The sequence below is a fragment of the Rattus norvegicus genome, chromosome 3, assembly GCF_036323735.1.
Source record: "Rattus norvegicus strain BN/NHsdMcwi chromosome 3, GRCr8, whole genome shotgun sequence".
Classification (NCBI taxonomy): Eukaryota; Metazoa; Chordata; class Mammalia; order Rodentia; family Muridae; genus Rattus; species Rattus norvegicus.
In genome coordinates this window covers 184,254,197-184,326,285 of record NC_086021.1, presented here as the reverse complement: position 1 = coordinate 184,326,285, position 72,089 = coordinate 184,254,197, and the positions used below count along the sequence as shown (strand labels likewise).

The window sequence follows — 72,089 nt, the reverse complement described above, 5'->3', positions numbered from 1 at the left end:
GATGGATCCTCCTAATTGTCAACTTGGCACAATCTGGAATCACAGGAAGGAAAGTCTCAAACAGGGATAATTTGAATCAGGTTAGCATGTGACTGTTGTGGGATACTGTCATAATTACGTTTCTTGTGAATAGACTCACTAAGGTGAGTGCTTCCATTTCCTCAGGATGGACCCTGGTTGTGGAATAATTCAGAAAGTGAACTGGTCATTAGCCCACATGAACTAAGCAATCTCTGCTCTTGTCAGTGGAGAGCTGTGAACTCTTGTATCAAGCTCCTGACCCTGTGACATCATCCAATAATGGGATATAGCCAGGAACTGTGATCTCAAATTATGCTTTCGTTCCCAAGTTGCTATTGTAACTATATTTTTTTAACAATAGGAATGAGCCTTAGAAAAAAATTTAAACATTTCGTTTCTACTTGAAGGATTTTTTTTAAAAAATGAAATTTAAAGTGAATGTGCTTGAATGGCATTGTCCACAGAATACCAAGTTTTTGTTTTTAGAGACATGTATTCCTGTCACTGGGATTAAAAGTTTTTTTTTTTTCTAAATGGCTGGAGCTAATTTAGTTTGGTGGGATATTGCCATAAGATCATTACTTCCTTAATTGAATTGAAGATCCTTGAACCCAGGATTCAGCTCCATTTCACTGGATAACTTTAATACTCGAATCATATATTTTGTACTTTTCATCTCTCAACTTCCCTTTTTTCATTAAGGTGCTCTACATGAGACTTAACCCAAAAACAAAGTCTATGATGGGTATTTCTGAGACTTTCTTTGTCAAGACAATTAATCTGAGTTTTTTCACCTTAGCCTTGAGCAGACTCTTCAGACAAGGCATAAAGTAGTGACATTCTACAACAAAATACCACATAAGCAGTCTATACAGCACATACTGAAATCTTTCTGCTTTGAACTCTCTTGGGCCAAGCCTGCACAATTCAAATCACTCTCAGTAACAAAGATTTCCCCATTCCTAATAAGATAGCAAATTAAGTCCCATGTAAAGCATTCCACTGCTTTCCAAATCCAAATTCCCAAAGTCCACATTCTATCAAAGAAAAGGATGAACAGGCCTATCACAGCAATACCCCAGGCCCTGGTACCAGTTTCTGTCTCACTTAGGGTTTTATTTCCATGAACACACACAATGGTCAATGCAAGTTTTTGAAGGACAACATTTAATTGGGGCGGGCTTCAGGTACAGAGGTTTAATCCATTATCATCAAGAAGGGAGCATGGCAGCATCCAGGTGGGCATGGTGCAGAACGAGTTGAGTTCTACATCTTCATCCAAAGGAAACCATGATCAGACTAATCATCTGAGGAGTAGGTAGGAGGAGGGTCTCAAAGGCCATCACACAGTGACACACAAACTCAAACAAGGCCATCCCTTATAATAGTGAAAATCCCTGGGCCAAGCATATGCCAACCATCACAATATATAATGAGATGAACATGTTATTTTTTTTTCTTTGAGTTTGTTTATTCAATGGATTACATTTATGGAGTTACATATAGTTAACCATCCCTGTATTCCTCGGATGAAACCTACTTGATCGGGACAGGTGATTATTTTGATGTGTTCTGGGATTTAGATTGCTAGAAATTTATTGAGTATTTTGCAATAGGTATTCTTATGGAAAATTGATCTGGAGTTCTCTTTGACAGGTGGTTTTGTGCAACCCTGCGAGGAAATTCCACCAGTTATATCTCCCCCACCTATTTGTGGTTTTATTACCTAGTAACATCCTCTCCTCTTGGTAGTCACGTGACCGGCAGGACTGGCACAGACTTTCCACCACCCAAATCCACAGCATTGCTCCAGGCACCAAGGACAATGTGATTGTGGCTCCAAATAATCCTTGTGTGCCTCGATGTATACATCCCCATTCCTGTGGCTTTTTTGGTTCTTGTGCTTAAACGTAGCATATATCTGTAGATTGCGGTTCTTAGCCGCCTTCTCCCTCTTGAAGGCTGTGGAAGCCCGATGCCCCAGTATTAATAAATCTCTTGCTGATTTCATCAAATCTCAGCTCCGGTGGTATTTGGTTACGAGTGCATCTTTGGTGGTATTTCTGCGGGTCCAACAGTATCTGTATAGAAAATTGTCCACTTTCTACTAATGTTCAAGTTTTGTTGAGTATAGGTGTTTGGAATGAGATCTGATAATTATTTAATGTTTTCTGTTTCTGTTGTTTTGTCTCCCTTTTCATTCCTCATTTCGTTAATTTCAATCCTGTCACTGTGCCCTCTGCTGAGTCTCGCTAAGGGTTTTTCTACCTAGGCCATTTTCTCAAAGAACTAGCTTCTGGTTTTGCTCATTCTACATAGAGTTTGTTTGTTTGTTTGTTTTTTGTTGTTGTTGTTTTGTTTTGGTTTCTGTTCATTTTTTCTTTTTGTTTTTCTTTTGTGTTTGTTTGTTTGTTTCTACCTGGTTGATTTCATCACTGAGTTTCAGTATATCCTGCTGTCTAATCCTCTTGTGTGTCTCTGCTCCTTTTTGTTCTAGACCTTGCAGGTGTGCTGTCAAACTGCTGCTGGATACCCTCTCCACTTTGATTTTGGAGGACTTCAGTACTTTGAGTTCTCCTCTTAAGCAGCTTTCATTGTGTCCCATAAGTTTGTGTATGCCATGCCTTCATTTGCATTAAATTCTTAAAAGACTTTAATTTTTTTCTTTCTTCCTTAACCAAATCATGTTGTTGTAAAATTATAAAATATAAGATGGTTGTCTTTTACTGCAGTGCCCTATGATATCTGGCAAATATATTAAATCTCAGTCAGCAAAGCCTCTCACCTGCTTTGCTCCATCCCATATCACACAGCCAAAGTTCTCTTTCTGAGTCTGGCAGCAATATCACTAACTATCTAGTTCGCAAGGCAGATTTCTATGCCAGAAACATCCCAATACTATGGTGGCCCAGTGTCTCCTGCCGTTGAACCCTTTCCTACCCTTAAGTCACTACCTGAAAGAACAAACAACACAATAACCTTCTGACCCAATTGATAAGATATAATTGCACACCTAAAGACACAAAGCCCAGTACACATCCATCCCTTAAGAACATTCCTTCCATGTTGTGTCCAGGCTACTCTCTCCCCTCCTCTGTTCCAATCTCCTCCTCTTCCTTCAAACTCTTCTCCAGCGAATCCCTCCTTCTCATCCAAGGACAGATCTGCTTCTATCCTGTACCTTTCCTCACCTGTATTTTACAAATTAAATGGAAAGAAGATTCTGGTCAAGTCACCTGATTCCTGAATATATGACTGGGCAGCCATGCTTGGGGCAGTGGAATTAGCATCAAAATTCAGATAACTCCAGGGCAACCAACAACAAAATTAACATTGGTAAGACTTTTTTAAATTTCCATGTTCTCGTGGGCTTTCTGTAGTTTTTGTTGTAATTGAAGACCTTAGAACCTGGTGCCCCGATAGGATACATGGGACTATGTTAATCTTCTTGTATCTGTTTAGGACTGTTTTTTGAGCAACTCTATGGTCAATTTCGGAGAAGGTAACATTAAGTTCGAGAAGAAGATATTTTCTTTGGTTTTAGGACTAAATGTTTTATAGATATCTGTTCAATCAACTTGGTTCAAAACTTCTGCTAGTTTCATTGTATCTGTTTAGTTTCAATTTCTTTGATATGTCCATAGATGAGAGTGGGGTGTTAAAGTCCCCCACTATTATTATGTGATTTTTCAATCTGTGTTGAATGTTTAGTGAAGATATTTTTATGGATGTGGGTGCCCTTGCATTTGGAGCACAACTCTTCAGAATTGGGAGTTCATCTTGGTGGATTTTTTTCTTTGATAAGTATGAACTATCCTTCCTTACCTTTTTTTTTCTCCTATTTAATTAAATTGGGTATTTCTTATTTACATTTCAATTGTTCTTACTTTTCCTGGTTTCCAGGCAAACATCCAATTAACCCCATCCCCCACTCAAATATGGGTGTTCCCCTCCCCATCCTGCTCTCATTACCGACCTCCCTGCAACAATCCTGATCACTGGGAGTTCAGTCTTGGCAGGACCAGGGGCTTCCCCTTCCACTGGTGCCCTTACTAGGCTATTTATTGCTACTTAGGGAGTTGGAGCCCAGGGTCAGTCTATGTATAGTCTTTGGGTAGTGGCTTATTCCCTGAAAGCTCTGGTTGGTTGGCATTGTTGTTCATATGGGGTCTCAAGCCCCTTCAAGCTCTTTCAGTCCATTCTAGGATTGCTTCAACAGGGATCCCGATCTCATTTCAGTGGTTTGCAGCTGGCATTCGCCTATGTATTTGCCATATTCTGACTGTGTCTCTCAAGAGAGATCTACATCTGGTTCATGTCAGCTTGTATTTCTTTGCTTCATCCATCTTATCTAGTTTGGTGGTTGTATATGTATGGGATACATATGGGGCAGGCTGTGAATGGGCGTTCCTTCAGCCTCTGTTCTAAACTTTACCTCCCTATTCCCTCCCAACAGTATTCTTGTTCCGTTTTTAAAGAAAGAATGAAGCATGTGAATTTTGATCATACTTCTTGGCTTTCAAGTGTTCTGTGCATCTAGGTTAATTCGAGAATTTTGGGCTAATATCCACCTATCAATGAATGGATACCATTTTTCTTTTTCTGTGATTGGGTTACCTCACTCAGGATGATATTTTCCAGTGCCATCCATTTGCCTATGATTTTCATAAATTCATTGTTTTTTTAAGATTTATTCATTTATTATATATAAGTACACTGTAGCTGTCTTCAGATATACCAGAAGAGGGCATGGGATCTCTTTACAGATGGTTGTGAGCCACCAAGTGGTTGCTGGGAATTGAACTCAGGACCTCTGGAAAAGTAATCCGGTGCTCTTAACCGCTGAGCCATCTCTCCAGCCCAAATTCATTGTTTTTGATAGCAGAGTAGTAGTCCGTTGTGTAGATGTACCACAAAGTCTGTATCCATTCCTCTGTTGAAGGGCATCTAGGTTCTTTCCAGCTTCTGGCTATTGTAAATAAGGCTGCTATGATCATAGTGGAGCATGTGAGTTTGTTATATGTCAGAGCATCTTTGAGTATATGCCCATGAGAGGTATAGCTGAATCCTCAGGTAGTACAATGTCCAATTTTCTGAGGCACCTCCAGATTCATTTCTGGAATGGTTGTACCAGTCTTTAATCCCACCAACAATGGATAGGTGTTTCTCTTTCTCCACATCCTTGCCAGTATCTGCTGTCACCTGAGTTTTTGATCTTAGCCATTCTGGCTGGTGTGGGGTGGAATCTCAGGGTTGTTTTGATTTGCATTTCCCTTATGGCTAAAGATGTTGAACATTTCTTTCAGTGTTTCTCAGTCATTTGGCATTCCTTTGCTGTGAATTCTTTGTTTAGGCCAGACCCCATTTTTAATAGGGTTATTTGTCTCCCTCCAGTCTAACTTCATGAGTTCTTTGTATATCTTGGATTTATCCCTCTATCAGTTGTAGATTTGGTAAATATCTTTTCCCAATTTATTGGCTGCCATTTTGTCCTAAAAACAGTGTCCTTTGTTTTACAGAAGCTTTGTAGTTTTCTGAGATCCCATTTGTCGATTCTTGATCTTAGAGCATAAGCCATTGGTATTTTGTTCAGGAAATTTTCTCCAGTGCCCATGTGTTTGTGTCTCTTCCCCACTTTTTCTTCTATTAGTTTGAGTGTATCTGGTTTGATGTGGAGGTCCTTGATCCACTTGGTCTTAAGCTTTGTAGAGGGTTATAACAATGGATCAATTTGCATTCTTCTACATGCTGTCCTCCAGTTGAACCAGCACCATTCAATGAAAATGCTATCAGTTTTCCATTGGATGGTTTTGGAGCCTTTGTCAAAAAATCAAGGGACCATAGGTGTGTGTGTTCATTTCTGGTATCAATTCTATTCCACTGGTCTATCTGCCTGTCCCTGTACCAATACCATACAGTTTCTTTTTTTATCACTATTGCTCTGTAGTATTGCTTGAGTTCAGGGACAGTGATTCCCCCGGAAGTCCTTTTATTGTTGAGGATAGTTTTAGCTCTCCTGGGTTTTTTGTTATTCCAGATGAATTTGCAAATTGTTCTGTCTAACTCTCTGAAGAATTGGATTGGTATTTTGATGGGGATTGCATTGAATCTGTACATTGCTTTTAGTAAAATGACAATTTTAATATATTAATCCTGCCAATTCATGAGCATGGGATATCTTTCCATCTTCTGAGATCTTCTTCAATTTCTTTCTTCAGAGGCTTGAAGTTGTTATGATACAGATCTTTCACTTGCTTGGTAACAGTCACACTGAGGTATTTTATATTATTTGGGACTATTATGAATGGTGTCCTTTCCCTAATTTCTGTCTCGCCTTGATTCTCATTTTGGGTAGAGGACGGCTACTGATTTATTTGAGTTAATTTTATACCCAGCCAATTTGCTGAAGGTGTTTATCAGGCTTAGAAGTTCTCTGGTGGACCTTTTCGGATCACTTAAATATACTATCATATCATCTGCAAATAGTGATATTTTGACATCTTCTTTTCCAATCCGTATCCCTTTGATCTCCAGTTATTGTCTGATTGCTTTGTCTAGAAATTCAAGAACTATATTGAATCAGTAGGGAGAGAGTAGGCAGACTTGTCTAGCCCCTGAGTTTAGTGGGATTGCTTCAAGTACTCTCCATTTAGTTCAATGTTAGCTACTGCTTTGCTGTATATGGCTTTTACTATATTTAGGTTTGGGCCTTAAATTGCTATTCTTTCCAGAACTATTGTCATGAAGGGGTGTTGAATTTTGTCAAATGTTTCTCAGCATCTAAAGAAATGATCTCGTGGTTTTTTTTCTTTCAGTTTGTTTATGTAGTGGATTACATTACTGGTTTCCCGTATATTAAACCTTCCCTGCGTCCCTGGGATGAAGCCTAATTGATCATGATGGATGATTGTTTTGATGTGCTCTTGGATTCGATTTGCAAGAATATTTTGAGTAATTTTGGTCGATATTCATAAGGGAAATTGGTCTGATGTTCTCTGTCTTTGTTGGGTCTTCGTGTGGGTTATGTATAAGTGTAATTATGGCTGCATAGAAGGAATTCGGTAGCGCTCCATTGGTTTCAATTGTGTGGAATTGTTTGGATAATACTGGTATGAGGTCTTCCATTAATGTCTGATAGAATTCTACACTGAACCCATCTGGACCTGGGCTCTGTTTGGTTGGAAGACTTTTAATGAGTGCTTCTATTTCTTTAGGAGTTATTGGGTTGATTCAATGGTTTATTTGTTCCTCATTAACCTTGGGTATCTGGCATCTGTCTAGGAAATTGTCCATTTCCTCCAGATTTTTAAGCTTAGTTGGATATAGGCTTTTGTAGTAGGACCTGATAATTTTTGAATTTCCTCTGATTCTATAGTTATGTCTCTATTTTCATTCCTGGTTTTTTTTTAATTGTAAACACTCTCTGTGTCCTCTGGTTAGTCTGGCTAAGGGTGGATCTACGTTTTTGATTTTCTCAAGGACCAGCGTTTGATTCTGTTGATTCTTTGTATGGTCCTTTTCCTTTCTACTTGGTTGATTTCAGCTCTCAGTTTGGTTATTTCTGAATTTTACTCCTCCTGGGTATTTTTGCTTCATTTTGAACTAGAGCTTTTAGGTGTGCTGTCAAACTGCATATATATATTTTCTCCTGTTTCTTTCTGCAGGCACTCAGAGCTATGAGTTTTCCTCTTAGCACAGCTAAGGGTGCAGGGAGCTGTTTGACAGGGTCCCTTCAAATCTGAATGGTGTCTGGACCCCATTGGGACCTGCAGCTTGAGTGCCCCTATCTTCCTGTTCCTAGAGGCCCTGTACAGTTTCCTCATGGGCCAGGGATGTAGGCATGGGTGGGTATTACTGGTGTTCTCTCCTGCCTTGGAGTCTCAGGATTGCCCCCCTATCTGGGAGGTGAGCTCTCCTTCCCACAGTGTTTGGGAGTAGGGAGCTGTGGGCCAGGATCAGAGAGGTTTGGGCCCCAGCTAGAAACCAGAAGTGCCTGGTCCCAGAGGAATTTTGCCTTTGTGAGTCCTTAGTCCACCAGGCAGGTCACTTGGAGCAGAAAAGTTGGTCTTACCTCTGGTTTCTGGCCTGGAGTCACTTCTCAGACGGGTTTCAGCTCTCCGTGAGGTCAGCAACCAAAAGGGCCTGCCCTGCCTTCATGCAGTACCCTGTGCAAACCATTCCAGATGGCACTAGGCAGTAGGTGTTTTCTTCTAGAGTCAGAAATATGGGCAGAGAGTAGTTTCCTCTGGGTTCCCAGGTGTGTCTGCCCCTCTGAAGTTCTAGCTCTGCCTCCCATGGGATTTGGGTGCAGGTTGCTGTTTGACCAGGTCCCATAGGATCCGGGAAGTGTCTGGACTGCAGGGACCTTGCAACTTGAGTGCCCCTATTGTCCTCTTCCCAGAGACCCTATACAGTTTCCTTATGAGCCAGGGATGTGGGCAAGGGTGTTCATTATCTTTTTTTGATAACTTCTGTTTGAAAGTCTATTTTATTCAGTATAAGAATGGTTAGTCTCTCTGTTTTCTTGGTACCATATGCTTTGTCTCAAAATTATTCCCAGACATTCATTTTGAGGAAGTTTCTGTCATTATCACTGAGGTATGTTCCCGGTATGCAGCAAAATCCCAGGACCTATTTTGTATCCAGTCTCTTAGTCTGTGTGTTTTCATTAGGGAATTGAGACCATTGATGTTGAATTATATCAGGGCACAATGATAGATGTTCCCTAATATTTTAATATTTCTGTTGTTAGAGGTGGAATTTGGTTTGTGTGACTATCTTCTTTTGGCATAGTTGTAAGAGGATTAATTACTTGCTTTGAAAAGGGCGTAGTCTCCCTACATGTGTTGAACTTTTCCATATGTTTTCATTTGTAGGGATGGATTTGTGGAAATGTTTTGTTTGTAGGGCAAAGTACATTGTCATTAGGACAAAATAGCAAACAACAGATTGGGGAAAGATCTTTGGCAATCATACATCTGATAGAGGGCTAATATTCAATACTTAAAAGAACTCAAGAAATTAGTCCAAGGAATCAAATAACCCTATTAAAAATGAGATACAGTACTAAGAAAACCAGTTTCAACTGAGGAATATTGAATGGCCAAAAAAGAGTTAGAGAATGGAATGAAAGACAATAACTTCTTGAAATTCTTAAGCAAATGGATGGAAGTAGAAGACAGTATCCTAAGTGAGGTAACCCAGTCACAAATTAACTCACATGGCATATAATCACAGATAAGTGCATATCTGCCAACAAGAAGCTGAAAGTACCAACAGTGCAGCTCTCAGACTATATGAAATCCAAGAAGAAAGAAGATCACCCCTAAGTGTGAATGCCACATTCCTACTCAGTAGGTAGAAGAGAACATTCTCTAGGAAGTAGAGGGAGAGAGGGATCTGGGACCTGGTAAAAAACAAAATTGGACCAGTTCAGATTTGGGAGAAAATGAGGGGGAAGTTAGAATATCAGGAATTTGAAAGTAGGTATGTAAAAGTAGGAGAGGGGTAACAAGGCATTACCACCAGAAATTTCCAGTTGCCAAGGACCTAAGAGCTTCCTAGGATATAACAGCGAGGATATTATCGAAATGACCATAGAAGTGGAAAGAGGTCCTGCAGACACCATATCTAGTTGCTAGGCATGGCCTCCAGTTGAGGCATGGGGACATCATCCTACCTCAAAATAGTAATGCACACTTCCTCATGTCAAAAGGAAATGCAGGGACAAAGAGTGGAGCAGAAACAGAAGGAAAGGCCCACCTTAGGCTCCATCCCATCTGTTGACACCAAATTCAGACACTGTTGTGGATTCCAAAAGTACTTATTGACAGGAGCCTGATACAAAAGACCCCTGAGATGCTCTGCAGGAGTCAGACAAATATCAGTGTGATAGACATAGCAAAACATTGGAATGGACACATTGACGCTAATGAAGAAGTTAGAGAAAGGACTGAAGGAAGTGGTTTATTACCTCATAAGAAGAATAAAAATATCAGACAAACAGACCACGCAAACCATCTAGAAACTCACTATGGAGGGAGAAGAATGCAGAGGGCAGTTGGATGGAGGGAAGTGGGTGGGAGATGGAAGGGGTTGTGGCAGAGGAAATGGGGAACATGAACATCTTAGGGGGACTAGGAGTGAAGCACCATGAGCCAGCATAGTGAGTAGATTCAGGGGTTAGGCGGACCATGAAGTAACACTCTAGACCTGGTGTACATGATAGAATCTGCAGACTCAAAGAGGTAGATCATATATAAAATGCCCAACAGGGGAGAGAGGGAAATTGTTGAATCTACCTCCAGTAGAAAACAGGGCATCAAGTGGAGGGATGCGGTTGCCATACCCAAAGTCATAGACTGTGCCTTAGAATTCTTCCTGTCTAAACAAACTGCAGAGACAAAAATGGAGAAGAGCATGAGGGAAATGAGGTCCAGTGATATACCCAAATTGTCATACAGATAAAGGGGAGGCTCTAAGGCCTGACATTATTACAGATGGAATAGTGTGCTTAAAGACAGGGTAGTAGCATGGCTGCCCTACGAGAGGCCCAGCAAACAGCTGACTGAGACAGAAGCAAATATTATGCCCAACCAAAGTATGAAGAAGGGAGCCCCTGTGGTTGAATTAGGATAAGGCTTGAGTGCATTGAGGAGGAAGTGTGATCAGAGGAAGACCAGGAGTCTCAACAAACCTGGACCCTGAGATCTGCCTAGCTCTAAACCACCAAAGAGGCAGTGTCTACTGGCTGGACTGGGACTCCCAATGTAAGTACAGCAAAAAATTGTATGGTCTGGACTCAGTCAAAGAAGACACACCTAACCCTTGAGAACCTTGATATCCATGGGAGTGGGACCATCTGGTGGGATATTGTGTATGTGTCTATTTGGGGACATCCTCTTGGAGACTGGGTAGGAAGAATGAGATGAGGAACTGTTGGAGGGCAGAAAGGAGGGAGATAAGGACTGGACTGTAAAAAATAATTAAAGATAAGTTTACAAAGTGATTTACCTTCCTGGTTGTTAAAGACAGTGAAGGAAGATGATGTAGATTTGCAAGGATCGTTTTCACACGGTAATGCAAATTAATATAAAAACAAAATTCAGAATAAAATTGTAAACTCTTTAGGCAAGGATAGATGCCAGAATAGTGTCCCAAATCTATTGACAAAACTGAGGAACTGGATGTTGTTAGTGTGTATCATACCTTATAGATATAACTATTACAACAATGTTCAATGTATTTCTGAGATAAAAGGCCTATTTAATGGACAAAATGAGCGAAATGTGCATTGGTTCTAATGCTGCTTGTGTTAAATCAGTCCCCAAACTGTACAAGATTCCTGCATTTGAGACACTGAGAATGCCTATCCTCAGCTGGTTCGGATTGGTAAACTTGTGCAGCTGTTGCCAGGGAGAAGTGGGTATTAAGCAAATTCCATTACACCCAATATTTGTTTATCAGGAATTTTTCAATAAATAAGAAAATAACCACATTAATTACTCATGTAATTAATGAGTAAAAGGCTTTTTACAACACAGTTATCCACGAATACATGACAATTACTGGACTGGATTCCTATCAATAAGCAATTGGTAAATCATTGCATGCAGCATTATTCTCAAAAATCATCAGAAAATTCATCCTGTAGATAAATCCATAGTGTGGTAGCATTTTGCACTTTATGAATTCTTTATACAAGAATAAAATGTTCAGTGTATAATTAATCTCATTATTCTAAAAGGACACTGAAGGGAATCTATGACATTCTGTTACAGAAGATTAGTTTTCAGGAGAAAAAATGTGGTCATAATCTTTTGAAGCTGTAAGATATGATCGTCATCCTACTTTCTTAAAATTATAATAATATTTCGTTTCAATTACATAAAATTTCTCAAACAGGTATAAAACATTTTGGACGTGTATTAGCGCCTTTTCTGTTGATATGATAAAAAACAGTGTCTAAAACAACTTAAATAACAATTTAATTTACCCATGGCTTTAGAGGGGTGTAGGTTCCCATGTGATGTGACAACAGACGTATTAAAAATTCCCTTCAGATATTGTGATTTGTTATATATGCTTGCGTGGATGTCAGTCATTGGTCAAGGCAACCTTTTGCCTCTTGATTTTTATGTGTCAGCCTACAGAATACAAGTGATAACATAGATGAAACACTTCATTCTGTCCTGTTTTGTCAACACATTTTAACAATGTTTAAAGAATGTAACAATGATTAAATAACTCATATGTATCCAAACAGCATTTTCATGTATAACTTAGAAGTCAATAAATATAAAAATCAGTAACTAACTGTGTTTCTCACAGCATATCTTGATTGTTCTGTATAGGTACATATTTTTTGATGTTCTATGCTTCTTTTGATTCCCATTACACAGGACTTGGTACTTCATCTTCAAGTTTGCCATCAAAGGCGATTATCTAGAGATGCTAGATAATGTAAAAGAAGTGAGCTTTATTTTAATAAATACTTTATGGTATGTGTATTCCAGTTTGGTGTGTCTGTGTGTTTGGGTGTGCACATGTATGTGTGTGTTTTTAATGTTATATGGGTTTTCAAGGCATGGATCATATGTGGTGACTGAGTGACACAATTGTAGACCCTTCTTGGCCCTCTTTATATAGTGTTCAAAGTCAGGTTAACTACCTTGTATACTGTAGCCTGTTCTTATTGCACAGATGTGCCAATAAATTTAGCTAAAACATTGCACTAGTAAAATATTGTTTTGTTTACATTTTGTAAAATAGCAAATGATTTTTCATTAATACCATTTCCACGAGAATAAGCAGTGATTGTAGGAGAACAGACAGCACAGGCATCCAACAGTGTCAGGGACTCTCTCTGCTCCAGGTATTGGGGAACCTACCTGAATACAAAGCTGCAAGCTGCACGTATGCTAGGCATGTTTTCAGGGGGTAGCACAGGTCCAGTCCATGAATGCTTTTTGGTTTGTGGATAGTTCTCTGACAATCCTTAAGTATAGAGGTCAATTAACTCTGTTGGTCTATGTATGAAGTTCTTATTACCCCCAGATTCCTCAATTTCTCCTAAAAATATATCACACACTTCTGGAGCTCTTTTCAGTGTTTAGCCATTTTGTACAGCTGTAGCCTGGAGCCTCTAAAAGGACAGATATGCTAGGCCCCTGTCTGTCAGGATGCAGAGTATCATTAATGCTGTCAGGGATTGGTTCTTGTCCATGGGATTCATCTGAAGTTGGACCAGTCATTGGTTGGCCACTCCGTCAGACCCCACTCCTTCTTTGTCTCTGCACCTCCTGTAGGCAGGAAGGTTTGTAGATGGGTTAGTATGATCATTCCTTCATTGGGAGTCCTGTCAGGTTACAGGAGGTGGTCACTTCAGGCTCCATATCACACACTCCTTGGAGTGAGCCTCAGCTACCATCACACTCACTCATTCCATGGATCATCCCCCATTCCAGGTCTCTGGCACATCCTAGAGAAGCCCTTCCGCAGCCGCTCATTCCTTCTGGAGATGCCCCCTGCCTTCTCACTTCTGTCATCATCTAATGTGTTTGTGTCCCTTGGTAGGGTCACAGCAATCAGGACACTGGGGAGGCAGAGAAACTTTGCAACACTGCATACATTTTTGAATTCTACAGTGGTGTCTATAGGCAAGCAGAATAAAAATTTCTCACAGCTTCTAACTCACAGCAGCTTCTATTACTCAAACAGTAGTTTATCTGGGTACATGTGGACCTAAATCAACTTGCAGTCTGAGATATCTGTCTGGGGTCTCACTCTTCTAAGTGTAGATAGAGGTCAAATCATTCCTTCCTGCTTGCAGGGTTGCATGAATTAACTGCTGGGAACAAAACCACGAACAAGAGAACAAGCAAGATTGACTGGAGTACACACAGGTAAGCTATTGGAAGAAAAGCGGTGGTGCTGCTGAAATTCTGATCTGAATGTATTGCAAACCATTGGCCTAGGCTGGAACCACTATGCTGTGTCTCTTTAAAACCCTCGAACCCTAAGGATAAGGCTGATGTCACTCAAAATTCACTAGCCAATCAGCACCTCGAGAGGGAGTTAGCAGTCAGGGGAGGAGGTGGCTCTTCCAGGTACAAGGTCAGAAACTTCCTTTGGGAACTCAGCCCCTCTGAGTGCTTCCGTTTGTACATGCTGAGTCACTCTTCAGGGTGTTGTGAGAGGAGATCTGAACGCCCGACATGGTAAGTACAAGATCATGTCCACAAACAGGAGGAGAAGCTGCTTAGCAAAGGATACATGTGTAATGGTTCCTCCCAGTGGCTGGACAGAAAGCGGCAGCCATAACTAATGCACCCACTTGTGAGGTCCGATGCAGTGTTTTCTTGTACCAGAGGGTGGATACTGAATTACTTTATTATGAAACCTGCATTTCTCAGAAATCCTTGTGGCGGCCGCTTGTGTTGAGAAATATACTTGGCAGGATATCAACCCTGAAACGCCGGGTTTTAAACTATCTTCTAAAAGTTCTGACCTTTGTAGTTAACAGTTAGTTATAAGGTCCATTTGAGTTGATTTTTGGATGCTGTGAAATATCTCGTGTGTTATGTAGTACTCTAATTATAAGCTGTGTACTACATGAGTAGAATTGAGAATGTAATGATTTATCAACGCTTAGGCTATAATAAGTGACACTAAGTAGAATGTAGCTGACATAGGACTGCTTATAAACACCTCACAGGTATGGAGTATGCTAAGCAGTCCTGTTTTAAGATTAGGATAGTATTATATATATTTGTTTAGCAGGATTTTCCAGATATTTGTCTCCAAACCATAAAAAAGGGGACAAATCTTGTTTACACTCAGCGATAAGACCCAGGATTGTATCAAAGAACAGCACCCTAACAAAATGCTCAAGGTGAGATTAAAGGGTCGCAAAGAACATTGAGGCCTGGTCTGCCATGTGGATATGATTATTAGTTCCAAGTCAACTATGGACTTGGCTGGGAACGTTTTTTGGATACTTAGGGTTCCCTTTGTACAGCACTGTTTTATTAGACTTCTCCTGAGTTTGTACCATTGTATGAGAGTTACTGATTGCTTCATAGAAATTTCCACTTGGTTCTACTTATCCCCTGTAAATAGTTGTAAAGATGCTACTCTTCCAAGCTCACTTTGTATAAGACACAGCTTGTGAATGATCTACCCACCACAGCTGCTGCAGATTCTACCTTCTACCTTTTCTAGCTTTGTCATCCTTGGACCTTCAAATCAGGACCCCATCATTGGAAAAGGAACTACTATTTCAGGACTCTCATGCACTTAAGAAATGATTCTGGGGATCTTTGCTGTGTAAATCTGCTAGCTGCCTAGGTAGGACTTGCAGTCCTTATTTAAACTGTATTTCAACAACCTGAGGCCTTTTCTGGATAGAAAATTATCCATGCCAGCATATGTGGAATCCAAAACACTGTTGTTTGGCTGGCTCTTCTTTTAGCATTACACAGAACGGAGCTCATGGTATCATTAAAAAGACTCTTGTTAGTTGATATTTTAATTATATGGGAAGTGATTTCTTTCTGGGATATATTAACTCTGAGAGAGCTGTATCTTCTGCTCTTTATAGAAATGATTCTCAGACAATGTAGTCTTAGACTAGCCTAAGACTCAGGTAGCCTTGATCTTGGTAAGTTGTTCCCCAGGGCAATGACCTTGCATTGTTTTGCTGGAAATGCCTAAATTCTTGAGTTAAAGGAATGAAGCAAAATTGTGTTTTATACTTGCTAATTTGAGCCATATAGTGAACAGTCCATTTCTTCTACCTTCACATGAGAACCAGGGGAATTGTGTATTCGGTTAACTATCAGATGAAAAAGGGCTGGAAATAGCTAGATCAACAACCAAAGTTGAAGGGAGTCTGCTATAGCAGTCGCCAATCTGGAGAAGTACCTGATTCAGGCAGGGTGGAAAAATTTGTAATTTCACATCACATATTAAATAATACATGTAATAAAAAAGTAGATTGGTGGATATTTAATTTTGGAAAATCACCTTGAGACAGTGGATAATAAATTCCTATTTTAGTACCTGTAATATACAGATATGTGGAATCTTTGTTTACAAACTTAAATCATCCCCAAATTGTATAGCAGATGCCACCATCTATAGCTTGGTGTGTCATGATATAGATCTCAGCAGTTAACATTTCACATAGGGACAAGGATCAAAACTATCTTATTAATGCCATTCCTTCTATGAAGAAGGACCTGCTGTTTTTCAGAGTCACTTGTATTTATCTTTGCATAGAGTAAGTTTTATTTATTACTTTATAAATTTCATTATTTATGCACAGATGCTATATTCCAGTACTTGGTTGAATTCTGTAATGTTTCCCAGGAATTAAGAATTTCATTCTTTCTTCTAAAGAGAATTTATATCTTCCTTTTTCGAGCAACATCTCTGTAGCTCAGGCTTTCTTGATGTCATAGAGTTAAGATTGATTTGAACACCTGATCCTGCCTCTACTGACCAGTGGTCAGAACACTGTCCTCAACTCTTTTCATGCTCTCGTTTATCTTGTCATTAAAGAGAAAAAGAAGACATGAATGAGTGTTGTCTAACCTCCCTGTGTTAGGGATGCGAGAACTACAAATTACGAGGAACCTGTGTGGTTAAGAATTTACTTCTCTGCCAACTTTGGGGCTGGTATAATCACAGCCCAAAAAAAGGAGGAAGAATAAAGAAGGTGAAGCATTTCTGCTTTGGAACTTGTTCTCATTAACCATGAGTAGGCAAGTAATTTTATACAATCAGTAAATTTCCAGACTGGTCATCTTGGGCCGTTTTCCAGATCAGAGCAAAGGTGAACATAAAAGCGAAACTGAGTTTATATGTATGTACCAAATTTCTGTATTTCCACTAGTTCGAAAAAAAGAAGATCTAGACAAAGTGTGGCTGTGCCTCACCAGGAAAGTTATTATTCCTCTTTGAAAATACACAATGTTAGAGAAAAGATATAATACTTGGTGCGCTCTAGTGCACACTTCAGTCCTTGATAAATATCGGACCATCCAGTGTGTTTTGAATTTTACAAATTGTATTTGAGAATGTAATTAATTAATTTCGTTCTTCTCCTTTTCCGTAGTATTAAGTCTGAATCCCGGGGACAAATGACTTGGGAGCACTATTTATCAAGTCAGTGCAAACCTGACCTTCTGATTCTCTAATCAGATCTCACTCCCTAACTGTCACAGCATATTGCTGGCATACCTCCTCCTCTACCCCAAGGGTTAGGATGCCATTCTCCCAGCTTCAATTCCTTATGTAATCCAAGCATTTTGTAACTGATCTTTCTCTTTTATCATTATCTTTCTGACCCCTTCCTTGGTGTGGGTCTTGTTTCTTCCCTGCTTCCTGTCTCAACAAGTTTCAAGGTCATGTCTATTCTTGGCTGTCACAGATAAGCCTGAAGCATCTGCATTTTGATCATCCTTTTGAGTTTCATGTGTTTTATGCATCTATGTTAGTTTGGGAATTTGGGCTAGTAACCACTTATCAATGAGTGCATACCATGTGTGTTTTTCTGTGATTGGGGTACCTCACTCAGGGTGACATTTTCGAGTGCCATCCATTTGCCTATGAATCTCATAAAGTCATTGTTTTTGATAGCTGAGTAATATTCCATTGTGTAGATTGACCATATTTTCTGTACCCATTCCTCTCTTCAAGGGCACCTGGATTCTGTACAGCTTCTGGCTATTATAAATAAAGCTGCTATGAACATAGTGGAGCATGTTTCTTTGTTATAGTTGGAGCATTTTTTTGGGAATATGCCCAAGAGAGGTATAGCTGGGTCCTCAGGTAGTGCAGTGTGCAATTTTCTGGGGAACCTCCAGACTGATTTCCAAAGTGGTTGTACCAGTCTACAATCCCACCAACAATGGAGGAGTGTTCCTCTTTCTCCACATCCTCGCCAACATCTGCTGTCTCCGGAGTTTTTGATCTTAGCCATTCTGACAGGTGCAAGGGGGAATCTCAGGGTTGTTTTGATTTGCATTTCCCTTATGACTAAAGCTGTTGAACATTTCTTTAGGTGCTTCTCAGCCATTCTGCATTCCTCAACTGTGAATTCTTTGTTTAGCTCTGAACCCCATTTTTTTTTTTTTTTCGGAGCTGGGGACCGAACCCAGGGCCTTGCGCTTCCTAGGTAAGCGCTCTACCACTGAGCTAAATCCTCAGCCCCTGAACCCCATTTTTAATAGGGTTCTTTGTCTCCCTGCTGTTTAACTTCATGAGTTCTTTGCACATTTTGGATATAAGCCCTCTATCTGTTGTAGGATTGGTAAAGATCTTTTCCCAATCTGTTGATTGCTGTTTTGTCCTAACAGCAGTGTCCTTTGCCTTACAGAAGTTTTGCAGTTTTATGCGATCCCATTTGTCAATTCTTGATCTTAGAGCATAAGCCTTTGGTCTTTTGTTCAGGAAATTTTCTCCAGTGCCCCTGTGTTAGAGACTCTTCCCCGCTTTTTCTTCTATTAGTTTGAGTGTATCTGGTTTGCTGTGGAGGTCCTTGATCCACTTGGACTTAAGTTTTCTACAGGGTGAGAAGAATAGATCAATCTGCATTCTTCTACAGACTGACCTCCAATTGTACCAGCACCATGTGCTGAAAAGGCTATCTTTTTTCCATTGGATTGTTTTGGCTCCGTTATCAAAAATCAAGTGACCATAGGTGTGTGGGCTCCTTTCTGTGTCTTCAGTTCTATTCTACTGGTCTATCTGCCTGTCTCTTTACCAATACCATACAGTTTTTATCACTACTGATCTGTAATACTGCTTGAGTTCAGGGATAGTGATTACCCCAGAAGTCCTTTTATTGTTGAGGATAGTTTTAGGTGTCCTGGGTTTTTTCTTATTCCAGATGAATTTACAAATTGTTCTGTCTAACTCTGAAGAATTGGATTGGAATTTTGATGGGAATTGCATTGAATCTGTAGATCGCTTTTGGTAAAATGGCCATTTTTACTATATTTATCCTGCCAATCCATGAGCATAGGAGATCTTTCCATATTCTGAGATCTTCTTCAATTTCTTTAGAGGCTTGAAGTTCTTTTCATACAGATCTTTCACCTGCTTGGTTAAAGTCACATCAAGGCATCTTATATTATTTGGGCCTATTATGAAAGGTGTCTTTTTCCCTAATTTCTTTCTTGCCTTGTTTCTCTTTTGTGTAGAGGAAGGCTTCTCATTTATTTGAGTAAATTTTGTACCCAGCCATTTTGCTGAAGGTGTTTATCAGTTTTAGTAGTTCTCTGGTGGAGCTTGGGGATCACTCAAATAGTGATATTTTGATTTCTTCCTTTCCAATGTGTATCACATTGATCTCCTTTCGCTGTCTAATTGCTCTGGCTAGGACTTCGAGAACTATATTCAATAAAGTAGGAACAGAGTGGGCAGCCTTGTCTAGTCCCTGATTTTAGTGGGATTGCTTCAAGTTTCTCTCCATTTAGTTTAATGTTAGCTACCGGTTTGCTTTATATAGCTTTCACTATGTTTCTATATGGGCCTAAAATTCCTTTTCTTTCCTGGACTTTTATCATGAAGGGTGTCGAATTTTGTCAACTGTTTTCTCAGCATCTGATAAAATGATCATGTAATTTTTATCTTTCAGTTTGTTTATATAGTGGACTATGTTGATGGTTTTACGTATATTAAACAATCCGTGCATATCTGGCAAGAAGCCTACTTGATCGTGTTGGATGAGTGTTTTCATGTGCTCTTGGATTCAGTTTGCCAGAATTTCATTGAGTATTTTTGCGTTGATATTCATAACAGAAATCGTTCTGAAGTTCTCTTTCCTTTTTGTCTTTTTGTGGTTTAGGTATAAGAGTAATTTTGCTTTCATAGAAGGAATTTGGTAGCACTTCGTCTATTTCAGTTTTGTGGAGTAGTTTGGATAGTATTGGTATGAGGTCTTCTAGGAAGGTCTGATAGAATTCTGCCCTGAAACCATCTGGACCTGGGCTTTTTTTCATTGGGAGACTTTAATGACTGCTTCTAATACTTGACAGGTTATGGGGTTGTTTAAATGGTTTATTGGTTCCTGATTTAACCTCGTTTCCTGATATCTGTCTAGGAAATTGTCCAGATTTTCAAGTTTTGTTGAATATAGGCTTTTTTAGTAGGGTCTGATGAGTTTTTGAATTTCCTCTGATTCTGTTTCTTTCTGCAGGCACTCAGAGCTGTGCGTTTTTCTCTTAGCACAGCTTTCATTGTGTCCTGTATACAAGTTTGGGTATGTTGTACCTTCATTTTTATTAAATTCTAAGAAATCTTTAATTTCTTTCTTTATTTCTTCCTTGACCAGGTTATCATTGAGTAGAGCCTTGTTCAACATCCATGCATATGTGGGCATTCTTTCCTGGCTGTTATTGAAGACCAGCTTTAGCCGTGGTGTTCTGATAGGACACGTGGGATTATTTCTACCTTTCTGTATTTGTTGAGGCCTGTTTTGTGCCCGATTATACAGTCAGTTTTGGAGAAATTAGCATGAGGTGGTGAGAAGGAGGTATGTCTTTTTTTTATAGGATAGAATGTTGTATAAATATATGTTTAAGTCCATTTGGTTCATGACTTCTTTTAGTCTACAATGTCTCTGTTTAATTTCTTTTTCCATGATCTGTCCACTGGTGAGACTGGGGTGTTGAAATCTCCTAGTATTCTTGTGTGAGGTGCAAGGTGTGCTTGTACTTGGAGCATAGATATTTAGGATTGAGAGTTCATCATGGTGGATTTTTCCTTTGGTGAATATGAAGTGTCCTTCCTTATCTTTTTTGAAACTTTTGCTTGAAAATTGATTATATTCGATATTAGAATGGCTACTCCAGCCTGCTTCTTCAGACCATTTCCTTGGAAAGTTGTTTTCCAGACTTTTACACTGAGGTAGTGTCTGTCTTTGTTTCTGAGGTGTGTTTCCTGTAGGCATCAAAGTGCTGGATCCTCATTACATATCCAGTTTCTTAGTCTGTGTCTTTTTATTGGGGAATTGAGTCCATTGATGTTGAAAGGTATTAAGGAATAGTTATTGTTGCTACCTGATATATTCATATTTGGATGTGAGATCATGTTCGTGTACTTGTCTTCTCTTTTTTTTTGTTGCAAGACGATTAGTTTCTTGCTTTTTCTAGGGTGTAGGTTGCCTCCTTGTATTGGGCTTTACCATTTTTTATCCTTTGTATGGCTCGATTTGTAAAAAGATATGGTGTGAATTTGATTTTCTCATAGAATATCTTGGTTTCTCCATCCATGTTAATTGAGAGTTTTGCTGGGTACAGTAACCTGGACTGGCACTTGTGTTCTATTAGGGTCTGTATGAGATCTGTCCCGGATCTTCTGGGTTTCATAGTCTCTGGTGAGAAGTCTGGTGTAATTCTGATAGGTCTGCCTTTATACGTTACTTAACCTGTTTGCCTTACTGCTTTTAATATTCTTTCTTTGTTTTGTGCTTTTGGTGGTTTGACTATTATGTAACGGGAGGAGTTTCTTTTCTGGTCCAAACTGTTTGGAGTTCTGTAGGCTTCTTTTATGTTTATGGGCATCTCTTTTTTTAGGTTAGTGAAGTTTTCTTCTATGATTTTGTTCAAGGTATTTACTGGTCCTTTGAGCTGGGAGTCTTCACTCCCTTCTATACCTTTTATGCTTAGGTTTGATCTTCTCTTTGTGTCCTGGATTTCCAGTATATTTTGGGCCAGTAGCTCTTTCCATTTTACATTATCTTTGACAGTTGTGTGAATGATTTCTATGGAATCTTCTGCTCCTGAAATGCTGTCTTCTTTTTCTTGTTTTCTGTTTTATGCTTGTATCTACAGCTCCTTGTCTCTTCCTTTGTTTTTGTTTTTTGTTTTCTTTTTTTTTTTTTTTATGTCCAGGATTGTCTCCCTTTGTGCTTTCTTCATTTTTTTCTATTTCCATTTTCAGTTACTTCACCTATTTGATTGTGTTTTCCTGTCATTCTTTCATGGATTTTTGTTTTTCCTCTCTAAGGGCTTCTACTTGTTTATTTGTGTTTTCCTGCATTTCTCTAAGGCAGTTCTTTATGTCTTTCTTGAAGTCCTCCATCATCGTAATAAAATGTGATTTTAAGTCTACATCTTGCTTTTCTGGTATGTTTGGATATTCAGTGTTTTCTTTGGTGGGAGGATTGGGCTCCCATGATGCCATGTATTCTTGATTTCTGTTACTTGGGTCCCTGCAGTTGCCTGTCAACATACGCATGTCTCTGGTGTTAAGTTATTCTGCTATTTTAGAGAGTGACTTGACCCATCATATAGGCCTGTGTGTCAAGAGCGCTGTTTTCCTGTTTTCTTTCAGCCAGTGATGGTAACAGAGTGTTCTGCTTTGAGGAGTGTAGTCTTTCCTGTCCACTGGCTTTCAGCTGTTCCTGTGGGCGTGTGTCATGAGTCCACCAGGCAGGTTACTTGGAGTAGAAAAGTTGTTCTTACCTCTAGTCTTGGGTCTTACCTCCAGTTGAACCAGCACCATTTGCTGAAAATGCTATCTGTTTTCCATTGGATGCTTTTGGCTCCTAGGTCAAAAAAACAGTGACCATAGGTGTGTGGGTTTATGTCTTGGTCTTCAATTATATTCCACTGGGCCATATTCCTGTCCCTGTACCAATACCATACAGTTTTTCTCTCTATTGCTCTGTAATACTGCTTGAGCTCAGGGATAGTGATTCCCCGGAAGTCCTTTTATTGTTGAGGATAGTTTTAGTTATCCTGGGTTTATTCTTATTCCAGATGAATTTGCAATTTATTCTGTCTAACTCTATGAAGTATTGGGTTGGAATTTTGATGGCAATTGCATCGAATCTGCAGATTGCCTTTGCTAAAATGTCCATTTTTACTATATTAATCCTGCCAATCCATGAGCATGGGAGATCTTCCCATCTTCAGAGATCTTCAATTTTTCTTCATTTTCTTTCTTCAGAGGATTGAAGTTCTTATCATACAGATCTTTAACTTGCTTGGTTAAATTCACATCAAAGCATTTTATATCATTTGGGGGTATTATGAAGGGTGTCATTTCTCTAATTTCTTTCTCGGCTTGTTTTTCTTTTGTGTAGAGGAAGGCAATGATTTATTTGAGTTAATTTTATACCCAGACACTTTGCTGAAGGTGTTTATCAGGTTTACTCGTTCCCTGGTGGAACTTTTCGCATCGCTTAAATATACTATCATATCATCTAGAAATAGTGATATTTTGACTTCTTCTTTTCCAAACTGTATCCCCTTGATCTCCTTTTGTTGTCTGGCTGCTCTGGCTAGAACTTGGAGAACTATATTGAATAAGTAGGGAGAGGGTGGGCAGCCTTTTCTAGTCCCTGATTTTAATGGGATTTCTTCAAGTTTCTCTCCATTTAGTTTAATGTTAGCTACTGGTTTGTTGTATATGGCTTTTACTATGTTTAGGTATGGGCCTTGAATTCCTGTTCTTTCCAGGACTTTTATCATGAAGGGGTGTTGAATTTTGTCAAATGCTTTCTCAGTGTCTAATGAAATGATCATGTGGTTTTTATCTTTCAGTTTGTTTACATAGTAGAGTACGTTGATGGTTTTATGTATATTAAGCCATCCCTGCATCCCTAGGATGAAGCCTACTTGATCATGATGGATGATTGTTTTTATGTGGTCTTGGATTCGGTTTGCAAGAATGTTTTGATTATTTTCGTGTTGATATTCATAAGGGAAATTGGTCTGAATTTCTATTTCTTTGTTTCTTTGTGTGGTTTAGGTATAAGAGTAATTGTTGCTTCATAGAAGGAATTCGGTAGCTCTCCATTTGTTTCAATTGTGTGGAATATTTTTGCTAATATTGGTATGAGGTCTTCTATTAATGTCTGATAGAATTCTGCACTGAACCCATCTGGACCTGGGATCTGTTTGGTTGGGAGACTTTTAATGACAGGTTCAGTGTCTAGGAGACATTGGCTTGTTTCAGTGGTTTATCTGTTCCTGGTTTATCTTGTGTACCTGATATCTGTCTAGGAAATTGTCCATTTCCTCCAGATTTTCAAGCTTTGTTGAATATAGGCTTTTGTTGTTGTTGTTTTCTTTTTTTTTTTTTTTTCTTTCAGAGCTAGGTACCGAACCCAGGGCCTTGCGCTTGCTAGGCAAGTGCTCTACCACTGAGCTAAATCCCCAACCCTGAATATAGGCTTTTGTAGTAGGATCTGATGACTCTTTGAATTTCCTCTGATTCTGTAGTTACGACTCCCTTTTCATTTCTGATTTTGTTAAATTGGAAACACTCTCTGTATCCTCTGGTTAGTCTAGCTAAGGGTGTATCTATCTTTTTGACTTTCTCAAAAAACCAGCTTTTGGTTCTGTTGATTCTTTGTATAGTCCTTTTTGTTTCTACTTGGTTGATTTCAGCTCTGAGTTTAATTCCTCTTGGGTGCATTTGCTTCTTTTTGTTCTAGAGCTTTTAGGTGTGCTGTCAAGCTGCTGATATATACTCTCTCCTGTTTCCTTCAGCAGGCACTTAGAACTATAAGTTTTCCTCTTAGCACAGATTTCAATGTGTCCCATATGGTAATGTTGTACCTTCGTTTTCATTAAATTTTAAGAAGTCTTTAATTTCTTTCTTTATTTCTTCTTTGATCAGGTTATCATTGAGTAGAGCATTGCTCAACTTCCATGTATATGTGGGCATTCTTTCCTTATGGTAATTGAATAGCAGCTTTGTCCCATGCTCGTCTGATAGCACGCATGGGATTATTTCTATCTTTCTGTATCTGTTGAGGCCTGTTTGATAGGGTCAGTTTTGGAGAATGTACAATGTGGTGCTGAGAAGAAGTTATATCCTTTTGTTTTAGGATACAATGTTCTATAAATATCTGTTAAGTCCATTTGGTTCATGACTTCTCTTAGTCTGTCTTTGTCTCTGTTTAATTTCTGTTTCCATGATCTTTCCATTGATGAGAATAGAATGTTGAAATCTCCTACTATTATTGTGTGAGGTGCAATGTCTGATTTGAGCTTCAGTAAGGTTTCATTTATGTATGTAAGTGCCCTTGTATTTGGACCGTAGATATTTAGGATTGAGAGTTCATTTTGGTGAATTTTCCCTTTAATGAATATAAAGTATCCTTCCTTATGCTTTTTGATGACTTTTGGTTGAAAATCGATTTTATTCAATATTAGAATGGCTACTCCAGCTTGCTTCTTCAGACCATTTGATCGGAAAGTTGTTTTCCAGCCTTTCATTCTGAGGTAGTGTCTGTCTTTGTCTATGAGATGTGTTTCCTGTAGGCAGCAGAATGCTGGGTCCTCATTGCCTATCCAGTTTGTTAATCTTTGTCTTTTTATTGGGGAATTGAGTCCATTGATGTTGAGAGATATTAAGTAATAGTGATTGTTGCTTCCTGTTATCTTCGTATTTGGATGTGACATTATGTTTGTGTGCTTGTCTTCTCTTTGTTTTGTTGCAAGACTATTAATTTCTTCATTTTTCTAGGGTGTTGCTTGCGTTGTAGGTTGTCCTTGTGTTGAGTTTACCATTCATTGTTCTTTGTAGGGCTGGATTTGTAGAAAGATATTGTGTAAATTTGGTTTTGTCATGGAATATCTTGGTTTCTCCATCTATGTTAATTGGGAGTTTTGCTGGATACAGTAATCTGGGCTGGCATTTGTGTTCTCTTAGGGTCCATATTACATCTGTCCAGGATCTTCTGGATTTCATAGTCTCTAGTGAGAAGTCTGGTGTGATTCTGATAGGTGTGCCTTTATATATTACTTGACCTTTTTCCATTACTGCTTTCAATATTCTTTCTTTGTTTGTGCATTTGGGGTTTTGACTGTTATGTGACGGGAGAAGTTTCATTTCTGCTCCAATCTATTTGGAGTTCTGTAGGCTTATTGTATGTTTATGGGCATCCCTTTCTTTAGGTTAGGGAAGTTTTCTTCTATGATTTTGTTGAAGATCTTTACTGATCCGTTGAGCTGAGAATCTTCACTCTCTTCTATACCTAGTATCCTTAGGTTTGATCTTCTCATTATGTCCTGGATTTCCTGTATGTTTTGGGCCAGTATTTTTTTCTGCTTTACATCATCTTTGACAGTTGTGTTGATGATTTCTATGGAATCTTCTGCTCCTGAGATTCTCTATTCTATCTATTGCATTCTGTTGGTAATGCTTGTATGTACGGCTCCTTGTCACTTCCTCTGTTTTCTATATCCAGGGTTCTCTCCCTCTGTGCTTTCATTATTGCTTCTATTTCCATTTTTAATTCCTTCACCAATGTGATTGTGTTTTCCTGTAATTCTTTCAGGATTTTTTGCATTTCCTCTCTATAGGCTTCTGCTTGTTTATTTGTGTTTTCCTGCATTTCTCTAAGGGATTTCTTTATGTCTTTCTTGAAGTCCTCCACCATCATGAACAAATGTGATTTTTTCGAGATCTTGCTTTTCTGGTGTGTTTGGATATTCAGTGTTTTCTTAGGTGGCAGAATTGGGCTCCGATGATGTGATGTAGTCTTGGTTTCTGTTGCTTGGTTTCTTGCACTTGCCTCTTGTCATCACATTGCATCTGATGTTACCTTATTCTGCTATTTCTGACAGTGGTTAGACCGTCCTATAGGCCTGTGTGTCAGGTGTGCTGAAGACCTGTTTTCCTGTTCTTTTTCTGCGAATTATGGGAACAGAGTGCTCTGCTTTCAGGCGTGTAGTTGTTCCTGTCTACTGGTCGTCAGTTGTTCCTGTGGGCGTGTGTCCTGAGTCCACTAGGCAGGTCACTTGGAGCAGAAACATTGTTCTTACCTCTGGTCTCAGGCCTCAAATCGCTCCTTGTGGGCTGCGTTTTAGCTCTCTGTGAGGGCATCAACCAGAAGGGCCTACCCCGCCATTTCTCGGGTCCCTGTGCACAGGGGTGCCAGATGGCGATAAGCGTTTTCTTCTAGAGTCAGAAATGCGGGCATCATGTAGTCTCTTCTGGCTTCCCAGGCATGTCTGCCCCTCTGAAGGTTTAGCTCTTCCTCCCACTGGATTTGTGTGCAGGGAGCCGTTTGACCGGGTCCCTTCAGATCCGCAAGGTGTCTGGCCCCTATTGGGACCTGCACATTGAGTGCCCCTATCTCCCTGTTCCCAGAGGCCCTCTACACTTTCCTCTTGGTTCAGGGATGTGGGCAAGGGTGTTCATCATCTTTTTTGATAACTTCTGTTTGAAAGTTTGTTTTATTCAATATTAGAATGGTTATTCTGTCTTATTTCTTGGTACCATATGCTTGGTCCCAAAAATATTCCCAGACTTTTATTCTCAGAAGTTTCTGTCATTATCACAGAAGTATGCTCCCTGTATGCAGCAAAATCCTAGGTCCTATTTATGTATCCAGTCTCTCTTTTTTTTTTTTTTTTTTTGGTTCTTTTTTTCGGAGCTGGGGACCGAACCCAGGGCCTTGCGCTTCCTAGGTAAGCGCTCTACCACTGAGCTAAATCCCCAGCCCCATGTATCCAGTCTCTTATTTGATGTGGTTTCATTAGGGAATTGAGTTCATTGATGTTGAGTTACATTAGGGAACAATGTTAGTTGTTTCCTAATATTTTAATATTTCTGTTTGTAGAGGTGGAATTTGGTTTGTGTGACTATCTTCTTTTCGGATAGTTGAAAGAGGATTAATTACTTGCTTTGTCAAGGGCGTAATCTCCCTATATGTGTTGAAGTTTTCCATATATTTTCATTTGTAGGGATGGATTTGTGGAAATGTTTTGTGTAAGTTTTGTTTGTAGGGCAAAATATATTGTCATTAGGACAAAATAGCAAACAACAGATTGGGGAAAGATCTTTGGCAATCATACACCTGATAGAGGGCTAATATTCAATATATAAAAATATTCAAGAAATTATTCCAAGGAGTCAAATAACCCTATTAAAAATGGGTTACAGTGCTAAGGAAACCATTTTCAACTGAGGAATATTGAATGGCCAAAAAAGAGTTAGAGAATGGAATGAAAGACAATAACTTCTTGAAATTCTTAAGCAAATGGATGGAAGTAGAAGACAGTATCCTGAGTGAGGTAACTCAGTCACAAATTAACTCACATGGCATATAATCACAGATAAGTGCATATCTGCCAACAAGAAGCTGAAAGTACCAACAGTGCAGCTCTCAGACTATATGAAATCCAAGAAGGAAGAAGATCACCCCTAAGTGTGAATGCCACATTCCTACTCAGTAGGTAGAAGAGAACATTCTCTAGGAAGTAGAGGGAGAGAGGGATCTGGGACCTGGTAAAAAACAAAATTGGGCCAGTTCAGATTGGGAGAAAATGAGGGAAAAGTTAGAGTGTCAGGAATTTGAAAGTAGGTATGTAAAAGTAGGGGAGGGGTAACAAGGCATTACCACCAGAAATTTCCAGTTGCCAAGGACCTAAGAGCTTCCTAGGATATAACAGCGAGGATATTATCGAAATGACCATAGAAGTGGAAAGAGGTCCTGCAGACACCATATCTAGTTGCTAGGCATGGCCTCCAGTTGAGGGATGGGGACATCATCCCACCTCAAAATAGTAATTGAGACTTCCTCATGTCAAAAGGAAATGCAGGGACAAAGAGTGGAGCAGAAACAGAAGGAAAGGCCCACCTTAGAATCCATCCCATCTGCTGACACCAAATTCAGACACTGTTGTGGATGCCAAAAGTGCTTATTGACAGGAGCCTGGTACAGATGCCCCCTGAGATGCTCTGCAGGAGTCAGACAAATATCAATGTGATAGACATAGCAAAACATTGGAATGGACACATGGACGCTAATGAAGAAGTTAGGGAAAGGAATTAAGGAAGTGGTTTACAACCTCATAGGAAGAATAAAAATATCAAACAAACAGACCACCCAAACCATCCAGAAACTCACTATGGAGGGAGAAGAATGCAGAGGGCAGTGGGATGGAGGAAAGTGGGTGGGAGAGGGACGGGGTTGTGGCAGAGGAAATGGGGAAAATGAACATCTTAGGGGGACCAGAAGTGAAGCCCCATGAGCCAGCATATGAATAGATTCAGGGGTTAGGTGGACCGTGAAGTAACACTCTAGACCTGCTGTACATGATAGAATCTGAAGACTCAAAGAGATAGATCATATATAAAATGCCCAACAGTGGAGAGAGGGAACTTGTTGAATCTACCTCCAGCAGAAAGACAGGGCATCAAGTGGAGGGATGTGGTTGCCATACCCAAAGTCATAGACTCTGTCTTGGAATTCTTCCTGTCTAAACAAACTGCAGAGACAAAAATGGAGAAGAGCATGAGGGACAAGAGGTCCAGTGATATACCCAAATTGTCATCCAGATAAAGGGGAGGCTCTAAGGCCTGACATTATTACAGATGGTATAGTGTGCTTAAAGACAGGGTATTAGCATGGCTGCCCTACGAGAGGCCCAGCAAACAGCTGACTGAGACAGAAGCAAATATTATGCCCAACCAAAGTATAAAGAAGGGAGCCCCTGTGGTTGAATTAGGTTAAGGCTTGAGTGCATTGAGGAGGAAGTGTAATCATAGGAAGACCAGGAATCTCAACAAACCTGGACCCCTGAGATCTCCTTAGCTCTAAACCACCAAAGAGGCAGCGTCTGCTGGCTGGCCTGGGACTCCCAACGTAAGTACAGCAAAGGACTGAATGGTCTGGACTCAGTCAAAGAAGACAGACCTAACCCTTGAGAACCTTGATATCCATGGGAGTGGGACAAGCTCGTGGGATATTGTGTATGTGTCTGTTTGGGGACATCCTCTTGGAGACGGGGTAGGAGGAATGAGATTAGGAACTCTTGGACGCCAAAAAGTAGGGGAATAAGGACTGGACTGTAAAAAATGATTAAAGATAAGTTTACAAAGTGACTTACCTTCCTGGTTGTTTGAAAAATCTCTTTTAAATTCCCAGAGAAAGACCCCCTTCGCCTGGCTACAATCTAAGTTTGCAACCATCCTACCGACTGAATAAAGTTAGACCTTAATTACAGAAAGATAGATGAATAGATAGAAAGATGTAGAGATATAATATATGTAATACATAATTTATACATATATAGATAGATAGGGAGAGAGAGAGAGAGAGAGAGAGAATATACCTTGTATTATTTATTCAAAAGATTGCAGTTACTGTCCGAACACAGTAATTAACAAAGAATATTTTCAGGTTCCCTTGTAGGACACAGCATTTTAAGCCCAGGACTCAGGAGTTTTGAAATGGTAATTTCAGGACATTCCCACCAAGCTCTCTAAACATATGCTCTTAACAGAGACAGATCTCTGTTAACTACTTTTGCAAGGTTAACAGAAAATGTGTCCTTGTTGTCTACTAAAAAATTAAAGGCCTGTGGTCACGGGATGCTCATTCTTAAGATAATCACAAGGAAAGTTTGAGTAAATGCCTGGATTGATATGTAAAATAAAAGGTTGGGTTTGTGATCTGCATGGCATGAACTACATAGAGAATTTTTTTTGAACCGCTCAATAAATAAATAAATTGGTGCTCAATAAAGAGTTGAACTCTCCTGCAGGTGGGAAAATTAGACTCAGAAAAACCTGACTTCCCTCTGTGGCCATTCAGTGCAATCAGTGCAGTTTGGTCAGTCCTGAAACCATATGCACACATCAACTGAAATGGACTCATCATGCTTTATTCATGTATGTGAACATACTTTTTCATACATAGTTAAAAGTAATCAGAAATTGATGGGAAAAGTTTTGGGACATGATGGTCCTAGGAATAAATGGAACAACTGATGTAGCACACATCCATTAAGAAGGATAAAATAATTTTGAATTAAAAAATGGCTGGTGGGCTAAGTTAGAGCTAACAATAATTTATATTGTTGCCAAAAATTAATGTTCCATCCATACAAATGGTTTTGCTGTAATTCCAGTCCCATGCTTCTCCTGTGATTAAGCAATCAAAGGACCTATGCTGACCTCCTATGCTGACCTGGCTAACTCCAAACCCTATCCTGTGGTACTTATTTAAAATTATTGGCTTGACTCTTCTGACCATGTTTTCATATATCAATTTCATTTGTCCACACAGCACATCTGCTCCCCACCTCTCCTTCCTCTTCCTACTGGAATTCCCATCCTGGTCTCTGTTTCTGCCCAATCACTTATTCAGGATTCCTTGATCAGCATTACAAGACAGAGAATATGTGATGAGAATTGTGTACACAACTTACAAACTTGAAAGAGGAGATTCTTGGTATAATCATTACAATGTATCTTCCCAATTTAAATAGGATTTAGGATATCAGCTCAGGCTTTCCTAATATCATAATCGAGATTGATTTGAACACCTAATCCTGTCTCTGCTGACCAGTGGTCAGAGGACTGTCATGCAATTCCTTTCAAGCTGCGCTCTGTCTGGACAATAAGGAGAAAAAGACCATGTGAATGAGTGTAGTTCTACGTCCCTATATTAGGATTGATGGGAGTATGAATTAAGAGGAACCTGTGTAAGAACTGAATTCACTGACCAACTTTCAAGCAGGTATAATCACAGCCCAGAAAAAGGGGAGGAAGAAGGAAGGTGAAACCATTATGCTCTGGTAGTTGTTGGCATTAACCATGAGTAGGCAAGAAATCCATTTTAGAAAATCAGTAAATTTCCATACTGGCCACCTTGGGGCATTGTACAGAGCAGACCAATGATGATCCTGAATGAGGAACTGAACTGATATATAGAAACCAAATTTCTGTGTTTTCCCTAGTTCAAAAATAGATCTAGACAAACTGGTGTGGCTGAGTCTAACAGAATAATTATATCTTCTCTTTGAAAATACAGAATATAAGAGAAAAATTACAATAGTTGGTGTGTTCTAGTACATACTTAGTCCCTGAAAAATATTGGACCATACAGTGTGTTTTAAGTTTTAAAAAAAATTTTGAGAGTAAAATTAAATCATTTCTTTCTTTTACTTTCTTTCTGGGGTTAAGTCTGAAAGCCTGGGAATAGTTGCTGCAGTAGAAGGGAATTATTGATCAAAACAAAGCAAACCTGGCTTTCTGATTTTCTCATCAGAACTCAGTCCCTACCTGTCACAACATATTGCTGGCATACCTCATCCTCTAGCTCAAGAGTAGGGATGTCATTCTCTCACTTACATTTCCAACCATTTGATAACTGGGCTTTCTCATTTATGATTATTATTCTAACCTCTTTGTCTGGTACTTGCCTCTCCCCTCCTTCCACTCTCCACAAGTTTCAAGGTCATGTCTATTCTTGGTTGTCCCAGAAACTAAAAGATCTATCTGTGTTCTCTCTTCTGTGTATAATAAACTCTCTAATCCAACATGCCTAGGAGCAGTGATGTCTTTTATTTTATACAGTGCACGTATAATTGAATGTGCAAAGAATGCACACTGTGCCATGGAAAAGGGTAACAAGTGCTCTGGGAGACTGGAACATTCTATTAAATGCCAACGTCATGGACTGGGGCTCTGTCTGTACTCATGATGGAACTGCAGAGCTTGGAGGACTCAGATGTTTGAGTCATTCGCTCTGTGATTCCCCCAGTAGAGGAGCTACTACTGTCCTGGGACCCAAATGAGTTGTACAAGCTTATTAGTAACTCTGGCTATGCCTTTCAACCATGAACAATAGTGACAGGTAGTTTGAAGGTTCTTTATTGTGTTCTCCTTAAATGCATCTGTAGCGGTTGGCTATCAACCCCCTGAGAGTACAGGAACCGAGTATGTCCTGACCCTGATTCTCTTAATTCCCTGGGTGCAGTGGCACAGATGGCACTAGGTATTTTCCTCTGATTTCCTCGGAAATATCCTCGGAAATTTTGGCACAGAGTAGTCTCCTCTGATTTCTTAGGAGTGTCCACAATTCTGAGGGTCCAGCTCCGTCGCCACCCCTCACGAGTTTTGTGTGTGTGGAGCTCTTTGACCACTTCAGTTCAGTTCCAGATGGAGACCAGGACTGTGGGTTCACACACCTGACTGCTCCTATATTCTGCTGTCCAGAGGCATTATGCAGTTTCCTTGTGGGCCAGAAATATTGTAGAGGTGGGCAGAAGTGGCAATCTGTCCTGCAGTCTCAAGATTATCTGCACTTCTGGGTGTTCAGTTCTATCTCCCAAAGGATTGGGAGCAGGGAGCAGTTGAATGGGATCAGAGCATTTCCAGACATAGCCAGAAACCAGAAGTGTCCTGTTCCAGAGCACTTCTGCCTTTCTGTGTACTTAGTCAACCAGGCAGGTCACTTGTAGAAAAGGTGGTCTTACCTCTACATTGAGGCATGTAGGCAGTCCTGGCGTCTGGCTTTCAGGTCTCAGCAAGGGCAATAACCTGAAGGGTCCTACCCCTGATTGCTCCGAGGTCACTGTGTGAAGGGGGCACTGGTGGCACTAGGCATTTTCCTCTTGGTTTGGCAATGTGGGCAGAGAGTAGTCTCCACTGATTTCTCAGGAGTGTCCTCAGTTCTGTGGGTCTGGCAATCCCCCCAACAGGATAGATAAACCCTTAGCCAGAATAACCAGAGGGTACAGAGAGCATGTGCAAATTATGAAAATCAGAAATGAAAAGGGAGTCATAAGTACAGAATCTGTGAAAATTCAAAAAAGTCATCTGATCCTTCTACAAAAGCCTACATTCAAAAAAACTTGAAAATCTGGTGGAAATGGACAATACTGTCCAAACTATTTCACAAACTGGAAACAGACGAGCACAACCAAATTACTTCCATGAAGCCACAATTACTCTTGTACTTAAACCACACAAAGACCCAACAAAGAAAGAGAATTTCAGACCAATTTCCCCTATGAATATTGATGCAAAAGTACTCAATACAATTCTTGCAAACCGAATCCAAGAACACATCAAAACCATCATCCTCCATGATCAAGTAGGCGTCATCCCAGGTATGCAGCAATGGTTCAAAATATGGAAATCCATGAACATAATCCACTATAGAAACAAACTCAAAGATAAAAAACACATGATCACACTAAACCCAAGGACTATACAAAGCTCTCTAATCTCTCCCTACTTATTCAATATTGTTCTCAAAGTCATAGCCAGTGCAATCAGAAAACAAAAAGACTTCAAATGAATACAAATTGGAAAGGAAAATGTTTAAATATCACTATTTGCAGATAATATTATAATATACTTAAGTGACCCCAAAAGTTCCACAAGAGAACTACTAAGCCTGATAAAAAAAACTTCAACAAAATAGCTGGGTATAAAATTAGCTCAAACACTTCTCCATTGTTGGTAGGCTTGCAAACTGGTACAACCTCTCAGGAAATCAGTCTGTAGGTTCCTCAGAAAATTGGACATTGCACTACCTGAGGACAAAGCTATACCTCTCCTGGGCATATACCCAAAAGTGTTCGAACATAAAACAAAAACACATGCTACACTATGTTCACAGCAGCCTTAATTATAAGAGCCAGAAGCTGGAAAGAACCCAGATGCACTTGAACAGAGGAATGGAAACAGAAAATAAGGTGCATCTACACAGTGGAGTACTCCTCAGCTGTTAAAAACAATGATTTCATGAAATTCATAGGCAAATGGAATGAACTAGAAAATAGCATCCTGAGTGAGGTAGCCCAATCACAGAAAAAGAAACATATCGTATGCACTCAATGATAAGTGGATATTCGTCCCTAAGCTCAAATACCTCAAGATGCAATCCATGAACCACATGAAACTCTAGAAGAAGGATAACCTAAGTCGGGATGCTACACTACTTCTTAAAAAGGGGAACAAAAATATCCATAGGAGTGGATAAGGTGGAACAGTGTAGAGCAGACACTGAAGTAAGATGATGTAGATTTGCAAGGATGGATTTTCACAAGGTAATGCAAATTAATATAAAAACAAAATTCAGGCATAAAATTGTAAACTCTTTAAGCGAGGATAGATGCCAGAATAGTGTCCCAACTCTATTGACAAAACTGATGAACTGGATGTGGTTAGTGTACATCAGACCTTAGAGATATAAGTATTACAACAATCTTCAATGTATGTCTGAGATAAAAGGCCTATTTAATGGACAAAATGAGAGAAATGTGGATTGGTTCCAATGCTGCTTGTGTTAAATAAGTCCCAAAATGGCACAAGATTTCTGCATTTGAGACACTGAGAATGCCTATCCTCAGCTGGTTCTGATTGGAAAACTTGTACAGCTGTTGCCAGGGAGAAGCGGGTATTAACCAAATTCCATTACACCCAATATTTGCTTATCAGGAATTTTTCAATAAATAAGAAAATAACTGGGGTTGGGGATTTAGCTCAAGGCCCTGGGTTCAGTCCCCAGCTCCGAAAAAAAGAAAAGGAAAAAAAAAAAAGAAAATAACCACATTGGAGAGCAACCCTACCAATGTAATTAATGAGTAAAAGGCACAGTTATCCACAAATACATGACACTTACTGGACTGGATTCCTATCAAGAAGCAATTGGTAAATCATTGCATACAGCATTATTCTCAAAAATCATCAGAAAAGTCATCCTCTAGATATATCCATAGTTATAGTCAGTGGGGTAGTGTTTTGCAGCTTAAGAATTCTTTATACAAGAATAAAATATTCAGTGTATTATTAATCTCATTAGTCTAAAAGGACACTGAAGGGAATCTATGACATTCTGTTACAGAAGATTAGTTTTCAGGGGAAACATTATATTCATAATCTTTTGAAGCTGTAAGATATGATCGTCCTCCTACTTTCTTAAAATTGTAATAATATTTCCCTTCAATTACATAAAATTTCTCAACCAGGTATAAAACATTTTGGATGTGTATTACTGCCTTTTCTGTTGATATGATAAAAAACAGTGTCTAACACAACTTAAATAACAATTTATTTTACCCATGGCTTTAGAGGGGTGTACGTTCTCATGTGATGTGACAACAGAAGTATTAAAAATTTCCTTCAGATATTGTGATTTATTGTATATACTTGGTTGGATGTCAGTCATTAGTCAAGGCAAACTTTCGCCTCTTCATTTTTATGTGTCAGCCTACAGAATACAAGTTATAACATAGAAGAAACACTTCTATGTGTCCTGTTTTGTCAACACATTTTAACAATGTTAAAGTTAAAATGTTTAAAAAGAATGTAACACTGATTAAATAATTCATATGTACCCAAACAGCATTTTCATATATACCATAGAAGTCTATAAATATGGTAATCAGGAACTAACTGTGTATCTTACAGTTTATCATGATTGTTATGGATGGGTGCATATTTTTTGATGTTCTATGGTTCTACAGATTCCCAGTACACAGGACTTGGTACTTCATCTTCAAGAAAAAGGAGATTATCTAGAGATGCTAGATAATATAAAAGAAGTGAGCTTTATTTTAATAAATACTTTATTGTATGTGTGCTCCAGTTTGGTGTGCCTTGATCTTGGTCAGTTGCTCCCCAGGGCAATGACCTTGCATTCTTTTGCTGGAAATGCCTAAATTCTTGAGTTAAAGGGATGAAGCAAAATGGTGTTTTATACTTGCTCATTTGAGTCATATAATGAACTGTCCATTTCTTCTACCTCCACATGAGAACCAGGGGAATTGTGTACTCTGTTAACTGTCAGATGAAAAAGGGCGGGAAATAGCTAGATCAACTACCAAAGTTGAAGGGAGTCTACTATAGCAGTCGCCTTTCTGGAGAAGTACCTGATTCAGGCAGGGTGAAAAATTTGTAATTTCACATCACATACTAAATAATACATGAAATTAAAAAAGTAGATTGGTGGATATTTAATTTTGGAAGATGAGCTTGAGACAGTGGATGATAAATTCCTATTTTAGGATCTGTAATGTAGAGATATGTGCAATCTTTGTTTACAAACTTAAATCATCCCCAAATTGTATAGCACATGCCATCATCTGTAGCTTGGTGTGTCATGATATAGATCTCAGCAGTTAACATTTCACATAGGGACAAGGATAAAAACTATCTTATTAATGCCATTCCTTCTATGAAGAAGGACCTGCTGTTTTTCAAAGTCACTTGTATTTATCTTTGCATAAAGTCAATTTTGGTTATTGCTTTATAAATTTCATTATTTATACACAGATGCTATATTCCTGTACTTGTTTCTATTCTCCAGTGTTTCCCAGGAATTAAGAATTTCCTTCTTTAGCCTAGTAAGAGCACCAGTGGAAGGGGAAGGCCTTGGTCCTGCCAAGACTGAACCCCCAGATGAACATGATTGTTGTGGGGAGGGCCGTAATGGGGGGAGAATGGGGAGGGGAACATCAATATATAAGGGGACGGGAGGGGTTAGGGGGATGTTGGCCCGGAACCCAGAAAAGGGAATAACAATTGAAATGTAAATAAGAACTACTCATGTTAATAAAGATAAAAAAAAGAATTTCATTCTTTCTTCTAAAGAGAATTTATATCTTCCTTTTTTGAACAACATGTCTGTAGCTCAGGCTTTCTTTTTTTTTAACTTTTTTTTTATTAACTTGAGTATTTCTTATTTACATTTCGAGTGTTATTCCCTTTCCCAGTTTCCGGGCAAACATCCCCCTAATCCCTCCCCCTCCCCTTCTTGTTCCCCTCCCCATCCTCCCCCCATTGCCGCCCTCCCCCCAACAATCTAGTTCACTGGGGGTTCAGTCTTAGCAGGACCAAGGGCTTCCCCTTCCACTGGTGCTCTTACTAGGATATTCATTGCTACCTATGAGGTCAGAGTCCAGGGTCAGTCCATGTATAGTCTTTAGGTAGTGGCTTAGTCCCTGGAAGCTCTGGTTGCTTGGCATTGTTGTTCATAAGGGGTCTCGAGCTCCTTCAAGCTCTTCCAGTTCTTTCTCTGATTCCTTCAATGGGGGTCCCGTTCTCAGTTCAGTGGTTTGCTGCTGCATTTGCCTCTGTATTTGCTGTATTCTGGCTGTGTCTCTCAGGAGAAATCTACATCCGGCTCCTGTTGGCCTGCACTTCTTCGCTTCATCCATCTTGTCTAATTGGGTGGCTGTATATGTATGGGCCACATGTGGGGCAGGCTCTGAATGGGTGTTCCTTCTGTCTCTGTTTTAATCTTTGCCTCTCTATTCCCTGCCAAGGGTATTCTTGTTCCCCCTTTTAAAGAAGGAGTGAAGCATTCACGTTTTGATCATCCGTCTTGAGTTTCATGTGTTCTAGGCATCTAGGGTAATTCAAGCATTTGGGCTAATAACCACTTATCAATGAGTGCATACCATGTGTGTTTTTCTGTGATTGGGTTACTCACTCAGGATGATATTTTCCAGTTCCAACCATTTGCCTACGAATTTCATAAAGTCATTGTTTTTGATAGCTGAGTAATATTCCATTGTGTAGATGTACCACATTTTCTGTATCCATTCCTCTGTTGAAGGGCATCTGGGTTCTTTCCAGCTTCTGGCTATTATAAATAAGGCTGCTATGAACATAGTGGAGCACGTGTCTTTTTTATATGTTTGGGCATTTTTTGGGTATATGCCCAAGAGAGGTATAGCTGGGTCCTCAGGTAGTGTAATGTCCAATTTTCTGAGGAATCTCCAGACTGATTTCCAGAGTGGTTGTACCAGTCTGCAAACCCACCAACAATGGAGGAGTGTTCCTCTTTCCTCACATCCTCACCAGCATCTGCTGCCGCCTGAGTTTTTGATCTTAGCCATTCTGACAGGTGTGAGGTGGAAACTTAGGGTTGTTTTGATTTGCATTTCCCTTATGACTAAAGATGTTGAACATTTCTTTAGGTGCTTGTCACCCATTCGGCATTCCTCAACTGTGAATTCTTTGTTTAGCTCAGAACCCCATTTTTTAATAGGGTTATTTGTCTCCCTGCAGTCTAACTTCAGTTGTTCTTTGTATATTTTGGATGTAAGCCCTCTATCAGTTGTAGGATTAGTAAAGATCTTTTCCCACTCTGTTGGTTGTCAATTTGTCCTAACAACAGTGTCCTTTGCCTTACAGAAGTTTTGCAGTTTTATGCGATCCCATTTGTCGATTCTTGATCTTAGAGCATAAGCCAGTGGTGGTTTGTTCAGGAAATTTTATACTGTGCCCATGTGTTCGAGATTGTTCCCCACTTTTTCTTCTATCAGTTTGAGTGTATCTGGTTTGATGTGGTGGTCCTTGATAGACTTCGACTTAAGCTTTGTACAGGGTGATAAGTATGGGTCGATCTGTATTCTTCTACAAGCTGACCTCGAGTTGAACCAGCACTGTATGCTGAAAAGGCTATCTTTTTGTTTCCAATGCATGGTTTTGGCTCCTTTGTCAAAAATCAAGTGACCATAGGTGTGTGGATTCATTTCTGGGTCTTCAATTCTATTCCACATGTCTATCTGCCTGTCTCTTTACCAATACCATACACTTTTTTATCACTTCTGCGCTGTAATACTGTTTGAGTTCAGGGATAGTGATTCCCCCGGAAATCCTTTTATTGTTGAGGAAAGTTTTAGCTATTCTGGGTTTTTTCATATTCCAGATGAATTTGCAAATTATTCTGTCTAACTCTATGAAGAAATGGATTGGAATTTTGATAGGGATTGCATTGAATCTGTAGATTGCTTTTGGTAAAATGGCCATTTTTTTCTATATTAATCGTGTAAATCCATGAGCATGGGAGATCTTTCCATCTTCTGAGATTTTCTTCAATTTCTTTCTTCAGAGGCTTGAAGTTCTTATCATACTTTCTTTCACCTGCTTGGTTAAAGTCACACCAAGGTATTTTATATTATTTGGGACTATTATGAAAGGTGTCATTTCCCTAATTTCTTTCTCGGCTTGTTTCTCTTTTGTGTAGAGGAAGGCTATGGATTTGAGTTGATTTTGTGCCAGCCACTTTGCTGAAGATGTTTATCAGTTTTAGTACTTCTGGTTGAACTTTTGGGATGACTTAAATATATTATCATATCATCTGCAAATAGTGATATTTTGACTTCTTCCTTTCCAATCTCTATCCCTTTCATCTCCTTTTGTTGTCTGATTCCTCTGGCTAGGACCTCGAGAACTATATTGAATAAGTAGGGAGAGAGTGGGAAGCCTTGTCTAGTCCCTGATTTTAGTGGGATTGCTTCAAGTTTCTCTCCATTTAGTGTAATGTTAGCTACTGATTTGCTGTATATGGCTTTTACTATGTTTCGTTATGTGCCTTAAATTCCTGTTCTTTCCAGGACTTTGATAATGAAGGGGTGTTGAATTTTGTCAAATGCTTTCTCAACATCTGATGAAACTATTATGTGGTTTTTATCTTATAGTTTGTTTATATGGTGCATTATGTTGATGGTATTCCGTATGTTAAACCATCCCTACGTATCTGGGATGAAGCCTGCTTGATCATGATGGATTATTGTTCTGATATGCTCTTGGATTTGCTTTGCAAGAATTTCATTGAGAATTTTTACACCGATATTCATAACAGAAATCAGTCTGAAGTTCTCTTACCTTGTTGGGTCTTTGTGTCATTTAGGTATAAGAGTAATTGTGGCTTCATAGAAGGAATTTGGTATCTCTCTGTCTTTTTCTATTTTGTGTAATAGTTTGGATAGTTTTGGTATGAGGTCTTCTATGAAGGTCTGATAGAATTCTTCACTGAACCCATCTGAAACTGAGCTCTTTTTGGTTGGGAGACTTTATTGACTGGTTCTATTTCTTAAGGAGGTATGGGGTTGTTTAAATAGTTTATCAGTTCCTGATTTAACTTTGTTGCCTGATATCTGTCTAGGAAATTGTCCATTTCCTCCACATTTTCAAGTTTTGTCGAATATAGGCTTTTGTAGTCGGATCTGATGTTTTTTTGAATTTTCTCTGATTCTGTAGTTATGTCCCCCATTTTCTTATCTGATTTTGTTTATTTGCACACACTCTCTGTGTCTTCTTGTTAGTCTGGATATGGGTTTATCTATCTTGTTTATTTTCTCAAAGAATCATCTTTTGGTTCTGTTGATTCTTTGTATAGCCTTTTTCTTTCTACTAGGTTGATATCAGCTCTGATTTGATTATTTCCTGTCTTTTACTCCTGGGTGTATTTGCTTCTTTTTCTTCTAGAGCTTTTAGGTGTGCTGTCAACCTGCTGACATATGCTCTCTCCTGTTTCTTTCTCCAGGCACTCAGAGCTGTGAGTTTTCCTCTTAGCACAGCTTTCATTGTGTCCCATAAGTTTGGTTATGTTGGACCTTCTTTTTCATTAAATTCTAAGAAGTCTTTCATTTCTTTCTTTATTTCTTCCTTGACCAGGTTATCATTGAGTAGATCATTGTTCAACTTCCATGTATATGTGAACGTTCTTTCCTGGCTGTTATTGAAGACCAGCTTTAAGAGTAGTGGTTTGATAGGATGCATGGGATTATTCCTCTCTTTCTGTATCTGTTGAGGCCTGTTTTGTGCCCGATTATATTGTCAATTTTGGAGAAAGTAGCATGAGGTGGTGAGAAGGAGGTATACCTTTTGTTATAGGATAGAATGTTGTATTAATATGTGTTTAAGTCCATTTGGTTTATGACTTCTTTTAGTCTGACTATGTCTCTGTTAAATTTCTATTTTCGTGATCTCTCTATTGGTAAGAGTGGGGTGTTCAAATCTCCTAGTATTATTATGTGAGGAACAAGGTGTGATTTGAGCTTTAGTAAGCTTTCTTTTATGTATGTAGGTGCCCTTGTATTTGGAGCATAGATATTGATGAATGAGAGTTCATCTTGGTGGATTTTTCCTTTGGTGAATATGAAGTGTCCTTCCTTATCTTTTTTGATGACTTTTGCTTGAAAATTGATTTTATTTGATATGAGAATGGCTACTCCAGATTAGTTCTTCAGACCATTTGCTTGGAAAGTTGTTTTCCAGCCTTTTACTCAGAGGTAGTGCTGTCTTTGTTTCTGAGGCATGTTTCCAGTAGGCAGCAAAATGCTGGATACTCATTACGTATCCAGTTTGTTAGTCTGTGTCTTTTTATTGGGGAATTGAATCCATTGGTGTTGAGAGATATTAAGGAATAGTGATTGTTGCTTCCTGTTATATTCGTATTTGGATGTGAGATTATGTTTGTGTGCTTTTCTTCACTTTGTATTGTTGCAAGACGATTAGTTTCTTGCTTTTTCTAGGGTGTAGCTTGCATCCTTGTATTGGGCTTTACCATTCATTATCTTTTGTATGGTTGGATTTGTAGAAAGATATTGCGTGAGTTTGGTTTTGACATGGAATATCTTGGTTTCTCCATCTATATTGAGAGTTTTGCTGGATACAGTAACATGGGCTGGCACTTTTGTTCTTTTAGGGTCTGTATGATATCTGTCTGGGATATCTGGCTTTCATAGTATCTGGTGAGAAGGCTGGTGTAATTCTGATAGGTCTGCCTCTGTACGTTACTTGACCTTTTTCCCTTAGTACTTTTAATATTCTTTTTTTGTTTTCTGCATTTGGTGTTTTGACTATTATGTGACGGGAGGAGTTTCTTTTCTGGTCCAATCTATTTGGAGTTCTGTACGCTTCTTGTATGTTCATGGACATCTCTTTCTTTAGGCTAGGGAAGTTTTCTTCTATGATTTTGTTGAAGATATTTACTGGTCCTTTGAGTTGGGAGTCTTCACTCTCTTCTATTCCTTTTATCCTTAGGTTTGGTCTTCTTATTCTATCCTGGGATTCTTGTATGTTTTGTACCTTTTTCCCTTTTACATTATTTTTGACAGTTTTGTCAATGATTTCTATGGAATCTTCTGCTCCTGAAATGCTCTCTTCTTTCTCTTGAGTTCTGTTTCATGCTTCTATTCACAACTCCTTGTGTCTTCCTTTGGTTTTCTATATCCAGGCTTGTCTCCCTTTGTGCTTTCTTCACTTTTTCTATTTCCATTTTCAATTCCTTCACCTGTTTGATTGTGTTTTCCTGTAATTCTTTTATGGATTTTTATCTTTCCACTCTAAAGGCTTCTACTTGTTTATTTGTGTTTTCCTGCATTCCTTGAAGGGATTTGTTTATGTCTTTCTTAAAGTCCTCCATCATCACGGTCAAATGTGATTTTATATCTAGATCTAGCTTTTCTGCTGTTTGGATATTCAGTGTTTGCTTTGATGGGAGAATTGGGCTCCACTGATGCCATGTATTCTTGATTTCTGTTGCTTGGCTTCTTTCGCTTGCCTCTCGCCATCAGGTTGTCTCTGGTGTTACATTGTTCTGATATTTCTGAGAGTGACTTCACCGGACCGATAGGCCTGTGTGTCAGGAGTGCTGTAGACCTGTTTTCCTGTTTTCTTTCAGCCAGTTATGGGAACAGAGTGTTCTGCTTTCATGAGTGTAGTCATTCCAATCCACTGGCTTTCAGCTGTTCCAGTGGGCGTGTGTCCTGAGTCCACCAGGCAGGTCATTTGGAGCAGAAAAGTTGGTCCTATCTCTGGTCTCAGGTCTGAAGGCGCTCCTCGGGGCTGGGTTTCAGTTCTCAAATAGGTCAGCAGCCAGCAGGCCCTCCACCTCCTCCAGGATCCCTGTGCACAGGGCTCCCAGATGGGACTATGCAAATTCCTCCAGAGTCAGAAATGTGGGCAGAGAGTAGTCTCCTCTGGTTTCCCAGGCATGTCTACCCCTCTGAAGGTCTAGCTGTCCCTCCCATGGGATTTAGGTACAGGGAGCTGTTTGACCAGGTCTCTTTAGATCAGGGCACAGTCTGGACTGCAGTTTACTGCAGCTGGACTGTGCCTATCTTCCTGTCCCCAGAGGCCCTATACAGTTTCCTCTTGGGCCTGGGATGTGGGCAATGGTAGGAAGAGTTTGCGGTCTCTCCTGCCCTGCAATCTCAGGAGTGCCCACATGTCTGGGCAAAGAATTCTCTCTATCTTGGGGTTTGGTGAGTTCTTGAATTTCTGAATGTTCTACATTCAGTTTTGTGTGACTGATTTTCTCAATTCTTTAGAAATTAGTAGAAAAGTGTTAATAGGCTTCTTTTAGAAATATTTCATTACAATCCTTTTACCTTTCTATTAACTCCAGCCGATGGAATGATTCACAGACATTCAATTCTTAGTTACAAAAGGAGCTTCTGAGATGCAAAAGTTTCTCATGTGCTCATACTGCTGAGTCTGTCAATAGTACAAATCCCACATCTTGTAACATAATCCATATAGCAGGAAGCAGACATTAATTTATGTGTGTGATGGGAGGAAATTTTATTATGGTCCAGTCTATTTTGAGTCTCTGGGCTTTTTTTATGTTCATGGGCATCTCTTTCGTTAAGTTAGGGAAGATTACCTCAGAAAAATTTTGAAGATATTTACTGTCCCTTTAAGTTTGGCGTCTTTATTACCCTCTATAACTACTAACCTTAAGTTTGCTCTTCTCACAACATTGTTGTGTTCTGGATTTCCTGGATGTTTTGGCTTAGAAGATTTGTACTTTTTTTTTTCATTTTCTTTGACTATTGTATCAGTGTTTTCTATGGAATCTTCTGCCCCTGAGATTCTCACTTCAACACCTTATATTTTGTTGGTGATGCTTACGTCTATTACTCCTGATCTCTTTCCTATGTTTACTATCTTCAGGTTTGTCTCTCTTTGTGGTCTCCTTATTGCTCCTATTTACATTTTTAGATCCTAGATGGTTTTGTTCAATTTCTTCTCCACTTTCTTAGTGCTATTCTTTAAATCTTAGGGGATTTTTTTGTTTCCTCTTTAAGGCAACTATTTATTTACACGTGTTCTGTATTGCTTTAAAGGAGTTATTTATGTCCTGCTTAAAATCCTCTATCTTGACATGAGATGTGATTTTTAGTCCAAATCTTGATTTGCTGGTATGTTGTTATGCCCATTATTTGTTGTAGTGAGAGAACTGTGTTGTAATGATGACAATTAGTGTTTGTTTCTGATGCTTCGAGAGACCCCCTCGCAGTCCAGACCCCCCCGCAGTCCAGACCCCCCTGCAGTCCAGACACAGCCCGGACCTGAAGGGAATTGGTCAACAGTTCTCTGTACCCAAATCCCGTGGGAGGGAGAGCTAAACCTTCAGAGGCGCAGACACGCCTGGGAAGCCAGAAGAGACTACACTCTTCCCACATTTCTGACTCCAGAGGAAAACACCTAATGCCATCTGGGAACCCGGTGCACTGGGGCTCCAGGAAAAGGCGGCACAGAGCCTCCTGGTTGCCTCCCTCACTGAGACCTCAAAAGCAGTCTCCCATGAGCAACTTGAGCCCCGGGAGCACAGGTAAGACCAACTTTTCTTCTCTAAGTGACCTGCCTGGTAGACTCAGGACACAGGTACACAGAAATAGCTGAAGACCAGTAGACAGGAAAGACTACACGCCCGAAACCAGAACACTCTGTTCCCATAACTGGCTGAAAGAAAACAGGAAAACAGATCTACAGCACTCCTGACACACAGGGCTATAAGACGGTCTAGTCACTGTCAGAAATAGCAGGACAAGGTAACACCAGAGAAAACCTGATGGCGAGAGGCAAGCGCAGGAGCCCAAGCAACAGAAACCAAGACTACATAGCATCCTCGGAGCCCAATTCTCCCACCAAAGCAAACACTGAATATCCAAACACACAAGAAAACCATGATCTAGATATAAAATCACATTTGATCATGATGCTGGGAGACTTCAAGAAAGACAGGAAGAACTCCCTTAGAGAAACGCAGGAAAACATAAATAAGCATGTAGAAGCCTATAGAGAGGAGTCACAAAAATCCCTGAAAGAATTCCAGGAAAACATAATCAAACAGTTGAAGGAGTTAAAAATGAAAATAGAAGCAATAAAGATAGGACACAAATACAGCGCTAGAAAGGATAATAAATGGTAAAGCCCAACATAAAAGAGGCAAGCTATACCCTAGAAAAAGCAAGAAACTAATTGTCTTGGCAGCAAAACAAAGAGAAGAAAAGCACACAAACATAATCTCACAGCCAAATATGAATAAAACAGGAAGCAATAATCACTATTCCTTAATATCTCTCAACATCAATGGTCTCAACTCCCCAATAAAAAGACATAGATTAACAAACTGGATATGCGATGAGGACCCTGCATTCTTCTGCCTACAGGTAACACACCTCAGAGACAAAGACAGACACTACCTCAGAATGAAAGGCTGGAAAACAACTTTCCAAGCAAATGGTCTGAAGAAGAAAGCTGGAGTAGCCATTCTAATATCGAATAAAATTGATTTTCAACTAATAGTCATCAAAAACATAAGGACGGACACTTCATATTCATTCATCAAAGGAAAAATCCACCAAGATGAACTCTCAATCCTAAATATCTATGCTCCAAGTACAAGGGCAACTACATACATAAAAAAAAACCTTACTAAAGCTCAAAGCACACATTGCTCCTCACACAATAATAGGAGGAGATTTCAACACCGCACTCTCATCAATGGACAGATCGTTGAAACAGAAATTAAACAGAGACATAGACAGACTAAGAGAAATCATGGTCCAAATGGACTTAACAGATATTTATAGAACATTCTATCCTAAAACTAAAGGATATACCTTCTTCTCACCACCCCATGGTACTCTGTCGTGATGATGACAATTAGTGTTGGTTTCTGATGCTTCGATTCTTGGGCTTGCCTATTGTCATCCAGTTATTGCTAATGTTAATTGGTCTTGTTTTTTCTGACTTTATCTTGTTCCTCCTGGAATCTCATATACCTCTGATCTTAGGAATGGAATGCTCCTGGGAGACCAGTACTCTCTGGCCTTATTTTGGGTCTGGAGGGCTATGACACACCCTTAGCTCTGGGCTCTGATAAAGATCAGGTCTGTCCTCTCCCATGCCTCCCCACCACTCCAGTGCCAGAAATGTTCCCAGTTTGTCTCTCCTTTAACAACTGTGGAGCAAATGTGTGTTCCCACCTGTGTGTGTCGCAATGAGAACACTCCTAAGATACCATCTCTCTGTGGGATGGTTTTTGGTCTAGAGAGCAATAGGACAGCCCCAGCTCTGGGAGCAGATGGAGACCAGAAGGGTCCCATCTCAGGTTGCTCAGAAATTCCTATGCCTGGTGAGCTTCTGGTGTATATCCCTTTGGACAGTCAGTGGAGAGAAAGTGGGGTTTCACCTGTGGGCTTAGGAGTGAGAGTGCTCCTGATAGACCATCTCTGAAGACCGGTTTTGAGTATGGAGGACTTTGGGACAGCCCCACCTTTGGGCGCAAATCGAGGCTGGAAGGCAGTATCATGCTGTATTGTGTACACATGTATTGTATCTTTTAGGATGTCCTGACCTATGATGATGTGCATGTGAACTTCACTGAGGAAGAGTGGGCATTGCTGAATCCTTCTCAGAAGAGTCTCTACCAATGTGTAATGCTGGAGACCTGTAGGAATCTCAGTGCTATAGGTAATTCAATGAACTTATCATTCACTTTGTAAAATTTAGGCACAATTGGTTTTGTTTAAGATTTGTTTTTGTTTTTAATTTCACTTAAAAATAAGGAAGAATGTAGTGAATAAATCAGTCATGGTTCTAATGTTCACTAAAGAGAGTAACTTAGATGTTGCCTAATTCCAATAATTTAACATACTTTCTCTGATACCATTTTTAGGCTACATTTGGGAAGACCATACTACTGAAGAATATTGTAAAAGTTCTGGAAGACATGGAAGGTAATTTTCACGTGAAAGATGATAAGATAATACCTCCCAAGAAAGTTTCATGTGTGCAGCAAGTTTTAAAGAATGCAACAGGGTAAAATACACACTGCAGCACATATTGATTAGGTTATCATTTTATGTCTAGACCCTTTTAATAAGCAAGTAGTACATAGTAAATTGTGGTGAACCTTATTCTGTAACATCATGGCTAAATTTAATGATATGGACATTTTATGAGATTCAAGAATGCTTTTGTGGAGAAACCTTAAACCCTGTACCACATTTCTGTGAGGAAAACAAAGTAAAATTGTGTAAATGTAATGTAGAAGTTTTCTTTTGTAATGTGTTGAATATAATGTGTTAGTCTTCTTTTTATATGGATGTCATGTGTCCCTATGAATGGAAGCCAGGAGAGCATAGTGATACTGAAAGAAGCAACATACCTCTCTCTTTTCCAGAAAAATTAGAAGATGTAAAGTATATACCACTTTGAGGAGAGTTTCTTAATGTGGGAAAGGTTGATAAATATTTAGTTTTTGACCATGATTTTCAATATGTAAACATTCAAAGTGCTGAATCACTTTATGAGATTAGGGTTATAGAAATGTTACTCTTTGCATTGGCACATGTTGCAATTGTAGTATTCCTCAAAGATAGCAAAATTTATCTTCGCAGTCAGGCTACAAACGCTCTGAGTTCATTGAGTTTTCTTCAAATATGTTAATACTCTTAATAGAAAAATTATGGAATAAATATGAGTCATGTAATCAGTTCTCTTCCTACTCCATGTGTCTTCAAAAATTCAACACAACCCATAATAAAAGGCAACACCTTTGAATGTAAACGAACTCATATTATGTTAAGATCATTTTGCTTTTTACTCTTAAACCAAATTTGAAACGAATTCATAGATATAAAAAGATTCATGAATATAATCAATGTGAGAAAAAATTTACATGTGCCAATTGTATTTGCAGGTATGAAAGAAGTTTTACTGGAAAGCAAACCTTTGATTTTATTCAGTATGGTAATGGCTTTGCAGTTCAGAGTCCTACCCAAAGGCATAATGGAGAGAAGCCCTATGAAAGTAACCTATGTGGTAAAGCTTTTGTACAGAGGAATAATCTCAAAACACATAAAAGGACACATAATGGAGAAGAACCTTCTGAATGTAACCAATGTTGTAAAGACTTTGTAGGAAGCAGTGCTCTCCAAAATCATAAAGGAACTCACACAGGAGAGAAACTCTGTGAATGTAATCAATACGGTAAAGCCTTTGCACAAAGGAGTAGTCTCAAAAGACATAAAAGGACATGTAATGGAGAAAAACGTTATAAATATAACCAATCTCGTAAAGCCTTTGTCCAAAACCATGGTCTACAAAAACATAAAAGAACCCATACATTACAGAAACCCTATGAATGTAACCAATGTTGTAAAGCCTTTGCAGGAATCAGTGATCTCCAAAGACATATAAGAATTCATACAGGAGAAAAACCCTACGAATGTAACCAATGTGGCAAAGCCTTTGCCCAAAGCAGCACTCTCCAAAATCATAAAAGAACACACACTGGAGAGAAACCCTATGAATGTAACCAATGTGGCAAAGCCTTTGCACAAAGCACTGCTCTCCAAAGACATATAAGCACTCATACAGGAGAGAAACCCTATGAATGTAACCAATGTTGTAAAGCCTTTGCAGGAAGCAGTCATGTCCAAAGCCATATAAGAATTCATACAGGAGAAAAACCCTACGAATGTAACCAATGTGGCAAAGCCTTTGCCCAAAGCAGCACTCTCCAAAATCATAAAAGAACACACACTGGAGAGAAACCCTACGAATGTAACCAATGTGGCCAAACCTTTGCATACAGGAGTATTCTCCAAAGACATATAAGCACTCATACAGGAGAGAAACCCTATGAATGTAACCAATGTGGCAAAGCCTTTGCAGACCGCAGTTCTCTCCAGCGTCATAAAAGAACACACACAGGAGAGAAACCCTATGAATGTAACCAATGTGGCAAAGCCTTTGCACAAAGCAGTACTCTCCAAATACATATAAGAACTCATACAGGAGAGAAACCCTATGAATGTAACCAATGTTGTAAAGCCTTTGCAGAAAGCAGTCATCTTCAAAGCCATATAAGAATTCATACAGGAGAAAAACCCTATGAATGTAACCAATGTGGCAAAGCCTTTGCCCAAAGCAGCACTCTCCAAATTCATAAAAGAACACACACTGGAGAGAAACCCTATGAATGTAACCAATGTGGCCAAACCTTTCCATACGGGAGTAGTCTCCAAAAACATAAAAGAACACACACAGGAGAGAAACCCTATGAATGTAATCAATGTGGCAAAGCCTTTGCACAGAGAAGTCGTCTCCAAATACATGTAAGAACTCATACAGGAGAGAAACCCTACGAATGTAACCAATGTGGCAAAGCCTTTGCAGACAGCAGTTCTCTCCAACAACATAAAAGAACACACACAGGAGAGAAACCCTATGAATGTAACCAATGTGGCAAAGCCTTTGTACGCAGCAGGACTCTCCAAAGACATATAAGAACACACAGAGAAGAGAAGCCCTATGAGTGTAACGAATGTGGCAAAGCCTTTGCACAAAGGAGTAATCTCAAAAGACATTAAAGAACATATAATTGAGAAAAACCTTATGAATTAACCAGTGTTGCAAACCCTTTGTAAAATGTGGTGATCAAACCCCGTGGGAAAGAGCCCTCACCGCCTGGTCAGGTGGGCACTCCTGAGGCTGCAGAGCGGGAGAGACCACCAACACTGCCCACCCCTGCCCACATCCCTGGCCCAAGAGGAAACTGTATACAGCCTCTGGGTTCCTGCAGAGGAGGGCCCAGGAGCAGCAGGTCCGCTACATCTGAGAGACCGCCGGAACCTGAAGGGACTGACGGGATAAACAGTTCTCTGCACCCAAATCCTGTGGGAGGGAGAGCTAAACCTTCAGAGAGGCAGACACACCTGGGAAACCAGAAGAGACTGCACTCTGCATACGTTACTGATTACAGAAGAAAACACCAAACGCCATCTGGAACCCTGGTGCACGGACGCTCGTGGAAAGGGCGGCGCAGATCTTCCTGGTTGCTGCTGCCGAGGAGAGCTCATAAGCAACACCCCACGAGGAAACTTGAGCCTTGGGACCACAGGTAAGACCAACTTTTCTGCTCCAAGCAAACTGCCTGGTGAACTCAAGACACAGACCCCCAGGAACAGCTGAAGACCTGTAGATAGGAAAAACTACACGCCCAAAGCAGAACACTCTGTCCCCATAACTGGCTGAAAGAAAACAGGAAAACAGGTCTACAGCACTCCTGAAACACAGGCTTATAGGACAGTCTAACCACTGTCAGAAATAGCAGAACAGGGGTTGGGGATTTAGCTCAGCGGTAGAGCACTTGCCTAGCAAGCGGAAGGCCCTGGGTTCGGTCCCCAGCTCCGGAAAATAAAAAAAAAGAGAAATCACAGAACAAAGTAACACTAGAGATAATCTGATGGCGAGAGGCAAGTGCAGGAACCCAAGCAACAGAAACCAAGACTATATGGCATCATCGGAGCCCAATTCTCCCACGAAAGCAAACACGGAATATCCAAACAGACCAGAAAAGCAAGATCTAGTTTCAAAATCATATTTGATCATGATGCTGGAGGACTTCAAGAAAGACGTGAAGAACTCCCTTAGAGAACAAGTAGAAGCCTACAGAAAGGAATCGCAAAAATCCCTAAAAGAATTCCAGGAAAATATAAATAAACAAGTAGAAGCCCATAGAGAGGAGTCACAAAAATCCCTGAAAGAATTCCAGGAAAACACAATCAAACAGTTGAAGGAATTAAAAATGGAAATAGAAGCAATCAAGAAAGAACACATGAAAACAACCCTGGATATAGAAAACCAAAAGAAGAGACAAGGAGTTGTAGATAAGAGCTTCACCAACAGAATACAAGAGACGGAAGAGAGAATCTCAGGAGCAGAAGATTTCATAGAAATCATCGACTCAACTGTCAAAGATAATGTAAAGCGGAAAAAGCTACTGGTCCAAAACATACAGGAAATGCAGGACTCAATGAGAAGATCAAACCTAAGGATGATAGGTATAGAAGAGAGTGAAGACTCCCAGCTCAAAGGACCAGTAAATATCTTCAACAAAACCATAGAAGAAAACTTCCCTAACCTAAAGAAAGAGATACCCATAAACATAGAAGAAGCCTACAGAACTCCTAATAGATTGGACCAGAAAAGAAACTCTTCCCGTCACATAATAGTCAAAACACCAAACACACAAAACAAAGAAAGAATATTAAAAGCAGTAAGGGAAAAAGGTCAAGTAACATATAAAGGCAGACCTATCAGAATCACACCAGACTTTTCGCCAGAAACTATGGAAGCCAGAAGATCCTGGACAGATGTCATACAGACCCTAAGAGAACACAAATGCCAGCCCAGGTTACTGTATCCTGCAAAACTCTCAATTAACATAGATGGAGAAACCAAGATATTCCATGACAAAACCAAATTTACACAATATCTTTCTACAAATCCAGCACTACAAAGGATAATAAATGGTAAAGCCCAACATAAGGAGGCAAGCTATACCCTAGAAGAAGCAAGAAACTAATCGTCTTGGCAACAAAACAAAGAGAAGAAAAGCACACAAACATAACCTCATATCCAAATATGAATATAACAGGAAGCAATAATCACTATTCCTTAATATCTCTCAACATCAATGGCCTCAACTCCCCAATAAAAAGACATAGATTAACAAACTGGATATGCAACGAGGACCCTGCATTCTGCTGCCTACAGGAAACACACCTCAGAGACAGACAGACACTACCTCAGAGTAAAAGGCTGGAAAACAACTTTCCAAGCAAATGGTCAGAAGAAGCAAGCTGGAGTAGCCATTCTAATATCAAATAAAATCAATTTTCAACTAAAAGTCATGAAAAAAGATAAGGAAGGACACTTCATATTCATCAAAGGAAAAATCCACCAAGATGAACTCTCAATCCTAAATATCTATGCCCCAAATACAAGGGCACCTACATATGTAAAAGAAACCTTACTAAAGCTCAAAACACACATTGCACCTCACACAATAATAGTAGGAGATTTCAACACCCCACTCTCATCAATGGACAAATCATGGAAACAGAAATTAAACAGAGACGTACACAGACTAAGAGAAGTCATGAACCAAATGGACTTAACAGATATTTATAGAACATTCTATCCTAAAGCAAAAGGATATACCTTCTTCTCAGCTTCTCATGGTACTTTCTCCACAATAAACCATATAATTGGTCAAAAAACGGGCCCCAACAGGTACAGACAGATAGAAATAATCCCATGCGTCCTATCAGACCACCACGGCCTAAAGCTGGTCTTCAATAACAATAAGGGAAGAATGCCTGTTGTGGTTTGCCTTGAAATTTTCTCTGAATTTGTTAAAGGCAAGAGCGTGAGATTTGGACAGAGGGAAAAGTCAGGAGCAAGAGGGGGATTAGATTCAAAGAATAGGGTTAGAGAGGACAGTTGGCGACAGTTGAGCCAGTGGAACCTGAGCAGGAGGGGGAGAGGATGGAACAGTTGAGAGTGTGAGGGGAGGAGAAGGAAGCTAGGAGGAGAAGGGAACGGTTTAGAGACAGGATGGGGAACTGAGAAGAGTTAGAAGAGACAGGAGATGGAGAGAGGGGAGAAGCTAGGAATCGTTGTAAGAGAAAGAGAAACTAAAGCATGAAAGGGTTGATATATTTGGGAGAGTGAGTAAAGTAAAGAGAGAGAGAGAGGAGAAGCAAGGAGTCGTTGTGGGAGAAGGAGAAGCTGGAGACTTGGTAAATAAAAGGTGCAAGGGATAGATGGTACCGGGCTTTGTATGTTTAAGTGGGCAATTATATCTTACCAATTGGATCTAAGATTATTGTGTGGTGTGTTTTTATATGTAAGAGTCTCAGTGTAAGAAAGTGTGTGGCTGGGCTGTGTTTCCGCCAAGATATCCAGCAGATATCTGGGGCACTGAGGTGTGGAACCCAAGCAGGGTAAAACACCCAGAGAAAAACATTTACCGTTTCATTTTTATTTTTTTATTTTTATTATTTTTTACAACAACAAATGCCCACATATACGTGGAAATTGAACAATGCTCTACTCAATGATAACCTGGTCAAGGAAGAAATAAAGAAAGAAATTAAAGACTTTTTAGAATTTAATGAAAATGAAGGTACAACATACCCAAACTTATGGGACACAATGAAAGCTGTGCTAAGAGGAAAACTCATAGCGCTGAGTGCCTGCAGAAAGAAACAGGAAAGAGCGTATGTCACCAGCTTGACAGCACACCTAAAAGCTCTAGAACAAAAAGCAGCAAATACACCCAGGAGGAGTAGAAGGCAGGAAATGAACAAACTCAGAGCTGAAATCAACCAAGTAGAAACAAAAAGGACCATAGTAAGAATCAACAGAACCAAAAGTTGGTTCTTTGAGAAAATCTACAAGATAGATAAACCCTTAGCCAGACTAACAAGAGGACCCAGAGAGTGTGTCCAAATTAACAAAATCAGAAATGAAAAGGGAGACATAACTACAGATTCAGAGGAAATTCAAAAAAATCATCAGATCTTACTATAAAAGCCTATATTCAACAAAACTTGAAAATCTGCAGGAAATGGACAATTTCCTAGACAGATACCAGGTACCGAAGTTAAATCAGGAACAGATAAACCAGTTAAACAACCACATAACTCCTAAGGAAATAGAAGCAGTCATTAAAGGTCTCCCAACCAAAAAGAGCCCAGGTCCAGACAGGTTTAGTGCAGAATTCTATCAGACCTTCATATAAGACCTCATACCAATATTATCCAAACTATTCCACAAAATTGAAAAAGATGGAGCACTACCAAATTCCTTCTATGAAGCCACAATTACTCTTATACCTAAACCAGACAAAGACCCAACAAAGAAAGAGAACTTCAGACCAATTTCCCTTATGAATATCGACGCAAAAATACTCAATAAAATTCTGGCAAAACGAATCCAAGAGCACATCAAAACAGTCATCCACCATGATCAAGTAGGCTTAATCCCAGGCATGCAGGGATGGTTTAATATACGGAAAACCATCAACGTGTTCCATTATATAAACAAACTGAAAGAACAAAACCACATGATCATTTCATTAGATGCTGAGAAAGCATTTGACAAAATTCAACACCCCTTCATGATAAAAGTCCTGGAAAGAATAGGAATTCAAGGCCCATACCTAAACATAGTAAAATCCATATACAGCAAACCAGTTGCTAACATTAAACTAAATGGAGAGAAACTTGAAGCAATCCCACTAAAATTAGTGACTAGACAAGGCTGCCCATTCTCTCCCTACTTATTCGATATAGTTCTTGAAGTTCTAGCCAGAGCAATCAGACAACAAAAGGAGGTCAAGGGGATACAGATCAGAAAAGAAGAAGTCAAAATATCACTATTTGCAGATGATATCATAGTATATTTAAGTGATTCCAAAAGTTCCATCAGAGAACTACTACAGCTGATAAACAACTTCAGGAAAAGTGGCTGGGTATAAAATTAACTCAAATAAGTCAGAAGCCTTCCTCTACACAAAAGAGAAACAAGCCAAGAAAGAAATTAGGGAAACGACACCCTTCATAATAGATCCAAATAATATAAAGTACCTCGGTGTGACTTTAACCAAGCAAGTAAAAGATCTGTACAATAAGAACTTCAAGACTCTGAAGAAAGAAATTGAAGAAGACCTCAGAAGATGGAAAGATCTCCCATGCTCATGGATTGGCAGGATTAATATAGTAAAAATGGCCATTTTACCAAAAGCAATCTACAGATTCAATGCAATCCCCATCAAAATACCAATCCAATTCTTCAAAGAGTTAGACAGAACAATTTGCAAATTCATCTGGAATAACAAAAAACCCAGGATAGCTAAAACTATCCTCAACAATGAAAGGACTTCAGGGGGAATCACTACCCCTGAACTCAAGCAGTATTACAGAGCAATAGTGATAAAAACTGCATGGTATTGGTACAGAGACAGATAGACCAGTGGAATAGAATTGAAGACCCAGAAATGAACCCACACACCTATGGGCACTTGATTTTTGACAAAGGAGCCAAAACCATCAAATGGAAAAAAGATAGCATTTTCAACAGATGGGGCTGGTTCAACTGGAGGTCAACATGTAGAAGAATGCAGATCAATCCATGCTTATCACGCTGTACAAAGCTTAAGTCCAAGTGGATAAAGGACCTCCACATCAAACCAGATACACTCAAACTAATAGAATAAAAACTGGGGAAGTATCTGGAACACATGGGCACTGGAAAAATTTTCCTGAACAAAGCACCAATGGCTTATGCTCTAAGATCAAGAATCGACAAATGGGATCTCATAAAACTGCAAAGCTTCTGTAAGGCAAAGGACACTGTGGTTAGGACAAAACGGCAACCAACAGATTGGGAAAAGATCTTTACCAATCCTACAACAGATAGAAGCCTTATATCCAAAATATACAAAGAACTCAAGAAGTTAGACCGCAGGGAGACAAATAACCCTATTAAAAAATGGGGTTCAGAGCTAAACAAAGAATTCACAGCTGAGGAATGCCGAATAGCTGAGAAACACCTAAAGAAATGTTCAACATCTTTAGTCATAAGGGAAATGCAAATCAAAACAACCCTGAGATTTCACCTCACACCAGTGAGAATGGCTAAGATCAAAAACTCAGGTGACAGCAAATGCTGGCGAGGATGTGGAGAAAGAGGAACACTCCTCCATTGTTGGTGGGATTGCAGACTGGTACAACCATTCTGGAAATCAGTCTGGAGGTTCCTCAGAAAATTGGACATTGAACTGCCTGAGGATCCAGCTATACCTCTCTTGGGCATATACCCAAAAGATGCCCCAACATATAAAAAACACGTGATCCACTATGTTCATAGCAGCCTTATTTATAATAGCCAGAAGCTGGAAAGAACCCAGATGCCATTCAACAGAGAAATGGATACAGAAAATGTGGTACATCTACACAATGGAATATTACTCAGCTATCAAAAAAATGACTATGAAATTCGTAGGCAAATGGTTGGAACTGGAAAATATCATCCTGAGTGAGTAACGCAATCACAGAAAAACACACATGGAATGCACTCATTGATAAGTGGCTATTAGCCCAAATGCTTGAATTACCCTAGGCCTAGAACACATGAAACTCAAGACGGATGATCAAAATGTGAATGCTTCACTCCTTCTTTAAAACGGGGAACAAGAATACCCTTGGCAGGGAATAGAGAGGCAAAGATTAAAACAGAGACAGAAGGAACACCCATTCAGAACCTGCCCTACATGTGGCCCATACATATACAGCCACCCAATTAGACAAGATGGATGAAGCAAAGAAGTGCAGGCCGACAGGAGCCAGATGTAGATCTCTCCTGAGAGACACAGCCAGAATACAGCAAATAAAGAGGCAAATGCCAGCAGCAAACCACTGAACTGAGAACGGGATCCCCGTTGAAGGAATCAGAGAAAGAACTGGAAGAGCTTGAAGGAGCTCGAGACCCCTTATGAACAACAATGCCAAGCAACCAGAGCTTCCAGGGACTAAGCCACTACCTAAAGACTATACATGGACTGACCCTGGACTCTGGACTCTGACCTCATAGGTAGCAATGATTTTCTAGAAAGAGCATCAGTTGAAGGGGAAGCCCTTGGTCCTGCTAAGACTGAATCCCCAGTGAAAGTGATTGTTGGGGGGAGGGCGGCAGTGGGGGGAGGATGCGGAGGGGAACACCCATAAAGAAGGGGAGGGGGAGGGATTAGGGGGATGATTGCCCGGAAACCAGGAACGGGAATAACACTCGAAATGTGAATAAGAAATACTCACTTTAATTAAAAAAAAATGTGGTGATCACCAAAAATATAAAAGAATGCATACAGGAGAGAAACCCTGTGAATGTAACCAATGTGGGAAAGCGTTTGCAGAAAGCGGCTAACTCCGAAGACATACATGAACACATACAGGAGAGCAACCCTATGAATGTAATCAATGTGGTAGAGCCTTTGCAGGAAGTAGTAATATCTAAGAACATAAACGAAGACATATAGGAGAGAAACCCTGTGAATGGAAAAAATATGCTACAGACTTTGCACAAAAGAGTCATCTACAAAGACAACAGCAACCATGCAGGAGAGAAACCCTTTACCTCTAACCAATGTGCCAGAGCTTTTTCACAAAGCAGTGGTCTCTAAAATCTTAAAAGTACACATACAGGAGAGAAACTTTTTTGAACGCAACAAGAGTGGTTTTATAACATAAACACTCACAGCAGAGAAACCCAATGAATGTCTTAGATGTTCTTAAGCCTGAGACATCACAAGCATCTGCAACTGCATAACTGAACATGTACTAGAGAAAAATGCTTGCACTGTAACTAATGTGGTAAAACCTTTCCCAAAACAGTCGTCTCCTAGCCCATAAAATAATACACACTGCATAGGAACCCTATGAATGTAAGAAATGTGGCAAAGCTTTTGCAAATGGTAGTGCTTTGCAAGTAAATAAAAGAAGACACACTCAATAGACACCCTATGAATATAATCAGTGTGATTATGCCTCTGTATTCGAATTAGCAATCATCTTTCACATACATAAAAGAAGACAAACAGGAGAGACCCCCTATGAATATAAGCAAAGTGGTAACGCCTTCGCTTATCAGTCATATTCAAAGGCACAAAATAAACCATAATTTAGAAAAATCCTTTGAGTGTATTTAATAAAACCTTGTGAGTGCATTTAGCCTGGTGAAACCTTCATGTATTTCTATAGACTTCACCAACATGAAACAATCCGTACCAGATAGTAACTATGTGAATAGATTTAATATGGGGAGGTCTTTTCAATTCTCACATATCATCATCAGGGCAAAAAAAAAAGCTATGAAGGCATTGAATATGGTGAAGCCTTCGTACATTTCTAAAGTCTTTATCATCATGAAAATAATCATGCTGTAAAGATATGACTATAAACAATGTGGAAAAGCCTTTGTGCAATAGGGTTCTCTCAAATACAACACAACTCAAACACAGGTGATGAAAATGGCAGGGATTTATTGTAATAATGCTGCTCCTGGATCATGGACAGAAAATGAACTCAAAGCCTAAACTGTGACAAGTAAGACATCCCCTAATCACTGTGACGCAGAATGTCATAGAGCTGCCATCCCAAAATCAAAATCTCTGACCCAGAATCATCCCTGTGTAAAAGAACTGGAACAGCAAAAATGGAGAAGAGCCTGAGCAAAAGGAGGTCCAAATTGGGTTCCAGCTCAGTGGGAGGCACCAAGATCTGACACTATGATTCAGGCTATGGTATGCTTACAAACAGGGGCCTATCATGACTGCCTTCTGAAAGACCCTAGAAGCAGCTGAAAGAGTCAGATGGAGACATTTACACCCAACCAATGGGCAGAAACTGGGGACCCCTGTGGTTGAATTAGGAAAAACCTGAAGAGTGAGCCTATAGGAATACCAGCCGTGAGAATTAACTTGGAACCCTGGGATGTCTCAGACACTGAGCAACCAGCCAGGCAGCATATACATGATCATAGGAGCCCTCTACACATACAATAGAGGACATTTAGGTCTGGACCATTTACAGAAGATACACATATCTTCAGGAGACTTAGGGCAACACAGTGTGGGATGGTGGGATAGGGACATCCTCTTGGGTGTTATAGGGAGGAGGTGTGGGATGTGGAACAGTCAGGGTAGACCGGGAGGGGGATAACACTGGAATGAAAAAAAAATTGATCAATTAAAAAATAAAGAGGAAACACATCTGGGCCAATTTCAGATACATTTTCCCACTGTCCAGAATTTAGGGGTAGATGCTTATGTAGATTAAAGTGTCAACTGTTTTAGGATGTGGGTGTTACAGTTTAGTCAATGATATTCGTTTGTTCTTTGGTGTTAGAGTACAAGTGTTGTGTTTTGAGGAGCATGAGATAAATAGCTGGGGCATTATTAGAGACCGTCATTATGTTTTCAAAAACAAAAAGATGAGTAAAGGAAGGTGGCCACCAGTGGGAAGTCCACAACTCCTGTCCACCTGGGAATGTGAACTTAGTTTTACCAGATGATTAAAGGAGGGTGACTAAAAAAGGGAGGTATTTTTGGGGCTGGGGCTTGTTTCTTTGTTGCTTCATCCCAATTGGTGTAGATTGTTTGTAATGTCCTCTAATGCTAAATTGGTTCCCAAATTACATGAGAATCCTGCATTTGAGACCTGAGACTACATATCCCCAGCACGTTCTTATTGGTGAAATTACAAGAGGCCAATATCTAGGAAGAGACAGAGGAATCACTTTTGGATTCAAGAGCAAGGAGGATCACCAAACCAAGAAACGAATTGGATGCAGGCTTGAGAGCCGAGAAAGATAGAGTACCCTCCATGTAAGTGCCACAGAAGAGGACCCTCAGTGGTATCGCCCTAAGTAGGTTTTCAGTATCAAAGATGTGATAAAGATTTTACTAAGCAATCAATCAGAACTTTTACAGGGGGGAGGGCATTAGCAATGTGGAAGTTTGGAATGGCCCAGGCAATGAGATGATTTATGCATTTTAAATACAGATCTGTATGTGCATGTGTGCTTGTGGTGGGTGGTTTGTGTGTGTGTGTGTGTGTGTGTGTGTGTGTGTGTGTGTTTGTGTGTGTATCCTTCATTTGAAAATCCATACCATAGACTGTTGTGGATATGTACATAGTTTTTAAAGTTCTGAGGTTCTTCAGATACCAAATAGGTACCATTTGGTACTTCCACTTCAAGTATGTCATCAAAGGAGATTATCTAAAGAATATAGATAATGTAAAAGAAATGAGATGTATTTTTAATAAAATATTTAGTGTGTGTGTTTGTGTGTTTACTGTGATATGAGTTATTAAGGCATGTAAGATTTTAAGACTGGGAGAAAAAATTTTAGATCCTATTTATACAGTGTTCAAACTTACGTTGTGAGAATTACATACTGTAGACATTTCCTATTGCAAAAATATGCAAATAAAATTAGCTAAAACATTATAGAAGTAAAACATTGTCTTCTGTACATACTGTAAAATAACAAGTGTTTTTTCCTTATTGCCATGTCCACGAGAATAGGCAGCGAAGTTAAGAGAAGAGACAGGACGAGCAGCCAACAGGCTGAGAGACCATCTCTCTTTCAGTTGTTTGGGAACATATATAAATAACAACCTTCAAGCTGCACATAGGGTATACATGTTTTCAGGTGTGGGCACAGGTCCAGGCCATGAATGCTCTTTGGTTTTTGGATAATTCTCTGGGACCCCTTAAGTACTGAGGTAAATGAACTCTGTTCTTCTACTTGTGAAGTTCTTATTACTTCCAGATTTCTCAATTCCTCCTTGAAAATATTCCACCAGTTCCTGGAGCTACCTCCAATATTTGGCCATTTTGGACAGCTACTACCTGGAGCCTCCGAGAGGACAGATATGCTAGGCTCCTGTCTGTAAGGATGCAGAGTATCATTAATGCTGTCAGGGATTGGTTCTTATCCATGAGATCGGTCTGAATTTGGACCAGTCATTGGTAGCCCATTCCCTCAGACCCCACTCCTTCTTTGTCCCTGCACCTCTTATAAGCAGGAAGGTTTTGTAGATGGGTTCGTATGATGATTCCTTTACTGGGACTCCAGGGAGGTTATAGAAGGTGGTCACTTCAGGCTCCATTTCACATGCTCCTTGGAGTGAGTCTCAGCTAACATCACACTAATACTTTCCATGGAGAATCCCCCAACCAGATCTCTGGCACATCCTAGACAATCTTATCCCCATTCTATTATTCCTTCTGGAGATGCCCCCTACCTCCTCATATCTGTCATCATCCAGTTATTGGGGTCCCTTGGTAGGGTTACAGCAATCAGGACAGTGGGCAGGCAGAGAATCTTTGCAACACTACATACTATTTTCTATTTCTCAGTATCATTTATAGGCCAGCAATATAAAAATTTCTCACAGCTAAATTGAAACAGCCTTTACTACACAAACGGTAGTTCATCTGGGTACAAAATAACCTAAATCAATTTGCAGTTTGAGATATCTATCTGGGGTCATAGTGTTCTGAGTGTGGCTAGGGGTCAGCTCACACCTTCATGCTTGCATGTTATCAACCATGGTTTAACTGCTTATAGTAGACACTGTGAACAAGGCAAATCTCATAATAGACAAGGTGAACAAATCAAATTTAATAAAGGACATCATTTAGATGGCATTGGCTTACTGGCTCAGAGTTTCAGCCCACTATCATCAAGAGAGGAACATGGCAGCATCCTGGTAGGCATAGTACAGGAGGAGCTCAGAGTTCTACATCATTATCTGAAGGCTGCTAGCAGAATACTGGCTTCCAGGAAACGAGGAAGGGGATCATAATGACCACACGCACAGTGATAAACCTGCTCCCATGGTGCACACCTGAAAATTCCACGCCCTTGGCCAGGCATGTACAAAGCAACACAGGGTAAGTTCTTTAATTTCTGAGCTATTTACAGTCTAACTCAGTGGCATAACAATTGACAAAAGAGCATTCTGCACAAGAGGTACAATTTATGAAGCTGTGCACACTTTCTCAGACAGAAAGGCCCAGGCATTCATCACAAGCTCTTGTACCCTCTTGGCATCTGTGCCCTCTCTGTGTGGAGCAAGGTTTCAGCCCCTCACTCAGCTTGGTGCTTCTAGTGATTTAGAGGCCAGTCTTTCAGCAGATGGAGCGAAGTTAGGGATGCCTCCTAATGTTCATCAACCCAACTTCTGTGTCCTGTCTGCCCTGGTGTCCCTCATCTTTGCAATTCCACTCTTTCAGTCCTTACTCTGATTCCTTCAACAGGGATCCCGTTTTCAGTTCAGTGGTTTGAAGCTGGCATTCGCCTATGTATTTGCCATATTCTGGCTGTATCTCTCAGGCGTGATCTACATCCAGTACCTGTCAGCCTGCAGTTCTTTGCTTCATCCATCTTATCAAGTTTGGTGGCTGTATACATAATTGTACCATAAATGTAAACAGTGTATTAATCTGGTAGAGTTATTTCTTTACCTTTTGTTTGTTCCCAGTCCCTGCACAACAAAACTTAGATTTACTTAAAAGTGCTCCTGGACTGCTAAGCAATCAAAGGACCTATGCTGACCTTCTGTGCTGACCTGGCTACCTCCAAACCCTATCCTATGGTACTTATTTAAAATTATTGACTTGACTCTTCTGACCATTTTTTCATGGGTCAATTTCATTTGTCCACACAGCACATCTGCTCCCCATCTTTCCTTCCTCTTCCTACTGGAATGCCCATCCTGGTCTCTGATTCTGCCCATTCACTTATTCAGGATTCCTTGATCAACATTACAAGACAGAGAATATGTGATGAGAATTGTGTACACAACTTACAAACTTGAAAGAGGAGAGTCTTGGTATAATCATTACAATGTATTTTCCCAATTAAAATAGGATTTAAGATATCAGCTCAGGCTTTCCTAAGATCATAATCAAGATTTATTTGAACACCTAATCCTCCCTCTGCTGACCAGTGGTCAGAGGACTGTCATGCAATTCCTTTCAAGCTGGGCTCTGTCTGGACAGTAAGGGGAAAAAGACCATGTGAATGAGTGTTGTTCTACGTCCCTATATTAGGATTGACGGGAGTATGAATTAAGAGGAAGCTGTATAAGAATTGAATTTACTGACCAACTTTCAAGCAGGTATAATCACAGCCCAGAAAAAGAGGAGGAAGAAGGAAGGTGAAGCCTTTCTGCTTTGGTAGTTGTTGGCATTAACCATGAGTAGGCAAGAAATCCATTTTAGGAAATCAGTAAATTTCCATACCGGCCAGCTAGGGGCATTCTACAGAGCAGGCCAATGATGAAGCTGAATGAGGAACTGAACTGATATATACAAACCAAATTTCTGTCTGTTCCCTGGTTCAAAAATAGATCTAGACAAACTGGTGTGGCTGTGTCTAACAGAAAATTATTATTCCTCTTTGAAAATAAAGAATATAAGAGAAAAGTTACAATATTTGGTGTGCTCTAGTACATACTTTATTCCCTGAAAAATAGTGGACCATACAGTGTGTTTTAACTTTTAAAAATAACATTTGAGAGTAAAATTAAATCATCTCTTTCTTTTTCTTTCATCCTGGTGTTAAGTCTGAAAGCCTGGGAAAAGTGGCTAGGGGGGAGGGAGCTATTGATCAAAACAGAGCAAACCTGGCCTTCTCATTTTCTCATTGGAACTCAGACTCTAACTGTCACAGCATATTGCTGGCATACCTCATCCTCTAGCCCAAGAGTAGGGATGCCATTCTCTCACTTACATTTCCAACCATCTGATAATTGGTCTTTTTGATTTATAATTATTATTCTGACTTCTTCGCCTGGCTCTTGCTTCTCCTCTTTTTCCACTCTCCACAAGTTTCAAGGTCATGCCTTTTCTTGGCTGTCCCAGAAACCCAAAGATCTATCTGTGTTCTTCCTTTTTTTTATAATAAACTCTCTAATCCAACATGCCTTGGAGCAGTGATGTCTTTTATTTTATACAGTGCATGTATAAGTGAATGTGCAAAGAATGCACACTGTGCCATGGAAAAGGGTAATAAGTGCTCTGGGAGACTGGAACATTCTATTAAATGCCAACTTCATGGACTGGGGCTCTGTCTGTACTTATGATGGAACTGCAGAGCTTGGAGGACTCAGATGTTTGAGTCATTTACTCTGTGATTCCCCCAGTAGAGGAGCTACTACTGTCCTGGGGCCCAAATGCGTTGTACAAGCTTATTAGTAACTCTGGCTATGCCTTTCAAACATGAACAATAGTGACAGGTAGTTTGAAGGTTCTTTATAGGGTTCTCCTTAGATGCATCTGTAGAGGTTGGCTATCAACCCCCTAAGAGGACAGGAACTCAATATGTCCTGACCCTGATTTTCCTAGTCCCTGGGTATAGGGGCACAGATGGCACTAGGCATTTTCCTCTGATGTCAGAAATTTCAGCAGAGTAGTCTCTTCTGATTTCTTAGGAGCGTCCACAATACTGAGGGTCCAGCTCCGTCTCCACCCCTCACGAGTTTTGTGTGTGTGGAGCTGTTTGACCAGTTCAGTTCAGTTCCAGGTGCAGACCTGCACTGTGGGTTCACACACTTAACTTCTCCTATATTACTGTGTCCAGAGGCATTATGCAGTTTCCTCTTGGGCCAGAGATATGGAAGAGGTGGGCAGTAGTGGCAATCTGTCCTGCGGTTTCAAGATTATCTGCACTTCTGGGTGTTCAGCTCTATCCCCCAAAGGATTTGGGAACAGGGAGCAGTTGAATTGGATCAGATCATTTCTGGACACCCAGAAACCAGAATTGTCCTGTTCCAGAGCACTTCTGCCTTTCTGTGTACTTAGTCAACCAGGCAGGTCACTTGTTGTAAAAAATTTGGTCTTACTTCTGCATTGAGGCATGTAGGCAGTCCTGGCGTCTGGCTTTCAGGTCTCAGCAGGAGCAATAACCTGAAGGGTCCTACCCCTGATTGCTCCTAGGTCCCTGGGTGAAGGGGGCACTGATGGCACTAGGCATTTTCCTCTTGGTTTGGTAATGTGGGCAGAGGGTAGTCATAGCCATTGCAGTCAGAAAACAAAAGGAGTTCAAATGAATACAAATTGAAAAGGAAGATGTTAAAATATCACTATTTGCAGATAATATGATAATATACTTAAGTGACCCCAAAAGTTCCACCAGAGAACTACTAAGCCTGATAAGAACATTCAACAAAATGGCTGGGTATAAAATTAACTCAAACAAATCAGTAGCCTTCGTCTACTCAAAGGATAAACAGACTGAGAAAGAAATTATGGAAGTGACACCCTACATAATAGTCTCAAAGAATATAAAAAAAAAAACCTCGTTGTAACTTTAAACAAGCAAGTGAAAGATCTGTATGATAAGAACTTCAGTCTGAAGAAAAAAATGGAAGATCTCAGAGGATGGAAAGACCTCTCATGCGACGATGGACAGGATTAACATAATAAAAATAGACATTTTGCAAAAAGCTATCTGCAGATTAAATGCAATCCCGAACAAAATTCCCACTCAATTCTAGATAGAGATAGAAGGAGCAATTTGCAAATGCATTTGGAATAACAACAACAACAAAAAAAACCAGGAGAGCTAAAATTATTCTCAACAATAAAAGAACTTCTTGGGAAATCACCATTCCTGACCTCAGGAAGTATTACAGAGCAATAGTGATAGAACCTGTATGGTATTGCTACAGAGATAGGCAGATAAATTGGTGGAATAGAATTGAAGAACCAGAAATGAACCAACATACCTATGGTCTCTTGAACTCTGCCAATGAGCTAAAACCATCCAATGGAGAAAAGATAGCATTTTCAACCAATGATGGTGGTTCATCTGGAGGTCACCATGTAGAAGAATACAAATCAATCTATTCTTATCACCCTGTACAAAGATTAAATTAAAGAAGATCAAGGACCTTCAAATCAAACCAGATACACTCAAACTAATAGAAGAAGAGTGGAGAAGATTTTTGTACACATTGGCACTGGGGAGATTTCCTGTACAGAAAACCAATGGCGTATGCCCAAAGATCAAGAATTGACAAATGGGACTTTATAAAACTGCAAAGATTCTGTAAGCTAAAGGTCACTGTCAGTAGCAAAATCATCAAGAGACAGATTGGGAAAAGGTCTTATACAGTCCTATGTAGAGGATCGAAGGCTAATATCCAAAATATACAAGGAACTCAAGTAGTTAAACTCCAGAGAACCAAATAACCCTATTAAAAAGGGAGTACAGAGCTAAACATGAATTCACAGCTGACGAATATCGAATGTCAGAGAAGAACCTAAAGAAATGTTCATCAACCTTAGTCATGATGGAAATGCAAATCAAAACAACCCTGAGATTCCACCACACAACCGTCAGAATGTGTAAGATAAAATAAAAATTCAGGTGACAGCAGATACTGGCAAGGATTTGGAGAAAGAGAAACACTCCTCCATTTTTGGTAGGATTGCAAACTGGTATAACATCTCAGGAAATCAGTCTGTAGGTTCCTCAGAAAATTGGACATTGCACTACCTGAGGACAAAGCTATACCTCTCCTGGGCATATACCCAAAAGTGTTCGAACATACAACAAAAACACATGCTACACTATGTTCATAACAGCCTTATTTATAAGAGCCAGAAGCTGGAAAGAACCCAGATGCACTTGAACAGAGGAATGGAAACAGAAAATAAGGTACATCTACACAGTAGAGTACTACTCAGCTGTTAAAAACAATGATTTCATGAAATTCATAGGCAAATGGAATGAACTAGAAAATAGCATCCTGAGTGAGGTAGCCCAATCACAGAAAAAGAAACATATCGTATGCACTCAATGATAAGTGGATATTCGTCCCTAAGCTCAAATACCTCAAAATGCAATCCATGAACCACATGAAACTCTAGAAGAAGGATGACCCAAGTTGAGATGCTACACTACTTCTTTAAAAGGGGAACAAAAATATCCATATGAGTGGATAAGGTGGAAAAGTGTAGAACAGACACTGAAGTATGATTATGTAGATTTGCAAGCATGGTTTTCACGTGGAAATCCAAATTAATACAAAAACAAAATTCAGGCATAAAATTGTAAACTCTTTAAGCTAAGATAGGTTTCAGAATAGTGTCCCAACTCTATTGACAAAACTGATGAACTGGGTGTGGTTAGTGTACTTCATACCGTATAGATATAACTATTACAACAATGTTCAATGTATGTCTGAGTTAAAAGGCCATTTAAATGGACAAAATGAGAGAAATGTGCATTGGTTCTAATGCTGCTTGTGTTAAATCAGTCACCAAAATGCACAAAATTCCTGCATTTGAGACACTGAGAATGCCTATCCTCAGCTGGTTCTCATTGGTAAACTTGTGCAGCTGTTCCAAGGAGAAGCGGGTATTAACCAAATTCCATTACACCCAATACTTGTTTAACAGGAATTTTTCAATAAATAAGAAAATAACCACATTGGAGAACTACCAATGTAATTAATGTGTAAAAGGCTTTTTACAACACAGATATCAACAAATACATGACACTTACTGGACTGGATTCCTATCAATAAGCAATTGCTAAATCATTGCATGCAGCATTATTCTCAAAAATCATCAGAAAAGTCATCCTGTAGATAAATCCATACTTATAGTAGGTGTGGTAGCATTTTGCACATTAAGAATTCTTTACACAATAATAAAATGTTCAGTGTATAATTAATCTCATTAATCTAAAAGGACACTGAAGGGAATCTATGACATTCTGTTACAGAAGATTAGTTTTCCGGAGAAACAATGTGTTCATAATCTTTTGAAGCTGTAAGATATGATCGTCCTCCTACTTTCTTAAAATTATAATAATATTTCTCTTCAATTACAAAAATTTCTCAACCAGGTATAAAACATTTTGGACATGGATTACTGCCTTTTCTGTTGATATGATAAAACACAATGTCTAAAACAATTTAAATAACAATTTAATTTACCCATGGCTTTAGAGGGGTGTAGGTTCCCATGTGGTGTGACAACAGAAGTATTAAAAATTCCCTTCAGATAGTGTGATTCGTTATATATGCTTGCTTGGATGTCAGTCACTAGTCAAGGCAACCTTTTGCCTATTGGTTTTTATGTGTCAGCCTACTGAATAAAAGTTATAACGTAGAAGAAACACTTCACTCTGCCCTTTTTGTCAACACATTTTAACAATGATAAGGTTAAATGTTTAAAAAGAATGTAACAATGATTAAATTATTCATATGTATCCAAAACAACATTTTCACATATACCTTAGATGACAATAAATATGGTAATCAAGAACTAACTGTGTATCTCACAGCATATCTTGATTGTTATGTATAGGTACATATTTTTGATGTTCTAAGATTCTTCAGATTCCCATTACACAGGACTTGGTACTTCATCTTCAAGTATGTCATAAAAGGAGATTATCTAGAGATGCTGGATAATGCAAAAGAAATGTGATTTATTTTAATAAATACTTTGTTATATGTGTCTTCCAGTTTGGTGTGTCTGTGTGTTTGTGTGTGCCCATGCATGTGTGTGTTTTTAATGTTATATGAGTTTTTAAGGCATGGATCAAATGTGGTAACTGAGTGACAAGATTATAGACCGACCCTTCTTGGCCCTCTTTATATAGTGTTCAAAGTCAGGTTAACTACCTTGTATACTGTAGACCTTTCATATTCCACAGATGTGCTAATAAATTGAGCTAAAACATTACACTAGTAAAATGTTGCCTTCTTTACATTTTGTAAATAGCAAATGATTTATCATTAATACCATGTCCATGAGACTAAGCAGTGAAGTTAGAACAGACCGTACAGGGATCCAACAGAATCAGGGACTCTCTCTGCTCCAGGTGTTGGGGAACCTACCTGAATACAAAGTTCCAAGCTGCACATATGCTATGCATGTTTTCAGGGGGTAGCACAGGTCCAGTCCATGAATGCTTTTTGGTTTGTGGATAGTTCTCTGACAATACTTAAGTATAGAGGTCAATTAACTCTGTTGGTCTATGTATGAAGTTCTTATTACCCCCAGATTCCTCAATTTCTCCTAAAAATATATCACAAACTTCTGGAGCTCCCTTTATTGTTTAGCCATTTTGTATAGCTGCAGCCTGGAGCCTCTAAAAGGACAGATATGCTAGGCCTCTGTCTGTCAGGATGCAGAGTATCATTAATGCTGTCAGGGATTGCTTCTTGTCCATGGGATTCATCTGAAGTTGGACCAGTCATTGGTGGGCCACTCCCTCAGACCCCACTCCTTCTTTGTCCCTGCACCTCCTGTAGGCAGGAAGGTTTTGTAGATGGGTTAGTATGATCATTCCTTCATTGGGAGTCCTGTCATGTTACAGGAGGTGGTCACTTCAGGCTCCATATCACATACTCCTTGAAGAGTCTCAGCTACCATCACACTCACTCATTCCATGGATCATCCCCCATTCCAGGTCTCTGGCACATCCTAGAGAAGCCCTTCCACACCCTCTCATTCCTTCTGGAGATGGCCCTGCCTTCTCACTTCTGTCATCATCTAATGTGTTGGGGTCCCTTGGTAGGGTCACAGCAATCAGGACAGTGGGGAGGCAGAGAAACTTTACAACACTGCATACATTTTTTAATTCTCCAGTGGCATTTATAGGCAAGCAGAATAAAGATTTCTCACAGCTTCTAACTCACAACAGCTTCTATTACTCAAACAGGAGTTTATCTGGGTACATGTTGACCTAAATCACTTGCAGTCTGATATATCTGTCTGGGGTCTCACTCTTCTAAGTGTAGATAGAGGTCAAATCCTTCCTTCCTGCTTGCAGTGTTGCATGGATTAACTGCTGGGAACAAAACCATGAACAAGGGAACAAGGGAGGTTGACTGGAGGACAGACAGGTAAGCTATTGGAAGAAAAGCGGTGGTGTTGCTGAAATTCTGATCTGCAGGTATTGCAAAACATTGGCCTAGGCTGGAACCACTATTTTGTGTCTCTTTAAAACCCTCGAACCCTAAGGATAAGGCTGATGTCACTCAAAATTCACTAGCCAATCAGCACCTCGAGAGGGAGTTAGCAGTCAGGGGAGGAGGTGGCTCTTCCAGGTACAAGGTCAGCAACTTCCTTTGAGAACTCAGCCCCTCTGAGTGCTTCCGGGTGGTACTTTCTGAGTTACTCTTCAGGGTGCTGTGAGAGGAGCTCGGAACGCCGGACATGGTAAGTGCAAGATCAAGTCCACAAACAGGAGGAGCAAGCTGCTTAGCAAAGGATACAGGTGTAATGGGTCCTCCCAGTGGCTGGACCGAAAGCAGCAGCCAGAACTAATGCAGCCACTTGTGAGGTCCGTGGCAGTGTTTCCTTGTACCAGAGGGTGGATACTGAATTACTTTATTATGGAACCTGCATATCTCCGAAATCGTTATGGCGGCCGCTTATGTTGAGAAATATACTTGGAAGGATATCAACCCTGAAACCCCGGTTTTTAAACTATCTTCTAAAAGTTCTGACCTTCGTAGTTAACAGTTAGTTATAAAGTCCATTTGGGTTGATTTTTGAAGACTGTGAAATATCTCGTGTGTTGTGTACTACTCTAATTATAAGCTGTGTAGTACATGAGTAGAATTGAGAATGTAATGATTTACTAACGCTTAGGCTATAATAAGTGATACTAAGTAGAATGTAGCTGAGGTAGGACTGCTTATAAACACCTCACAGGTATGGAGTAAAAGCAGTCCTGTTTAAGATTAGGATAGTAGTACATATGTTTGTTTAGCAGGATTGTCCAGATATTTGTCTCCAAACCATAATAAAGGGCACAAATCTTTTTTACACTCAGCGATAAGGCCCATGATGGTATCAAAGAACAGGACCCTAACGAAATGCGCAAGGTGAGATTATAGGGTCACAAAGAACATTGAGGCCTGGTCTGCCATATGGATATGATTATCAGTTCCAAGTCAACTATGGACTTGGCTAGGAATGTTTTTTGGATACTTAGGGTTCCCTTTGTGCAGCACTGATTTATTAGACTTCTCCTGAGTTTGTACCACTGTATGAGAGTTACTGATTTCTTCATAGAAATTTCCACTTGGTTCTACTTATCCCCTGTAAATAGTATAGAAGACGCTACTCTTCAGAAGCTTACTTGGTATAAGACACAGCTTGTGCATGATCTACCCACCACAGCTGCTGCAGATTCTACCTTCTACCTTTCCTAGCATTGCCATCCTCTGGACCTCCAAATCAGGACCTCATCACTGGAAAAGAAACTACTATTTCAGGACCCCCATGCATTTAAGAAATGATTCTGGGGATCTTTGCTGTATAAATCTGCTAGCTGCCTAGGTAGGACTTGCAGTCCTTATTTAAACTGTATTTCAACAACCTGAGGCCTTTTCTGGATAGAAAATTATCCATCACAGCATATGTGGAATCCAAAACACTGTTGTTTGGCTGGCTCCTCTTTTAGCATTACACAGAACGGAGCCCATGGTATCATTAAAAAGATTCTTGCTTATTGATATTTTAATTATGGGAAGTGACTTCTTTCTGGGATATATTAACTCTGAGAGAGCTGTATCTTCTGCTCTTTATAGAAATGATTCTCAGACAATGTAGTCTTAGACTAACCTAAGACTCAGGTAGCCTTGATCTTGGTCAGTTGCTCCCCAGGGCAATGACCTTGCATTCTTTTACTGTAAATGCCTAAAGTCTTGAGTTAAAGGAATGAAGCAAAACGGTGTTTTACTTGCTCATTTGAGTCATATAATGAACAGTCCATTTCTTCTACCTTCATATGAGAACCAGAGGAATTGTGTACTCTCTTAACTGTCACATGAAAAACGGCAGGAAATTGCTAGATCAACGACCAA

At 39.7% G+C, this 72,089-nt stretch overlaps 1 protein-coding gene across 1 annotated transcript; it reads left to right on the top strand.

The window, feature by feature from the left end:
* Positions 1-14,100: 14,100 nt before the first annotated feature.
* On the top strand, positions 14,101-60,698 carry Zfp431l5 (zinc finger protein 431 like 5). The gene is made up of 4 exons (XM_039106740.2): positions 14,101-14,240; positions 47,169-47,295; positions 47,501-47,561; positions 48,527-60,698. Exons 1-4 carry the CDS (start codon positions 14,238-14,240, stop codon positions 50,199-50,201), a joined length of 1,866 nt encoding a protein of 621 aa, XP_038962668.1. The 5' UTR covers positions 14,101-14,237; the 3' UTR covers positions 50,202-60,698.
* The last annotated feature ends 11,391 nt before the right edge of the window (positions 60,699-72,089 follow it).

Coding starts and splice junctions, on each gene's coding strand:
- Zfp431l5 (XM_039106740.2), top strand. Junction 47,296..47,500: donor TAGGAATCTCAGTGCTATAG/GTAATTCAATGA, acceptor TACCATTTTTAG/GCTACATTTGGGAAGACCAT. Junction 47,562..48,526: donor AGTTCTGGAAGACATGGAAG/GTAATTTTCACG, acceptor TTGTATTTGCAG/GTATGAAAGAAGTTTTACTG.